The 66,848-nt window shown below is 33.6% G+C and overlaps 1 protein-coding gene and 1 pseudogene across 2 annotated transcripts; one reads left to right on the forward strand and one right to left on the reverse strand.

The window, feature by feature from the left end:
* Positions 1–7,976: 7,976 nt before the first annotated feature.
* On the reverse strand, positions 7,977–36,772 carry LOC143233788 (RNA 3'-terminal phosphate cyclase-like). Its single transcript, XM_076470460.1, has 11 exons — positions 36,617–36,772; positions 33,967–34,067; positions 32,716–32,859; positions 32,098–32,221; positions 29,894–29,952; positions 26,392–26,536; positions 20,773–20,897; positions 15,936–16,024; positions 15,368–15,462; positions 10,940–11,044; positions 7,977–8,301 (listed from the first exon to the last, which is right to left on the reverse strand). Exons 1-11 carry the CDS (start codon positions 36,668–36,670, stop codon positions 8,215–8,217), a joined length of 1,128 nt encoding a protein of 375 aa, XP_076326575.1. The 5' UTR covers positions 36,671–36,772; the 3' UTR covers positions 7,977–8,214.
* Positions 36,773–39,765: 2,993 nt separating this feature from the next.
* LOC143233791 (PP2C-like domain-containing protein CG9801) lies at positions 39,766–58,218 on the forward strand (annotated as a pseudogene). The gene is made up of 7 exons (XR_013018309.1): positions 39,766–40,062; positions 45,877–46,145; positions 47,059–47,232; positions 51,520–51,701; positions 52,078–52,280; positions 56,262–56,941; positions 58,127–58,218. The product of XR_013018309.1 is annotated as a PP2C-like domain-containing protein CG9801 (transcript).
* The last annotated feature ends 8,630 nt before the right edge of the window (positions 58,219–66,848 follow it).

Raw genomic sequence — 66,848 nt, forward strand, 5'->3', positions numbered from 1 at the left:
TGTACAATATCATTTAATGCGGAATCTTTAATGTTACAATGTTATTGTTTTCTTTAATAATTGTTGTTTATGATAAAATATTGAATTATACAATTAATAGGTAATGTAGCTAAAACTGCATATGGAATTTGTTATATAAACCAAAACCAGTGATATAGGTGTAGGTTTTCTATAAGAATTCACTTGTTGTGATGTTACATTTAAGGATGCTCAACCTCTGCTGTCAGTTGAGGCTAGTAATGCAGAAATGGTTATGGTGTTTATTTTGAGGTTAAGTCATCTAGTCTGTTTTCTTGGAAGTTTTGCGTGCACATAAACTGTCATAGAAAATAACAGGTCAAGGGTTTATGATCTATACCAAAGGTGTCTCAGGTCTTTAATAAAACAGTTCTTTGAAGAGTCTCGTATCCTAATCAACATTTTGTAGTTACCACACATTGAAATACCTCTGTAATCACATATCGTATTGGACATGATGAGGTCAGATGATACCCGACCGTTTATTGTGTGCAATTAAGCTACATCCAAGTGTATTCATGTATTGTTTACACTGTACGTCATCCCTCCCATCAGAGAGTGTATTCATGTATTGTTTACACTGTACGTCATCCCTCCCATCAGAACATGTAGTCATGTATTGTTTACACTGTACGTCATCCCTCCCATCAGAACATGTAGTCATGTATTGTTTACACTGTATGTCATCCCTCCCATCAGAACGTGTAGTCATGTATTGTTTACACTGTATGTCATCCCTCCCATCAGAACGTGTAGTCATGTATTGTTTACATTGTACGTTATCTCTCCCATCAGAACGTGTAGTCATGTATTGTTTACATTGTACGTTATCTCTCCCATCAGAACGTGTAGTCATGTATTGCTTACATTGTACGTTATCCCTCCCATCAGAACGTGTAGTCATGTATTGCTTACATTGTACGTTATCCCTCCCATCAGAACGTGTAGTCATGTATTGCTTACATTGTACGTTATCCCTCCCATCAGAACGTGTAGTCATGTATTGTTTACACTGTACTTGAATGTCATACCTCCCATCAGAACGTGCCCACCAGTATATAGCTTACACAATTCCCCAAGGGGTCGTTGTTGTTGTGTAGTAGTAGTAGTAGTGTGGTATATAGAAATTACTCTATGCTTCAATTACCTCTGGAAAGATCTGTTCAACTGGTCCTGTTATACACCTACCCATCACAAAACTGCTCAGAGGTGACTGCATTGGCAGATTTCAGAAATGTTTCCTGTAAGGAGAAACACACAGGTTGAATTGAGATGGAATGCTGCACTATATACTTGTTACTCTACTGTTCTCGTGGTTCAATGGAGACGGTATGCTGCACCATATACTTGTTGCTCTACTATTCTCGTGGTTCAATGGAGATGGTATGCTGCACCATATACTTGTTGCTCTACTGTTCTCGTGGTTCAATGGAGACGGTATGCTTTTCCACATGTACTTGTTGCTCTACTATTCTCGTGGTTCAATGGAGATGGTATGCTGCACCATATACTTGTTGCTCTACTGTTCTCGTGGTTCAATGGAGACGGTATGCTTTTCCACATGTACTTGTTGCTCTACTGTTCTCGTGGTTCAATGGAGAAGGTATGCTGCACCATATACTTGTTGCTCTACTGTTCTCGTAGTTTAATGGAGACGGTATGATGCACCATACACTTGTTGCTCTACTGTTCTCGTGGTTCAATGGAGAAGGAATGCTGCACCATATACTTGTTACTCTACTGTTCTCGTGGTTCAATGGAGATGGTATGCTGCACCATATACTTGTTGCTCTACTGTTCTCGTGGTTCAATGGAGAAGGAATGCTGCACCATATACTTGTTACTCTACTGTTCTCGTGGTTCAATGGAGATGGTATGCTGCACCATATACTTGTTGCTCTACTGTTCTCGTGGTTCAATGGAGATGGTATGCTGCACCATATACTTGTTGCTCTACTGTTCTCGTGGTTCAATGGAGATGGTATGCTGCACCATATACTTGTTGCTCTACTGTTCTCGTGGTTCAATGGAGATGGTATGCTGCACCATATACTTGTTGCTCTACTGTTCTCGTGGTTCAATGGAGATGGTATGATGCACCATATACTTGTTGCTCTACTGTTCTCGTGGTTCAATGGAGATGGTATGATGCACCATATACTTGTTGCTCTACTGTTCTCGTGGTTCAATGGAGACGGTATGATGCACCACCTGTTGCTCTACTGTTCTCGTGGTTCAATGGAGACAGTATGATGCACCATATACTTGTTGCTCTACTGTTCTCGTGGTTCAATGGAGACAGTATGATGCACCATAAACTTGTTGCTCTACTGTTCTCGTGGTTCAATGGAGACAGTATGATGCACCATATACTTGTTGCTCTACTGTTCTCGTGGTTCAATGGAGACAGTATGATGCACCATATACTTGTTGCTCTACTGTTCTCGTGGTTCAATGGAGACAGTATGATGCACCATATACTTGTTGCTCTACTGTTCTCGTGGTTCAATGGAGACGGTATGATGCACCATATACTTGTTGCTCTACTGTTCTCGTGGTTCAATGGAAACGGTATGATGCACCATATACTTGTTGCTCTACTTTTCTTGTGGTTCAATGGAGACGGTATGATGCACCATATACTTGTTACTCTACAGTTCTCGTGGTTTAATGGAGATGGTATGCTGCACCATATACTTATTACTCTACTGTTCTCATGGTTTAATGGAGATGGTATGCTGCACCATATACTTGTTGCTCTACTGTTCTCATGGTTTAATGGAGATGGTATGCTGCACCATATACTTGTTGCTCTACTGTTCTCGTGGTTCAATGGAGACAGTATGATGCACCATATACTTGTTGCTCTACTGTTCTCGTGGTTCAATGGAGACGGTATGATGCACCATATACTTGTTGCTCTACTTTTCTTGTGGTTCAATGGAAACGGTATGATGCACCATATACTTGTTGCTCTACTTTTCTTGTGGTTCAATGGAGACGGTATGCTGCACCATATACTTATTACTCTACTGTTCTCATGGTTTAATGGAGATGGTATGCTGCACCATATACTTGTTGCTCTACTGTTCTCATGGTTTAATGGAGATGGTATGCTGCACCATATACTTATTGCTCTACTGTTCTCGTGGTTCAGTGATTTCTATATTAATAAAAATTTCACACCTCAAAAACTTCCTGCAGAAAACACCTTGAATCTACCTACATCTTGCCACTTGTTAGCTTCATTCAAATGTAAAACATTCCTGTAATCTATTGTGAACTTGTAAGATTGTGGGAAAAAAAACTTTTCTTGGAAGCACTGAAATAATTAATAGTTTATTGTTAACAAGAAGGAAGCATATGTTTATTGTAAGAACTGTGAATTTTGGTAACATAAATATTAAAATCAGAGTAGCATCACTTCAAGCAATTCTAAACTTTGGATTTCTATAGGGTAATCTTCATAACATGTCACTATGTGTATGTAAGTGTTCACGTAGCTCTCATGCTTGTTTCTTGTAGATTTCTATAGGGTAATCTTCATAACATGTCACTATGTGTATGTAAGTGTTCACGTAGCTCTCATGCTTGTTTCTTGTAGATTTCTAGAGGGTAATCTACATAACATGTCACTATGTGTATGTAAGTGTTCATGTAGCTCTCATGCTTGTTTCTTGTAGATTTCTAGAGGGTAATCTACATAACATGTCACTATGTGTATGTAAGTGTTCACGTAGCTCTCATGCTTGTTTCTTGTAGATTTCTAGAGGGTAATCTTCATAACATGTCACTATGTGTATGTAAGTGTTCACGTAGCTCTCATGCTTGTTTCTTGTAGATTTCTAGAGGGTAATCTTCATAACATGTCACTGTGTATGTAAGTGTTCACGTAGCTCTCATGCTTGTTTCTTGTAGATTTCTAGAGGGTAATCTTCATAACATGTCACTGTGTATGTAAGTGTTCACGTAGCTCTCATGCTTGTTTCTTGTAGATTTCTAGAGTGTAATCTTCATAACATGTCACTGTGTATGTAAGTGTTCACGTAGCTCTCATGCTTGTTTCTTGTAGATTTCTAGAGGGTAATCTTCATAACATGTCACTATGTGTATGAAAGTGTTCACGTAGCTCTCATGCTTGTTTCTTGTAGATTTCTAGACGGTAATCTTCATAACATGTCACTATGTGTATGTAAGTGTTCATGTAGCTCTCATGCTTGTTTCTTGTAGACTTCTAGAGGGTAATCTACATAACATGTCACTATGTGTATGTAAGTGTTCACGTAGCTCTCATGCTTGTTTCTTGTAGATTTCTAGAGGGTAATCTTCATAACATGTCACTATGTGTATGTAAGTGTTCACGTAGCTCTCATGCTTGTTTCTTGTAGATTTCTAGAGGGTAATCTTCATAACATGTCACTATGTGTATGTAAGTGTTCATGTAGCTCTCATGCTTGTTTCTTGTAGATTTCTAGAGGGTAATCTTCATAACATGTCACTATGTGTATGTAAGTGTTCACGTAGCTCTCATGCTTGTTTCTTGTATATTTCTAGAGGGTAATCTTCATAACATGTCACTATGTGTATGTAAGTGTTCACGTAGTTCTCATGCTTGTTTCTTGTAGATTTCTAGAGGGTAATCTTCATAACATGTCACTATGTGTATGTAAGTGTTCACGTAGCTCTCATGCTTGTTTCTTGTAGATTTCTAGAGGGTAATCTTCATAACATGTCACTATGTGTATGCAAGTGTTCACGTAGCTCTCATGCTTGTTTCTTGTAGATTTCTAGAGGGTAATCTACATAACATGTCACTATGTGTATGTAAGTGTTCATGTAGCTCTCATGCTTGTTTCTTGTAGATTTCTAGAGGGTAATCTACATAACATGTCACTATGTGTATGTAAGTGTTCACGTAGCTCTCATGCTTGTTTCTTGTAGATTTCTAGAGGGTAATCTTCATAACATGTCACTATGTGTATGTAAGTGTTCACGTAGCTCTCATGCTTGTTTCTTGTAGATTTCTAGAGGGTAATCTTCATAACATGTCACTGTGTATGTAAGTGTTCACGTAGCTCTCATGCTTGTTTCTTGTAGATTTCTAGAGGGTAATCTTCATAACATGTCACTATGTGTATGTAAGTGTTCACGTAGCTCTCATGCTTGTTTCTTGTAGATTTCTAGAGGGTAATCTTCATAACATGTCACTATGTGTATGTAAGTGTTCACTTAGCTCTCATGCTTGTTTCTTGTAGATTTCTAGATCTGTAATCTTCATAACATGTCACTATGTGTATGTAAGTGTTCATGTAGCTCTCATGCTTGTTTCTTGTAGACTTCTAGAGGGTAATCTACATAACATGTCACTATGTGTATGTAAGTGTTCACGTAGCTCTCATGCTTGTTTCTTGTAGATTTCTAGAGGGTAATCTTCATAACATGTCACTCATGTGTATGTAAGTGTTCACGTAGTTCTCATGCTTGTTTCTTGTAGATTTCTAGAGGGTAATCTTCATAACATGTCACTATGTGTATGTAAGTGTTCATGTAGCTCTCATGCTTGTTTCTTGTAGATTTCTAGAGGGTAATCTTCATAACATGTCACTATGTGTATGTAAGTGTTCACGTAGCTCTCATGCTTGTTTCTTGTAGATTTCTAGAGGGTAATCTTCATAACATGTCACTATGTGTATGTAAGTGTTCACGTAGCTCTCATGCTTGTTTCTTGTAGATTTCTATAGGGTAATCTACATAACATGTCACTATGTGTATGTAAGTGTTCACGTAGCTCTCATGCTTGTTTCTTGTAGATTTCTAGAGGGTAATCTACATAACATGTCACTATGTGTATGTAAGTGTTCACGTAGCTCTCATGCTTGTTTCTTGTAGATTTCTATATTCTACTCTAACACTTCTAATAAGTTATGTTAAAAAGTCCTAACTGATTAACCGTTACAGTTGTCTTATTTTTATCATGAATTTGTTTTATCACTCTTTCCTTTGTTAAAAACTGTTACCATGACTAGTTCTCTAAATTAATATATCCAAAATACCACAACCTTTAATATCAATACCACATTCCAGTTGTGTTTGTGTGATGGATTATTCACTGTAAACACACCACAGCCTGTAACACCAAGGACACCACTCCACACGTTACAACCCCATAAAGCATAGTTTGATGTCCTATCCTTTGAGTTAGTGTAGTAAAGATATTTGAACTTTGTGATACTACTCATTAATACAGAAAGAAAGTGTGACAAAAATTCATAATCTAATTTCTTTTTATATATTAGCATAAAGTTTATTATTACATATAATAGAGGCACTAAAATGTATGTTGAAGCATGATATGTCTCAAGATATTACCAGGCTGAATATGCCATTAACACCCAGTTAAAGAAATAATGAATCCTAATCTCTATGAATAGAAATGTACAGTTTACAAGCTACACTAACTGTTAATTTGACTTTTAGTTTCACTCCCAAGTACATAAGTGACTGTGATCAGAAGTTAATATTCTTACTATAACAAATAAGTGTTTAAGTACACAAGTGACTGATCAGAAGTTAATATTGTTACCATAACAAATCAATGTTTAGGTACACAAGTGTCTGTGATCAGAAGTTAATATTGTTACCATAACAAATCAATGTTTAGGTACACAAGTGTCTGTGATCAGAAGTTAATATTGTTACAATAACAAATCAATGTTTAGGTACACAAGTGACTGTGATCAGAAGTTAATATTGTTACAATAACAAATCAATGTTCAGGTACACAAGTGATTGATCAGAAGTTAATATTGTTACAATAACAAATCAATGTTTAGGTACACAAGTGACTGATCAGAAGTTAATATTGTTGCAATAACAAATCAATGTTTAGGTACACAAGTGACTGTGATCAGAAGTTAATATTGTTGCAATAACAAATCAATGTTTAGGTACACAAGTGACTGTGATCAGAAGTTAATATTGTTGCAATAACAAATCAATGTTTAGGTACACAAGTGACTGTGATCAGAAGTTAATATTGTTGCAATAACAAATCAATGTTTAGGTACACAAGTGACTGTGATCAGAAGTTAATATTGTTGCAATAACAGATCAATGTTTAGGTACACAAGTGACTGTGATCAGAGGTTAATATTGTTGCAATAACAAATCAATGTTTAGGTACACAAGTGTCTGTGATCAGAAGTTAATATTGTTGCAATAACAAATCAATGTTTAGGTACACAAGTGACTGTGATCAGAAGTTAATATTGTTGCAATAACAGATCAATGTTTAGGTACACAAGTGACTGTGATCAGAGGTTAATATTGTTGCAATAACAAATCAATGTTTAGGTACACAAGTGACTGTGATCAGAAGTTAATATTGTTGCAATAACAAATCAATGTTTAGGTACACAAGTGTCTGTGATCAGAAGTTAATATTGTTACCATAACAAATCAATGTTTAGGTACACAGGTTACTGTGATCAGAAGTAAATATTCTTACCATAACAAATCAATCTTTAGGTACACAGGTTACTGTGATCAGAAGTTAATATTGTTACCATAACAAATCAATGTTTAGGTACACAGGTTACTGTGATCAGAAGTTAATATTGTTACCATAACAAATCAATGTTTAAGTACACAAGTGTGATCAGAAGTTAATATTGTTACCATAACAAATCAGTGTTTAGGTACACAGGTTACTGTGATCAGAAGTTAATATTGTTACCATAACAAATCAATGTTTAGGTACACAAGTGTCTGTGATCAGAAGTTAATATTGTTACCATAACAAATCAATGTTTAGGTACACAGGTTACTGTGATCAGAAGTTAATATTGTTACAATAACAAATCAATGTTTAAGATTTCTATTAAAAAAACAAACTATATTTCACCTTCAAACAGTTCCAGACAAAATACGCTTACATTATAACAAAAAATACTGAAAAGTTTTCTTATTAAATTAAGCCTTCAAACAATGTTTTATTTCCATAAATATCTCTTACATTTACAAAACAAAGTTCATGAGAATAACCTGTAGAATCATGTACTTCTTCCTCCTTGGAAGTTTTTATTTTTCACAAAACATTGAAAAGGGAGGATAGGGGAACCAACCTGGCATGAAAACAGTTTATTGTAATTTTTTGGTTTTTATTAGAAGATAAAAGAAATAACATTCAATATCTTGTCACTCACTGCTTTGTTGTAGACCAACACCTTGACATTCAATGATACAGGACTTGTGGTCTTCATCTTTGACTACATTGAACTTGGCCTTGTAAGAATGAAGAGAGAATATTTTACACAATACATAAAATTACATGTGACTTGCACTTTTAAGATAGTACTTATAATGAAGAAACTTAACTTTATGTTAATTTTAATTTATTGTTACGGAATCAAATCATAACCTACAACAAAAAATAAAAACAAATTAGGCCTAAGCAGTAGGTTAGGTATATTCTATTTTAAAACCACTTTTATTAACATCATTGATGCTGAATATATTTAAGTTCATTGCCATTAAATCTTTGATGTTTTCAAACATTATTTTGCATTAAAAACTGAGTACATGAGTTGAAGAATAGCCTTAGTTTACTAACTGACCAAAACAAGACAGATGTTGGGATTATGGCCAAAAATAATGTTAACAGCAAAAGTGTCCAACTGATGATACAATGCTTTCTAATCCTTATAAGCAAAAACAATATATTTAATTACCAATAATTATTAGCTCCAATCTATGTAAGTAGCTTTGATAAGATATTCATAAATTAATACTATGAACTTGTATTCACAAATACTGTTACAACATTAGTCCATGAAATACCAATACTGAACTTTCAATAAAACATATACTCAGGCAGCTATGGTGGGAAGAGTCTTACACTTTAATGTCATTAACATGTAAGTATCGACATCTATTACAGTATGTATTAACTGCCTAACTACACATATAACAGGCCATAACTGTATGATAAGTGATATCTCTTACAGTTCGTTGTATGTATTAACTCTATAAGGATAGACAGCCATGTTTTACAGAACCTTGTAGTAACCACTATGTATCATGGTGGCATCGATACTATAATTATAGAAGCACTTATCGTATCTTCGTGAAATTTGGAAAACTCACTTTCAGTAAAGTGTAAAATATTTTGGAGACCAAAAATCACAATTTTTAATTAAATATTTTTCCTGAAACTTTATTTAAATATATGGTGTCAGTGATGACTGGTCAAAGTGGAAAGTAAATTTAAGATTAAGAATATTTTGTTTGCATAATTTCAAAAATCTCTTAAATAAATATTAACTTTTTGTTTCAGAAAAACTTTGTATTTTATCCCTCATGACCACCCAAAAAAATATAAATTACCCTCTTTTTCCTTTCTATAATGTCTTCAGATGTAACATGAAACAATACTTGTTTATTTTAAACAGATCATACATCACAACAGTATACATCTGTTTATATTTAACTGCTTTATTGCCCTTTGTAACATTTCTAAACTGATATTTCTACCATAAAATTTGAAATTACTTGTTAAACTTGCACCTATGTTGCCCGACCAAGTTGTTACACAAGACAGGGTTTACTTAAAACATGCATGTGAGGCATACCTTGTGAAACTATTTTAACATTATTATTTACCTTACTTAACATAAAAAGTTTCTGGTCTTTACATTTTAGTTTATAATAATAATTAAATAATGTCCATGTAAAACAACAAATAAAGTACTCACCTGGCCAATTTTATTTTTGCTGTCAGGTGTCAGTAACACTCAACTTTTTTTTATACTAATGTTACTACTGCAATAAATATTTTATTAAATTAAACAATAGTACAAAGAACATTGACTAATAACATGGAAAGAAGAGACAACTTCCACAACATTCACTGTTTCTGGCTTCTAATTATGCAACAAGAGTGTCACACATGTCCTGAAACAACTCATTAATTTTTAAGATGGGAATAAAGGTCACACTCCAAGTGAAACTGTTGGGTCTGTTCAGAAAGCAATGACATACTATAGGTCATTTGATAAATTAAAACTTTGGCTGTCTGTTGCTTATAGTTAATACATATTTAAACATAGGAGAGAATTATTAACACATCCTGAGAGGGACGATGTAACAGTAAGGGTCTGATTTTCTGTGATAGCTCTGTAACCAAACTAAATTGAAAGACGTATTATAAATTATGGTTTTCCTGAGCAAATACTATTTTACATATATAGATACATACATATAGATATATCCAGTGAGTAACCTACACTTAATTTTGTAATTTGTAAAGGTTAAAATATTGTTTGTTTTGAATTTTGTGCAAAACTACTCGAAGGCTATTTGTGCTAGCCGTCCCTAATTTAGTAGTGTAAGACTAAAGGGAAGGCAACTAGTCATCACCACCCAATGACAACTCTTGGGCTACCCTTTTACCAAAAAATAGTGGGATTGATCGTACATTATAATGCCCCATGGCTGAAAATGCAAGCATGTTTGGGGTGACAGGGATTTGAACCCAATACCCTTGGATTATGAGTTTAGAGCCTCGACAACCTGGAACAACATAGCCAGGTGGTCATGTTAGAGATTCTTTTAAATAGCGTGTAGAACTAAGAATTTATATGCAATTAAAATATTTATTATTATTATCTAAGGTTTTCTGTTCTAATTGGCACAACATAAAGTAGTTTAATAAATTTTGGATACAAAACACTAAACCTTTGTGTCACATGCAGTAAACGATGCCCTGACCATAACTGTACAAGTACTGATGTTTCTTACAATCAACTAACTGTACATATTAACTATCAACTAATCTACAAACACCAATATCTACAGTACATCACTATCTCCTACTTTTGTCATTAACTAGTGATTTGATAACTCTCACTGAACAACAACTTACTTCTGTTAACAACTGGACCACGTGGATTGCAGTTTCAGTATGTAAAGTTACTGGACCAGTTTTGATCCTGGATTTACCCTTTGCCAAAGCCATGAAGATTATAAGCTGAAACATAACACAAAATCCATAAAGAATGTGATCTGAAACACTAAATAACACTTAAAGCCATGAAGATTATAAGCTGAAACATAACACAAAATCCATAAAGAATGTGATCTGAAGCACTAAATAACACTTAAAGCCATGAAGATTATAAGCTGAAACATAACACAAAATCCATAAAGAATGATCTGAAACACTTAAATCCATGAAGATTATAACTTGGTAACAACAGGGGTATAACTTGGTAACACTGTGGTGTTTCATATACAAGATCTTTTCTCATCTCTTACAAGGGTTCCAGAACATTCAACCAATTAGAAAAACATACTACAGATATCAAGAGGCTGGAACATCTTACTTGCTTGCTGAGATATCACTAAATTTGTCAAACCTACATTCCCATATCCTTCATATTTAAGTTTGTATGAGACCACAAAACTACATAATAAGTTATTCATTATTCTTAATGAACTTTCTAAATCTGACATAAAATTGATGCTTGAACTCTAATAAAGACTTTTTTTAACAATATCCTTTATGTTGCTATGGGTTCCCCACTAGGTCCTAGCTAGCTTACCAATGTTTTTCTCTATCACCACTGACAGAACTGTATTGTGAACGATCCTATAAGCTTTAAGCCTGTTCCCTACAGATGGTATGTTGATAATACTGGCCTTGTTTCCTACCATTGTGGTCATATCCTTTACTGTTACTCTAACAGCCAACTCTTGAAATTGGATGTTCTTGTCAACCATGAAGTTACTGATTTTTCAACTTCTATCTTTTGTAAAACACATTTACTGGTCCACTGCACTCAGTTTAAAACACATTTACTGGTCCACTGCACTCAGTTTAAAACACATTTACTGGTCCACTGCACTCAGTTTAAAACACATTTACTGGTCCACTGCACTCAGTTTAAAACACATTTACTGGTCCACTGCACTCAGTTTAAAACACATTTACTGGTCCACTGCACTCAGTTTAAAACACATTTACTGGTCCACTGCACTCAGTTTAAAACACATTTACTGGTCCACTGCACTCAGTTTAAAACACATTTACTGGTCCACTGCACTCAGTTTAAAACACATTTACTGGTCCACTGCACTCAGTTTAAAACACATTTACTGGTCCACTGCACTCAGTTTAAAACACATTTACTGGTCCACTGCACTCAGTTTAAAACACATTTACTGGTCCACTGCACTCAGTTTAAAACACATTTACTGGTCCACTTCACTCAGTTTAAAACACATTTACTGGTCCACTTCACTCAGTTTAAAACACATTTACTGGTCCACTTCACTCAGTTTAAAACACATTTACTGGTCCACTGCACTCAGTTTAAAACACATTTACTGGTCCACTGCACTCAGTTTAAAACACATTTACTGGTCCACTTCACTCAGTTTAAAACACATTTACTGGTCACTTCACTCAGTTTAAAACACATTTACTGGTCACTTCACTCAGTTTAAAACACATTTACTGGTCACTTCACTCAGTTTAAAACACATTTACTGGTCCACTTCACTCAGTTTAAAACACATTTACTGGTCCACTTCACTCAGTTTAAAACACATTTACTGGTCACTTCACTCAGTTTAACAGTTTTATATCCTTCCATTTCAAACAGTCTTATTCTCTACCTACTAAATAAAGCTTACAAACTGACCTCTTCATATCTAGCCCTTCACAAGGGAAATACTTTCACAGATAACACTATCTTTCAAAACAGCTACCCTAAGCATTTCTTATAGAAAATAACTTCCACATTCTTAACTAACGTATTTATCATATCACCCAAGATACCCAAACTTCCTTTATACACCAGATGACCATATATTAGAAGACAGAGTTCCCTTTTCTCACAACAGTTGAAAAAGTTGTGTAACTGCTACTAACCCCAAACTGACTTGAGTTATTATTAAACCCAAGTTTAGACTAAAATGTCTTTTGCCGATTGCTCATTGTTCAAACATTATAAGGACTCCTATATTGGTGAAACCAAACGACATCTTAAAATACAAGCATGTGAAGACGCTGAAAGAAAGGTTACAATAAAATACAAGCATACCTATAAAAACTGAAAGAAAGGTTACAATAAAATACAAGCATGTGAAGACACGCATACCTATGAAAACTGAAAGAAAGGTTACAATAAAATACAAGCATGTGAAGACACGCATACCTATGAAAACTGAAAGAAAGGTAACAAACTTTCCAACTCCACCATCCATCAGTACAATACAGAAACAGGACCATTTGATCTCTCTTGAACTTTAAAGTTATTTCAACAGCAAAGCATGATACTGAACTTCTTATAAAATAAACATTATTTATACATAAATATTACACAACTTTCACTTCATTTAGCCCTATTTTAACTTTTAATTTTTGAGCCAAATTTTTTATTTTGTCGTGTTATAATTGGTATATTCAAACTGTTAACTTATGTATATCATATTTCTGTTGTAATTACAAATATTGTTTGTTTGTTCTGTGTATCTAGATTACAGATGATGTTATAATTGGTATATTCAAACTGTTAACTTATGTATATCATATTTCTGTTGTAATTACAAATATTGTTTGTTTGTTCTTTATATCTAGATTACAGCTGATGGAATTTTGATGATTTCAAAACATTTAATAAATGTTTACTATTATCACGTTTTTGTCGTGCTGTGTTATTAAGTTACATTTTCTGAAACATTAGATTCCTGAACAAAATCAGTTTTAAACTGTTCCAAACCTCAGACTGTCAAGGATGATTCCACAACAAATATTGAAAATAAACAGACAGCATATAACATTTTAAGAAAACAAAACGTAACACTCAGTTAAGAGGTGATAACAAAACTTAACACTCAGTTAAGAGGTTATGCAAATGAAACATGAAAGCTGAGTGAAAAGTTTTTTTTCATTCATAACTCAGTAGACACGCTTCACTCGGAATAACCCAGGAGACACGCTTCACTCGGAATAACCCAGGAGACACGCTTCACTCGGAATAACCCAGGAGACACGCTTCACTCAGAATAACCCAGGAGACACGCTTCACTCGGAATAACCCAGGACCCAGGAATAACCCAGGAGACGCTTCACCGGAATAACCCAGGAGACACGCTTCACCGGAATAACCCAGGAGACACGCTTCACTCGGAATAACCCAGGAGACACGCTTCACTCGGAATAACCCAGGAGACACGCTTCACTCGGAATAACCCAGGAGACACGCTTCACTCACTCGGAATAACCCAGGAGACACGCTTCACTCGGAATAACCCAGGAGACACGCTTCACTCAGGAATAACCCAGGAGACACGCTTCACCGGAATAACTCAGGAGACACGCTTCACACTCAGGAATAACTCAGGAGACACGCTTCACCGGAATAACTCAGGAGACACGCTTCACCGGAATAACTCAGAGAGACACGAATAACTTCACTCGGAATAACTCAGGAGACACGCTTCACCGGAATAACTCAGAGACACGCTTCACTCGGAATAACTCAGTAGACACGCTTCACTCAGAATAACTCAGTAGACACGCTTCACTCAGAATAACTCAGTAGACACGCTTCACTCAGAATAACTCAGTAGACACGCTTCACTCAGAATAACTCAGTAGACACGCTTCACTCAGAATAACTCAGTAGACACGCTTCACTCAGAATAACTCAGTAGACACGCTTCACTCAGAATAACTCAGTAGACACGCTTCACTCAGAATAACTCAGTAGACACGCTTCACTCAGAATAACTCAGTAGACACGCTTCACTCAGAATAACTCAGTAGACATGCTTCACTCAGAATAACTCAGTAGACACGCTTCACTCAGAATAACTCAGTAGACACGCTTCACTCAGAATAACTCAGTAGACACGCTTCACTCAGAATAACTCAGTAGACACGCTTCACTCAGAATAACTCAGTAGAGCTTTTGTTCATTCACAAATAAATCTTCAATAAAAAATGTACCTTGTTATAAAAGCTGATTCTTCTTTACAAGATATTGTAATGTTTACTAAACATTTTATGAAGATACACTTAACATATTGTGTTGCAGTGTTTATGTGCAGAGTAAACTGTATAACACTTAACACATTGTGTTGCAGTGTTTATGTGGAGAGTAAACTGTATAACATTTAACACATTGTGTTGCAGTGTTTATGTGGAGAGTAAACTGTATACCTTAACCTTCTACTCATGAATAGCTGTAGATTTGTTAGATGATTCTTTAAAAAGTAACCAATTAACACACATACAAAATGTGAACTTTGTGGTTATCACACACTTAACTGTTAAGTGTCGTACCTGGTCCTGGAGGTGGTGATCTACACAGCCTCCACTGGTGATATCATCAAGTAGTTCCTTAGCTGCTGCCTCTCCTACTTTCTCTGCACTTTCTCCTAAACAGATTTATAAACAAACAATGACTTATAGTTATATACTATCACTATAATTCACGAGAAAATATATTCAAACAACAGCATGCACATGAATTTAGTAAAGTCTCCCAAAGAGAGTTGAATACATTACATAAAAAGGATTATGGACCCTCACCACATCATTGTAATCCAAGTAACCATAACCAGTCAAGCTATATCTGAAAACCTCCCATACTGACACTAGTCTTGAAGTAAGAGCTCTATTGAAAGACTTTTTAGTACAGCTGCTGTGTCCAAAGCATATTACTCTTACCACTCATGGACCATTTAGTGTTTAAATATGAAGATTTTTAGTTTCACAGTCTGATCAAGCAAAAATCCATAGACAGCTTAGCTTATATGTCTTTATTTGGAACAGCAGAAATACTTGCATCATTCTCCATCTTCCTGATATGTGCGGCAGTTGAAAAAAAAAGACCGACTGGAAGCCTTACTTTTAGGAACCCATACTCTGTTGCTCTCATTTCCAGACTGGGATCCTTCTTGACTATGTTCATGCTTAGGCCACATTGATAGTTTCAACCTTTATGTGCATTAGAAAACATTTTTCATACTAGGATGGGGTACGATTTGTTGTAGGTCTCTTACACAACGGCACTAGTATCCCAAGTTGATCCATATTTCTTTGTTTTCCAATGCCATTAACTACAATAGATACGATAATCTGAACACATTTTTATATATGACTGTGAGAACATTTTGCCTCAGGATCAGTTGTTACACACTTCCCAAAAGTGGTAAATAGTTGTTAATGTTGCACTTTCTTTGAAATACTAAACAACAACAACAAAGTATAGTTTTCATATTTTCTGTTCTATCATGACTCAGTATCAGCTGTGATTTTCACAATTTGCTGACTAATGTATCCAAAGTCATTTTAACATTATGTGCAGAATCCATTGAAGGTAGTCTATATCTAACAACTGTTATTATTTAATTAAGTTTAGATGTTCACTTTCTCACAAGGGTGGAATTGTAATAGTTTTCTGATTCTGAAACTAAATTTACTAAAAATGTTTAACCAAACATTATATCAACACAACACTAACTCAAGGTTTATTTTTCATGTTAATATGACTATTCAATTTTCTTCAAATTACTTGTTGAAAAATACTGACAACATATCTCAAAATAGCAAATCAACCCACGAGGATCACAAAACAAACAGTTTTTAAAAGGAAACTTGTGAATGGACATTCAAGGAAAGCAGCGACATCTACCACTGTCTTCTGAAATAATATCTATACACATCTTGACACACAATAAAAAATCAGATATGTTCCTTGTAAATTGTCTTCACAAACATGACTTGGGTCTTGACCAATAAACAAAATGTAAACAGCTCACTAATGAAATCACTTTTCAACAACTGTCTTGCATCCTGACAAATAAATAGAACATAAGCTACTTACAAATCAAAATCATTTTCTGTAATGTATGAAAAGGAATTTCACACAACAACTTTTAGTAATTTTCAGTACAAATTACCATGTGTCCAATATGTTGCAAGTCTCACACAACAACTTTTAGTAATCTTCAGTACAAATTACCATGTGTCCAATATGTTGCAAGTCTCACACAACAACTTTTAGTAATCTTCAGTACAAATTACCATGTGTCCAATATGTTGCAAGTCTCACACAACAACTTTTAGAAATCTTCAGTACAAATTACCATGTGTCCAATATGTTGCAAGTCTCACACAACAACTTTTAGTAATCTTCAGTACAAATTACCATGTGTCCAATATGTTGTAAGTCTCACACAACAACTTTTAGTAATCTTCAGTACAAATTACCATGTGTCCAATATGTTGTAAGTCTCACACAACAACTTTTAGTAGTTTTCAGTACAAATTACCATGTGTCCAATATGTTGTAAGTCTCACACAACAACTTTTAGTAATTTTCAGTACAAATTACCATGTGTCCAATATGTTGTAAGTCTCACACAACAACTTTTAGTAATTTTCAGTACAAATTACCATGTGTCCAATATGTTGTAAGTCTCACACAACAACTTTTATTAATTTTCAGTACAAATTACCATGTGTCCAATATGTTGTAAGTCTCACACAACAACTTTTATTAATTTTCAGTACAAATTACCATGTGTCCAATATGTTGTAAGTCTCACACAACAACTTTTATTAATTTTCAGTACAAATTACCATGTGTCCAATATGTTGTAAGTCTCACACAACAACTTTTATTAATTTTCAGTACAAATTACCATGTGTCCAATATGTTGTAAGTCTCACACAACAACTTTTATTAATTTTCAGTACAAATTACCATGTGTCCAATATGTTGTAAGTCTCACACAACTTTTAGTAATTTTCAGTACAAATTACCATGTGTCCAATATGTTGTAAGTCTCACACAACAACTTTTAGTAATTTTCAGTACAAATTACCATGTGTCCAATATGTTGTAAGTCTCACACAACAACTTTTAGTAATTTTCAGTACAAATTACCATGTGTCCAATATGTTGTAAGTCTCACACAACAACTTTTAGTAATTTTCAGTACAAATTACCATGTGTCCAATATGTTGTAAGTCTCACACAACTTTTAGTAATTTTCAGTACAAATTACCATGTGTCCAATATGTTGTAAGTCTCACACAACTTTTAGTAATTTTCAGTACAAATTACCATGTGTCCAATATGTTGTAAGTCTCACACAACTTTTAGTAATTTTCAGTACAAATTACCATGTGTCCAATATGTTGTAAGTCTCACACAACTTTTAGTAATTTTCAGTACAAATTACCATGTGTCCAATATGTTGTAAGTCTCACACAACAACTTTTAGTAATTTTCAGTACAAATTACCATGTGTCCAATATGTTGCAAGTCTCACACAACAACTTTTAGTAATTTTCAGTACAAATTACCATGTGTCCAATATGTTGTAAGTCTCACACAACTTTTAGTAATTTTCAGTACAAATTACCATGTGTCCAATATGTTGCAAGTCTCACACAACAACTTTTAGTAATCTTCAGTACAAATTACCATGTGTCCAATATGTTGCAAGTCTCACACAACAACTTTTAGTAATCTTCAGTACAAATTACCATGTGTCCAATATGTTGCAAGTCTCACACAACAACTTTTAGTAATCTTCAGTACAAATTACCATGTGTCCAATATGTTGCAAGTCTCACACAACAACTTTTATTAATTTTCAGTACAAATTACCATGTGTCCAATATGTTGTAAGTCTCACACAACAACTTTTAGTAATCTTCAGTACAAATTACCATGTGTCCAATATGTTGCAAGTCTCACACAACAACTTTTATTAATTTTCAGTACAAATTACCATGTGTCCAATATGTTGTAAGTCTCACACAACAACTTTTAGTAATTTTCAGTACAAATTACCATGTGTCCAATATGTTGCAAGTCTCACACAACAACTTTTAGTAATTTTCAGTACAAATTACCATGTGTCCAATATGTTGTAAGTCTCACACAACAACTTTTAGTAATTTTCAGTACAAATTACCATGTGTCCAATATGTTGTAAGTCTCACACAACAACTTTTAGTAATTTTCAGTACAAATTACCATGTGTCCAATATGTTGTAAGTCTCACACAACTTTTAGTAATTTTCAGTACAAATTACCATGTGTCCAATATGTTGCAAGTCTCACACAACAACTTTTAGTAATCTTCAGTACAAATTACCATGTGTCCAATATGTTGCAAGTCTCACACAACAACTTTTAGTAATTTTCAGTACAAATTACCATGTGTCCAATATGTTGTAAGTCTCACACAACAACTTTTAGTAATTTTCAGTACAAATTACCATGTGTCCAATATGTTGTAAGTCTCACACAACAACTTTTAGTAATTTTCAGTACAAATTACCATGTGTCCAATATGTTGTAAGTCTCACACAACTTTTAGTAATTTTCAGTACAAATTACCATGTGTCCAATATGTTGCAAGTCTCACACAACAACTTTTAGTAATCTTCAGTACAAATTACCATGTGTCCAATATGTTGCAAGTCTCACACAACAACTTTTAGTAATCTTCAGTACAAATTACCATGTGTCCAATATGTTGCAAGTCTCACACAACAACTTTTAGTAATCTTCAGTACAAATTACCATGTGTCCAATATGTTGCAAGTCTCACACAACAACTTTTATTAATTTTCAGTACAAATTACCATGTGTCCAATATGTTGTAAGTCCTGAAATTTAAAATGTTATTGACAGACACGGCCTAGTGTAAATAATTTTACATCATTAAAATAAGTCCCTTACCTTTCCTTCCCGAGCCGACCCTCCTAACAGACAGCCCGTTGAGGTCTCGCCATTATTCTGAAATTCAGATGTCCATATATTTACAAAGAATTATTACAAGTGTATGTAAACAACTTCTATTAATACTTCTATTAAAATCTAACCATTACAAAACTAAAACTTACCATGCCCATTACATTATTAATATTTATGTAAACTTCACCACATATTCACTTCTATTTCCAAATATGGGGTTACTGTTTAACCAATGCACAACCTTTGGGTTACTGTTTAACTGATGTTCAACTACTGTCTTACTGTTTAACTGTACAACCATTGGGTTACTGTTTAACTGATGTTCAACTACTGTCTTACTGTTTAACTGTACAACCGTTGGGTTACTGTTTAACTGATGTTCAACTACTGTCTTACTGTTTAACCAATGCACAACCGTTGGGTTACTGTTTAACTGATGTTCAACTACCGTCTTACTGTTTAACTGTACAACTGGTGGGTTACTGTTTAACTGATGCAAACTTGAACAATGGACCACACATCCTGACAAGTAACCAACACAGCCAGATTGAAATAGCATATACATAACAATGAAAAAGACTTGTAATGAAATAAAAAATATGTTGGAATTACAAGGTTTTTATATAAGAGTAAGTGATACTTTATCCCTAATTAGGGTCCTGATGGTATAGTATAATCAGACTTTATTTAAAACTGATTATGTTACCTTTATTAGAGTCCTATCAATATAATGAAACTGTTAATTTTCAATATAAAACTAATAAATTAACCCTAATTAGGGTCCTGTCAGTACAGAGCAACTTATACAAATAATACTGTAATAAAAACAATAAACTCATTAGTCACAATACAAGTATATGTAAACAACAATATGTGAAATCTACAAATATTTTTAAAATTAAGTTTATTTCATAAACTATTGAATTGAGCTAATAATTAATCACTCTTTAACAGTGCTCACACTTACATGATCCCACTTCCATTTCCAACTGCTACCTCTGATGGTTCTTTTACCCTGTCAATCTTGAAAGGAACACCAGGATAAACTTGTCGGATAATGCGTGATGCACTATCAGCCATAGCATGAGCTACCTTACTTATAGAAAACAAACAAAGCATGAGCTACCTTACTTACAGAAAACAAACAAAGCAAGAGCTACCTTACTCACAGAAACAAACAAAGCATGAGCTACCTTACTCACAGAAACAAACATAGCATGAGCTACCTTACTCACAGAAACAAACATAGCATGAGCAACCTTACTTACAGAAAACAAACATAGCATGAGCAACCTTACTTACAGAAAACAAACATAGCATGAGCAACCTTACTTACAGAAAACAAACATAGCATGAGCAACCTTACTTACAGAAAACAAACATAGCATGAGCAACCTTACTTACAGAAAACAAACATAGCATGAGGTACCTTACTTACAGAAACAAACATAGCATGAGCAACCTTACTTACAGAAAACAAACATACTCAAACACAGGTACTTGGTAATAAGATTAATCAAGTATTCTAGTCATTCTACATAGAACTTGAATAAAACAGTCTGTCAGTTCAAGCCTACAGACTCAGAAGATGTGGAAACCTGATCGTAAGTGACCTGCATTTCTTAGATAATAATATATGAATGATGTCAAACACAACAACCATAAATAACCTTAAAAACAAAACAAAAATGACTCTAAGATTGATTATAAATCACTGCCTCATTTGACAGATAACTGTTTTTATGTCTGAAGGACATGTTACAATTACAAAGTGCTCAACTAGCAGTCTATGTGACAAAAGCCACAGAAATACTGGAAACTATAAGGCTTAAACATTGTTATAAAAATCAAGTTGGAAACTATAAGGCTTAAACATTGTTATAAAAATCAAGTTGGAAACTATAAGGCTTAAACATTGTTATAAAAATCAAGTTAACTGCAGATGTTTTTAACACATTCCTGTTAATCTGTCCATTTCAGTTGAAATGTTATTTTTATGCATCTGGATTTAGGCTGCTGTGTACAAATTACATGAAATGTATGAAGGAAAAAGAGAATTTACAGTTAAGTTAATTTTTATAAGTTTCACTATCACAAACTATTATTATTATTTTTGTTATTTGGAGTGTGTTGATCAATCATGCAGCACCTACTATTTAAAATACTATAACTACCACTGTTACTTGGAGCGAGCTGACCAATCTTGCAGCTCCTACTATTTAAAATACTATCACTACCTCTGTTACTTGGAATGTGTTGACCAATCTTGCAGGACCTACTATTTAAAACACTATAACTACCTCGGTTACTTGGAGTGTGCTGACCAATCTTGCAGCACCTACTATTTAAAATACTATCACTACCTCTGTTACTTGGAATGTGTTGACCAATGTTGCAGCACCTACTATTTAAAATACTATCACTACCACTGTTACTTGGAGTGTGTTGATCAATCTTGTAGCACCTACTATTTAAAATACTATCACTACCACTGTTACTTGGAGTGTGCTGATCAATCTTGCAGCACCTACTATTTAAAATACTATCACTACCTCTGTTACTTGGAGTGTGTTGATCAATCTTGCAGTACCTACAATATAAAATACTATCACTACCTCTGTTACTTCGAGTGTGCTGAACAATCTTGCAGTACCTACAATATAAAATACTATCACTACCTCTGTTACTTCGAGTGTGCTGAACAATCTTGCAGCACCTACTATTTAAAATACTATCACTACCTCTGTTACTTGGAATGTGTTGATCAATCTTGCAGCACCTACTATTTAAAATATTATCACTACCTCTGTAACTTGGAGTGTGTTGATCAATCTTGCAGCACCTACTATTTAAAATACTATCACTACCACTGTTACTTGGAGTGTGCTGATCAATCTTGCAGCACCTACTATTTAAAATACTATCACTACCTCTGTTACTTGGAGTGTGTTGATCAATCTTGCAGCACCTACTGTATAAAATACTATCACTATCTCTGATACTTGGAGTGTGTTGATCAATCTTCCAGCACCTACTATTTAAAATACTATCACTACCACTGTTACTTGGAGTGTGCTGATCAATCTTGCAGCACCTACTATTTAAAATACTATCACTACCTCTGTTACTTGGAGTGTGTTGATCAATCTTGCAGCACCTAGTATTTAAAATACTATCACTACCTCTGTTACATGGAGTGTGTTAATCAATCTTGCAGCACCTACTATTTAAAATACTATCACTACCTCTGTTACTTGGAGTGTGCTGTACAATCTTGCAGCACCTACTATTTAAAATACTATCACTACCTGTGTTACTTGGAATGTGTTGATCAATCTTGCAGCACCTACTACTTAAAATATTATCACTGCCTCTAACTTGGAGTGTGCTGATCAATCTTGCAGCACCTATTTAAAATACTATCACTACCACTGTTACTTGGAATGTGTTGATCAATCTTGCAGCACCTACTATTTAAAATACTATCACTACCACTGTTACTTGGAATGTGTTGATCAATCTTGCAGCACCTACTATTTAAAATACTATCACTACCACTGTTACTTGGAGAGTGTTGATCAATCTTGCAGCACCTACTATTTAAAATACTATCACTACCTCTGTTACTTGGAATGTGTTGACCAATCTCGCAGCACCTACTATATAAAATACTATCACTACCTCTGTTACTTGGAGTTTGTTGATCAATCTCGCAGCATCTACTATTTAAAATACTATCACTACCTCTGTTACTTAGAGAGTGTTGATCAATCTTGCAGCACCTACTATTTAAAATACTATCACTACCTCTGTTACTTGGAATGTGTTGACCAATCTTGCAGCACCTACTATATAAAATACTATCACTACCTCTGTTACTTGGAGTTTGTTGATCAATCTCGCAGCACCTACTATTTAAAATACTATCACTACCTCTGTTACTTGGAGTGTGTTGATCAATCTTGCAGCACCTACTATATAAAATACTATCACTACCTCTGTTACTTGGAATGTGCTGATCAATCTTGCAGCACCTACTATTTAAAAAACTATCACTACCTCTGTTACTTGGAGTGTGTTGACCAGTCTTGCAGGACCTACTATTTAAAATACTATCACACATTATGTTACTTGGAGTGTGTTGACCAGTCTTGCAGGACCTACTATTTAAAATACTATCACTATCTCTGTTACATGGAGTGTGTTGATCAATCTTGTAGCACCTACTATTTAAAATACTATCACTACCACTGTTACTTGGAGTGTGTTGATCAATCTTGCAGCACCTACTGTATAAAATACTATCACTATCTCTGATACTTGGAGTGTGTTGAACAATCTTCCAGCACCTACTATTTAAAATACTATCACTACCACTGTTACTTGGAGTGTGTTGATCAATCTTGCAGCACCTACTATTTAAAATACTATCACTACCTCTGTTACTTGGAGTGTGTTGATCAATCTTGCAGCACCTAGTATTTAAAATACTATCACTACCTCTGTTACTTGGAGTGTGTTGATCAATCTTGCAGCACCTACTATTTAAAATACTATCACTACCTCTGTTACTTGGAGTGTGTTGATCAATCTTGCAGCACCTACTGTATAAAATACTATCACTATCTCTGATACTTGGAGTGTGTTGATCAATCTTCCAGCACCTACTATTTAAAATACTATCACTACCACTGTTACTTGGAGTGTGCTGATCAATCTTGCAGCACCTACTATTTAAAATACTATCACTACCTCTGTTACTTGGAGTGTGTTGATCAATCTTGCAGCACCTAGTATTTAAAATACTATCACTACCTCTGTTACATGGAGTGTGTTAATCAATCTTGCAGCACCTACTATTTAAAATACTATCACTACCTCTGTTACTTGGAGTGTGCTGTACAATCTTGCAGCACCTACTATTTAAAATACTATCACTACCTGTGTTACTTGGAATGTGTTGATCAATCTTGCAGCACCTACTACTTAAAATATTATCACTGCCTCTAAAGTGTGCTGATCAATCTTGCAGCACCTATTTAAAATACTATCACTACCACTGTTACTTGGAATGTGTTGATCAATCTTGCAGCACCTACTATTTAAAATACTATCACTACCACTGTTACTTGGAATGTGTTGATCAATCTTGCAGCACCTACTATTTAAAATACTATCACTACCACTGTTACTTGGAGAGTGTTGATCAATCTTGCAGCACCTACTATTTAAAATACTATCACTACCTCTGTTACTTGGAATGTGTTGACCAATCTCGCAGCACCTACTATATAAAATACTATCACTACCTCTGTTACTTGGAGTTTGTTGATCAATCTCGCAGCATCTACTATTTAAAATACTATCACTACCTCTGTTACTTAGAGAGTGTTGATCAATCTTGCAGCACCTACTATTTAAAATACTATCACTACCTCTGTTACTTGGAATGTGTTGACCAATCTCGCAGCACCTACTATATAAAATACTATCACTACCTCTGTTACTTGGAGTTTGTTGATCAATCTCGCAGCACCTACTATTTAAAATACTATCACTACCTCTGTTACTTGGAGTGTGTTGATCAATCTTGCAGCACCTACTATATAAAATACTATCACTACCTCTGTTACTTGGAATGTGCTGATCAATCTTGCAGCACCTACTATTTAAAAAACTATCACTACCTCTGTTACTTGGAGTGTGTTGACCAGTCTTGCAGGACCTACTATTTAAAATACTATCACTACGTATGTTACTTGGAGTGTGTTGACCAGTCTTGCAGGACCTACTATTTAAAATACTATCACTACCTCTGTTACATGGAGTGTGTTGATCAATCTTGTAGCACCTACTATTTAAAATACTATCACTACCACTGTTACTTGGAGTGTGTTGATCAATCTTGCAGCACCTACTGTATAAAATACTATCACTATCTCTGATACTTGGAGTGTGTTGAACAATCTTCCAGCACCTACTATTTAAAATACTATCACTACCACTGTTACTTGGAGTGTGTTGATCAATCTTGCAGCACCTACTATTTAAAATACTATCATTACCTCTGTTACTTGGAGTGTGTTGATCAATCTTGTAGCACCTACTATTTAAAATACTATCACTACCACTGTTACTTGGAGTGTGTTGATCAATCTTGCATCACCTACTATTTAAAATACTATCACTACCACTGTTACTTGGAGTGTGTTGATCAATCTTGCAGCACCTACTATTTAAAATACTATCACTACCTCTGTTACTTGGAGTGTGTTGATCAATCTTGCAGCACCTACTATATAAAATACTATCACTACCACTGTTACTTGGAGTGTGCTGAACAATCTTGCAGCACCTACTATTTAAAATACTATCACTACCTATGTTACTTGGAATGTGTTGACCAATGTTGCAGCACCTACTATTTAAAATACTATCACTACCACTGTTACTTGGAGTGTGCTGACCAATCTTGCAGCACCTACTATTTAAAATACTATCACTACCACTGTTACTTGGAGTGTGCTGACCAATCTTGCAGCACCTACTATTTAAAATACTATGCTGATCCGCTGCATTCACATACCTTTATTGGGATAACACCAGCAACGAAAGACCTGCCCGAGAAACGGGTGACCTGGCCAGCTGTAGTGATATCCACAGGTTGTAAAAAGGACATCACAGGAGATGTCTTTACAAGAACTTGACCTCCACCCTTTGGGTAATAACCTCTAAAAAACAGAGACAAATGTACTTTCATAAAATGTGTAAAATTATCTCTACTACACAGTACAAGTTTAAAATGGTCACATAACATGTACGATCATATTGGAGGAACAGGCAAAAATTTTGTTTTTTATACTGTATCCATAAACCTCAATTTTGGAAACATCTAATGAAAGTACAAATGACATAAAGAGAACCTTGAGCCAATATCAGAGAATGATCCAGTTTGACCTTGAGCCTATTTCAGAATGAATGAGTTTGACCTTGAGTCCTTTTTACAACACGAGATGTTTAAATTCCACATAGCATTACAGTGTGAAGCATTTCAGGCTTAACTGCTTATTATAGAAAAAATTTGGGTTAAGAATTTAGGTTTGAAACAATTCAGTTTTTGGGAATATTTCCAAAATTCTCAATTAATCTAAGTTAACCCTACTGATGTAGGTCAAAGACCAAGTCACTGCATTTGTAGGATCACACTTTACTGAACAACTAAATTAAGAATGTATGTGATACATCTGATATCAAACTGTAAATTATAATTCAAAGTTTGGTATTATACATTAGTTAATTTCTTTAAAAAATACAAAAAATCTGAAATAATTATATTTGTGTCACATGGTATGTTGAATGCAGCATTGGTTCAAACTGGATGTTTGTGACGTCCAAATACAAAGTCTATAGTTTATTAAAGAGTTAGATACTCAAATTACAGATATTGACAAACTAGAATATAAGATAAAAATCTCCTATCTGTTCAGGTTTTGGAGATATTAATATCTTTACTGAATCAACCAAGATGGCGCCACCCCCTCTTCCATTTTTGAAAATACCACTTAAGTACACCCACTTCACCCAATAATATGTCTAAGCAAATGAAAGAAAGTTCCCCTGATTATTTTATCAGCCTCTGCAAAGTATTTGCATGAGAAATTTATCTTTTCATGGCAAATTCCAATCTATAAGGTAAGACTTTAGTGAACTTAAAAAATCATATACCTATAGACCCAAATACAACTTGTTCTTGATGACAAGAAACCCACTTGAAATAAAAATGTATCTCAGAATGGCTGGTATGGGTATTAACACTTTTATTGATAAGGAAAAACATTTTGACCTTCCTAGATGTCATTGACTTAATCAATGTCCTTTAGAAAATAAACTAATATATTCTATTTACCTGATATCATAACTTATCAAATACTCAACCATTATCAGCACACCTGGGGTCACAACACGAACCCCAACAACTTCTCGGTTGTAAATGTCTTTACATAATCCTTACAAATTTGTATCCATTGATGTAATTATCAAGCAGAAAACTTGGATTAATAATGATATTTATATCCATTGATGTAATTATCAAGCAGAAAACTTGGATTAATAATGACATTTATATCCATTGATGTAACTATCAAGCAGAAAACCTGGATTAATAATGACACTATTGTTTTCAAAACAACCATAGTATGTAACCATAATTTCATATTTATCTGCAGACCTCATATTACCACCACAATATATGCAGTTCACACTACAGAATACAAAAATTTAAACATTTCTTTTATTACACAGACTGTTGTGGAAGATAATTCATCAACACAGTACAGCATAGTCTTATCCATTTACATATAACATCACTATGGTATGCAGGTATGTGCATTTCATTTCTCAACAAGTGTTGATGACTGAGATGGATGATTATAATGCCCTGTTCTACAGAATCCTTAACCTCTCATCTTGGTGCTGTAAAAAAAAAATCACCTAACCTTAATGTTTTCACTAACCTTAACATGCCCCTCGATTCTGTAAATTATCACAAGCCTAACCTTCCACTTCTGATGTTCTAACGTTATCGTTAACTATACATTCACATACTATGTATCATAGTGTCTAATTAATTTTTAAATATCAAGCTGAAACAATACTTTTTAATGTCATGGATTTATTCCTTTGTAAGTCAGAGATGCTATTACACTATAAAACAAAATTTCACTTTTTCTTGTTCCTGGGCAGAAAGTGTTATTTCCCAATTGCTTAGGCCTAAAGTAAATGGAAAAGACCTACTTTTCTCTTCAAACTTTGTTTTTATGACCTGGGAGCGTATAACCAAAATATGATTGAGACTATATTCGGGGCTGATGCTGAAAATGATATACATTACAGTTACAAACCTTGAAAAACTACTCACTTCTAAACATTTTTGTATAACTTTAGTATAAATACATGTAAATCTTAATTCATATGTTCTTTTATTCAGACCTTATGTAAATGAAAATATGCAAATTTGCCCGATTTTACATAGCAAATAGATTAATTTCTAAATTTCATTATCCAGATCACAAAAGCAAAGTTTGAAGGGAATAATGGCCATTTTCTGTACTTTTACAACATAAGCAATTAGGAAATAACACATACTATCCAGGAACAAAATTTGTGTTACATAGTGTAATTATTACATTCTTATGAACGTTATAAATATTGTACATTAACTGTAAAGTAATAGTCATTACATTCTTATGAACATTATTAATATTGTACATTAACTGTAAAGTAATAATCATTACATTCTTATGAACATTGTTAATATTGTACATTAACTGTAGAGTAATAATCATTACATTCTTATGAACATTATTAATATTGTACATTAACTGTAAAGTAATAATCATTACATTCTTATGAACATTATTAATATTGTACATTAAAGTAATAATCATTACATTCTTATGAACATTGTTAATATTGTACATTAACTGTAGAGTAATAATCATTACATTCTTATGAACATTATTAATATTGTACATTAACTGTAAAGTAATAATCATTACATTCTTATGAACATTGTTAATATCGTACATCAACTGTAAAGTAATAATCATTACATTCTTATGAACATTGTTAATATTGTACATCAACTGTTAAGTAATAATCATTACATTCTAATGAACATTGTTAATATTGTACATCAACTGTAAAGTAATAATCATTACATTCTTATGAACATTATTAATATTGTACACTAACTGTAAAGTAATAATCATTACATTCTTATGAAGATTATTAATATTGTACATTAACTGTAAAGTAATAATCATTACATTCTTATGAACATTATTAATATTGTACATTAACTTTAAAGTAATAATCATTACATTCTTATGAAGATTATTAATATTGTACATTAACTGTAAAGTAATAATCATTACATTCTTATGAACATTATTAATATTGTACATTAACTGTAGAGTAATAATCATTACATTCTTATGACCATTATTAATATTGTACATTAACTGTAAAGTAATAGTCATTACATTCTTATGAACATTATTAATATTGTACATCAACTTTTCACTTACCTTCTCACAATATTACAGTCAAATTTCACTCCAAACTTCTCCAAAATAGGTTTAAAAACCTAAAACAAACAATATATTGAAAATGTACTAAAATAATAAAATAAAAAATGACAGTTTTCAAAATCAGTAATAAATATGGATATTTTAAAACTCATGCATCATATAATTCTAGATGTGGCATTATATTTGTGCACAGAAATAATACTGATATTAACCTGAAATTCTTTTTGAGCTAATGTTAAACGTTTTGGTTTTATATTAATGTTATACCACTATTAAACAGTATTTAATACAAAAATAAGTGTTAATAGGGATACAACCATAACAAGATCAAGTATGTTACATTTATAGCACCGACAAGAATACTACAAGTAATATTAATTCATTAGGGACCTAGAACACATTAGTCATCCAGGCCACATATCTTGTTTAACTTGTGGCACAATGGTGGGTAAAACAAAATAACTTATTTGCAGTTTTGTTTTGGCTAAACAACACACAACTGTGTGTCTTGATCTTTTATCATTACTGGTATATTATCATGTGGTATCACTGTAAACGGTACAGGGTAACATCAGTGACACGCCGTAGTATCCTGTAAACAGCACAATGTAACATTCTGTTCATGCTAAAGTTACCAATTCATGTAACCCTCAACGAGTTGGGCAAATCCAAATTACTCACAGAGAACAGTTTAGCAACCACAAACACTTCATTAATAACCAAAGACCTTCATATTGATCAACATGATCCTTCCAGCATGACATGGCTCAATCTAGAGATTGATAGTGTGTGACCTGATCCTTCCAGCATGACATGGCACCTACAAGAGATTGATAGTGTGTGACCTGATCCTTCATGACATGGCTCAATCTACAAGAGATTGATAGTGTGTGACCTGATCCTTCCAGCATGACATGGCACAATCTACAAGAGATTGATAGTGTGACCTGATCCTTCCTGACATGGCTCAATCTACAAGAGATTGATAGTGTGTGACCTGATCCTTCCAGCATGACATGGAGATCTACAAGAGATTGATAGTGTGTGACCTGATCCTTCCAGCGTGACATGGCTCAATCTACAAGAGATTGATAGTGTGTGACCTGATCCTTCCAGCATGACCTGGCTCAATCTATAAGAGATTGATAGTGTGTATGTTTTCTTATAGCAAAGCCACATAGGGCTATCTGCTGAGCCCACCGAGGGGAATCAAACCCCTGCTTTTAGTGTTGTAAGTCTGGAGACATACCACTGTACTAGTGGTGGGCAGAGATTGATAGACAGAAGAAATTTACTAGGTTGAAACTCTCAGTGCAGTTAACCCTTACAGCACAACTACCCTCAGTGCAGTTAACCCTTACAGCACAACTACCCTCAGTGCAGTTAACCCTTACAGCACAACTACCCTCAGTGCAGTTTACAACTACCCCAGTGCTGTTAACCCTTACAGCACAACTACCCTCAGTGCAGTTAACCCTTACAGCACTACTCAGTGCTGTTAACTACAGCACAACCTCAGTGCAGTTAACCCTTACAGCACAACTACTCTCAGTGCTGTTAACCCTTACAATATAATGAGAGCCTTGAATTAGTATCTCTTGTGTCAGTTAAGCACAAGTCTTATTTTTTCACGTTTAAATGGTTACCTTTGAATATTCTCTCAATGCTGTTAACCCTTACGACACAATAAAATTTTTAATTTTCATGTTTCAATGGCTATCTTTTAATATCCTACTTACTTTTAAAATTTTTTAAATTACTATCGTATGAGGTAGCACATTCCTAATACCTAACCTCTAACTTTTATCTATTATTTTGAATTTTTAACTGAGAAAAGAGGAAAGACAGACAAAAGTAGCCACCACCAATGCTTTAGCTACTCTCATGTGACAGAACATAGGGACTTGATTATTACGCTTATCACACACTCACTCTTAAACTGCACACTATTTTAGTTTTTTCAACAATAAACCATAAGCACCCTAACAAATAATCCAAGCTATTACGAGTGTTTCTTAACTGATAAAAACTTTCAATTCAAACTCAGATCTAAAGTGAAATTTTTAAAAAACTTCCACAGATATCCATTTAATTTTTGTAGAAAAAAGTTCATTTTTTAATCTACACACTTTACACTTTCTTATTTTGTCTCCTCTTGACCAGCATACTGCTCGTTTGACATTTCCACAAGATTTACCTACCATAAGTGTGTAGTCTATCTGAGGAGCCATCTCAGCATTTGTTCCACCACGTAGGGAAAGTCGACTTGATCCCTTTCCGAACAAAAGACATGGAAAGGCCACTTGAAATAGCAGCATCACACTCCTAAACATATTGGAAAGAAATAGGTGAAAGTGTTAAGTTTTTTTACCAAGCTCAAAAATCAAGACCTTCACACACACTCACCAGTAGGTAATGGTCAAACGGGGGAGCACTAGCAACGTCAGTACCTCCTGTGATTGTAATAGTTGAGGCCTCAACACTAAACACCAAACAAGGTAAAGCTATCTGCAATACCAGGCAGATACTCCTGAAAGAAGTCACAACAGGTATCTCATTTCACTTTTACACAGCATGAAGATGCTTCGGAGAGCTTAACGACTTCAAAACAGCATATTTAGAGCTCTAGGAAGTAATTTGAAGTCTCTTAGTCTTAGAAAGTGACAACTATCATGGTACATAACATGCATGTTTAATATTAACCTTTGTTTAATTTTACAAATTATAAGAGTAATGTCTAACTCAAGTTTAACATTAATCTGTGACAACCTTAATTTAATATAACTTATCAACCATAATGTCAAAACAAATATTTGTACCCTGCTGTGCCTGTATTAGCTACAAACTCTCCCGACTTCACCGGTCCGGGGTAAAATGATATATCTGTTGACCCGATTTCACCTCCCTTGAGCTGTCCTCCACAAAGATCACGAACAAGTTGTAATCCTGTCAAATGTTGAGGTCTATTGGAATAATTTATTATTTCACATTACTTCCAATCAAAAAACAATAATGTTTATAATCTGAATATTACAATGGAAATGTGAATTTTATACATTAAAGTAAACACAGTAAGACTTCTCACCCAGTTACATAGTACTACCAGAACTGAAGGTACTTTGTTAAATAATTTATCAACAAAACATTAACAAACCACTTTGACAGAAAGTGTTCCATTCTTGGATTGTTCCATAAATGCACACATAACTACCACCATTGATCATAACAGTCAGAAATATCTTAATCACTTTTATCTGTATTCTACATAACTACTAGACAGACCATGTTATAATCAATGTTCTTCACAAACACCCATTCCAAGTTCTGTAGCTCAATGTTTAAGGGTTAAGTAATGCATTAAATACTTTAGTTGGCTCTACAGAAATAAAAAACAGTATTGTAACAAATATGTTATGAAGGTAAACTGTATGAATATATTAAATACTTTAGTTGGCTCTACAGAAATAAAAAACAGTATTGTAACAAATATGTTATGAAGGTAAACTGTATGAATACATTAAATACTTTAGTTGGCTCTACAGAAATAAAAAACAGTATTGTAACAAATATGTTATGAAGGTAAACTGTATGAATATATTAAATACTTTAGTTGGCTCTACAGAAATAAAAAACAGTATTGTAACAAATATGTTATGAAGGTAAACTGTATGAATATATTAAATACTTTAGTTGGCTCTACAGAAATAAAAAAAACAGCATTGTAACAAATATGTTATGAAGGTAAACTGTATGAATATATTAAATACTTTAGTTGGCTCTACAGAAATAAAAAACAGTATTGTAACAAATATGTTATGAAGGTAAACTGTATGAATATATTCTGTGATGACAACAAAACCCACTTGAAGAGAAAATTATATATTTAAAAACAGCTGATATGGGTAGAGAAGGCACTAAGAGGAGCGAACAACATTTCGAACTTCTTCGGTCATCGTCAGGTTTTAGATTTAATACAAGTTAAATGAAGACAAAAGAAATAATCCACTTTCAGCACAGAATTTCTCTAATTCCCAGACATAACGTTGAATATTAAGAGTAGAAATAATTACCTCAGGCCAGGGTTACTGCGGCCTGCTCTTATGTTGGTAACACGTATTGGCTTCCGAAGTAATGCACTAAATGCCATTGCCATTCTCAAAATTTGTCCACCCTAAGAAATAAAAATACATAAATTGAGAAACATTTATACTGCTATGAAAACATTTTCAATAAAACTAGCTTTCAACCTCAGAAGTTCAATCTATTTGTTATGTGTGTAAACTTTCTCCTGACCCACGTAAATTTCTGAAACATTAGTTAAACAGATCTTTATTTACAGAGCAAAGCTGGACATTTCTCCTATATTCCTGCAGCACACTATCTTCCACTTATATCAACTTAAAGTTGTATAAATTAAACAACAATTTTCAACTATAAGAAATGACGGAGGAACCAAGATTCCCAAGTAATACTCTAGCAACAGAACACTGTCCTCATGGCATCAACGACTTACCTTTCACTGTCCTACATTCATTTCTTCATTTACATTATTTGTCATTGACTGAGTTCCCATCAACATTAATATCTAATTAATGAAATATGTGCTCAAAACTAGGATAACCTAAATGCAATGCCTTCCAGTAAAGGTCATTTGCCAAATATCTGTACAACTGACCAACTGATCCAGGTCTTTCTGCATTAACATCCTCGATACAACACGAGACACCCTGTACAACTGAACAATAGATCCAGGTAATCCTGTGTTAACTCAACATATACTCGATACAACACGAGGGCTGTACAACAGATCCAGGTCATCCTGTGTTAACTCAACATCCTCGATACAACACGAGACACCCTGTACAACTGAACAATAGATCCAGGTAATCCTGTGTTAACTCAACATCCTCAATACAACACAAGGCACCCTGTACAACTGACCAAGAGATCCAGGTCATCCTGTGTTAACTCAACATATACTCAATACAACACGAGGGACCCTGTACAACAGATCCAGGTCATCCTGTGTTAACTCAACATCCTCAATACAACACAAGGCACCCTGTACAACTGACCAAGAGATCCAGGTCATCCTGTGTTAACTCAACATATACTCGATACAACACGAGGGACCCTGTACAACAGATCCAGGTCATCCTGTGTTAACTCAACATCCTCAATACAACATGAGTGTTTAATCATCAATATACGGTCATCAGTCCAACACTGACCCTTGTGGCACCATCAGAAACAAAGGTCCACTTCACCAGAATTCCATCCTTAACTTTTTTTCAACCTACATAACCACCCTACAGATGAATTAGGCTTTCTCCAACTTATATGATATAATTTTTTATAGCAATTGTTTTGTGTGACACTTTATCAAATACTGTTGAAAATCTATATATTGCAAACCTTACCCTCTCTTTCATCCAGATAACTTACCCTTAATAAAAGAAATGGAAAAACTGTGGTTCATCCATACTTGTTTTCTATCATGTTTCACAAAATAATTTTGTAAAGCTTCCTTTATTAAACTCTACAAGTTTATTCACCATAGAAATAAGATTACCTAGTCTATAATTTTCTGTAAATTCATGACCTCCTTGAAAACAGAGATAACATCAGTAACTGTCAGATCTTTTATAATACTGTTTGTTATCCTTACTTTTAAAACCCTCATCTTGCTTTAACAACTTGTTTACTTTTAACACACTTTAGAAAAATGTTTTCCATTACTGTCCTATTAATATCATTTTAAAATCAAAACCAACTTGTTAAATTAGTAGGATTAATTATTTCATCCTGACATTCTGTGACGTGGAAACATCTAGAGTGAACCTGCAAAAATGTTAAATAATAAAAAGCAAGACAAGCAGTTTATTTTAGTCTCTCTATATTATTCATTACATAAAGATTTAAAATTATCTTAAGCATAATGTAAAAAGCTGGTTAATGTTATCCTAGGACTTTCATCTAAACAAGTCCCTTAAGAAATATATACAATTAAATTACTTATATAAGCATTTCTATAAGAAATGATACATACTCTTGGTCATAACTTATGAAATAGCAAGTTCTTTTAATGTTTCTATACCATACAATATAATTAATCAAATAAAACTTAACATTGGATGATTTAATATCTAAATAAAAATGTTCACTATTCTTTGTAACTATATTACTAATGACATACCACACCCACATGTAATGACATTTATTCCCAGTACTCTAGTAAAACCCACTTATAATGTAATAATCTATTGAAACTTCACATAAGTTACTCACTTTCATAATGAAACTTCTATCATACCACCTTTAGGAAATTACGAGTGTAATTCTTGTACCATTAAAATTATGAGACAATATATGTACTACAAGTTACAGTATCAACTATTAATAGCAAACACTACAACTTGCAACTATTTGTACTTAGTTATAGAACTAGAATTCACAACTACTGGACTACTACTACCAGTACTTAAAATCGTAGAATCCAAATTCGTTTTTAGTTAATTACAAAGCTATATACAATGGGTTATTCTCACAAACGGTATTAAACCCAGTTTCTAGCGTTATAACAAATACAAGTCCTCAGACTTGTCGCTATGTCACTGAAATAGAAGACAATATTATGATATAACTGCAAATATGCACTTAATAACTTATAAACTTTTAGAACTAAAAACTGCTGAAGATACTCTTCGATCATGAACCTACTCCTTCCATTACACCGCCATCAATAGTAATAATTTCTGATGCTGGTGTTCCCATTGCGGTAAAATTTGATACTTTGTTTACCACAACCGTCCGAATAAAACCAACTACCCTTCTGCTATTACCCAGCCTCAAGCAGCAATATTTACGGTATAATGTTATAAGATGGGAAAGAGAGCGACATCTACTAGAAGAAGAAATAACTATCAAGATTTAAATATTTGAAGTCATAACTATTATCAAGACATTATTGAGTTAAAATAAGTACATCTCAATGAAATATCATCCTGTATTTACATTTTACATTATTGATAATTCATGTTATCAATTTACTTCTTCCAAATCAATACTTACAAAGCTAATAATTTCGTTTTTGATTACTTATGATTAACAGAACACCGATAGTTTGTTGTGTAGCTGTGACTATAACAAACGAAATATTTTCTTAAAGTAAGGAAAAACTGAACTTAACAAGCAAAATATAAGCAAGTAATCTTTAGTCTGGCTTGCTCAAAAATGTCTTTAAACATTTTAATTTTGATTTGGTATCAATAATATGTTGAAGTCGTGTGTTAGATTATTAAACTCACTTCTATTTTAAATTTCCAGCAAACCTTTTGGAATAATCGAGACGATTTTTAGAATATTTTAAATAAATAAACATCTTTTAATTGATTTATTACTCTAAATCCTCATGACAAATATATCTACATTAATAAAGTAGATTACAAATTGTCATAAGTGATTTTTTTTAATTTATCTTCAGTAAAATATTGAGTATGGTTTGCACCTGGCACTGATGTTGTCACATGTTACTAAAGTTGTAGTATTTGAGTTCAAGTAATTCTGAAATTTACTACTTTTTTTGTGAGCAATATCTCCAAGACACAGCCACAGATCTGTCTCTCCATTCACGACCAATTTATTGTCATTTGCCTTTTTATTTTACCTGAAAGCTCATTGGTGAATCTATCTATGAAGTTGTCTTTGCAACCTACAGAAGTCACCAAAAGATAGACTTTAAAGTTCAAATAATTTGCATAAGCTGCCAGACTCAAACATTTTGAGCCTAGAGCTCCAGTCGATTGATCACTCTCAGTTTTAAAGTAAGTAAAACCATCTTTGAAAGTTGACCCTGACTGTACTCCAATCTTTTAGTTGTGTCTCATTTAAGTGTTTGATAGATACAAGCCTAAGAACAGGCACTGGACTGCCTACTCCTGAGATCAACTATTACAGATAGTTACATATTTGAAACGATTTAAGAAATTATATAGGTCTTCTTTGGCTCACCTTTGAATAATGAGTAAAATATGGTTTGCCTTACTGAAAGGGACAGTGGTTGCGATCAGAGCCTTTCCAATAAAGGTTCTCAGGTTATATATAACTGCAAAACGTTTATTTGGGCCCGGCATGGCCAAGCGTGTTAAGGCGTGCGACTCGTAATCTGAGGGTCGCGGGTTCGCATTCCCGTCGCACCAAATATGCTCGCCCTTTCAGCCATGGGGCCTTATAATGTGACGGTCAATCCCACTATTTGTTGGTAAAAGAGTAGCCCAAGAGTTGGCTGTGGGTGGTGATGACTAGCTGCCTTCCCTCTAGTCTTACACTGCTAAATTAAGGACAGCTAGCACAGATAGCCCTCGAGTAGCTTTGTGCGAAATTCAAAAAACAAACAAACTGCAAAACGTCCAATATTGTCAATACAATGCAGCATGCATACTCGGGAACTCCAACCCTCTGATGAGTAGTCGGTTCCTGATCCAAAACAGTAGAGTAACAAGCTGCTCCTTGTAGTTCATTCATCAGCTGTGCTTAACGCAGAGCTCTTCACTTGTTAGTGCTCTTTATTTCACCTGCCAAAGAAACAGCTCTGACTGGTGGGATATGTCCACAAATGGTACTTTCAGTCCTTCTTAGTCAGTCTTGAATATCCTTAACCAAAGTTTATAATGTGTTGCTCTGCTTGTAACAGTGTGAGTGTCTGAAACGCACTGACTCATATGGCTTCACGTTCATCAACTATCATTCAACATTAATAACCTGAAGTCGTCCATACTTTCCTTCAACTGAAATCAATTCCGAGGTAAAATATTAGATCTGTCATACTCTGTGCACCAGACATCAGACGAATGTTTTGTGTTTGCAGCTATAAAAACATCATATTCGTATACCTTTGTAGTATTAATGAAAGTCCAACACTGGTTTCCTTTTGTTAAGCACAAAGTTGCACAACAAACTATTTGAATTCTGCCAATCCTTGATATAAAACCCCATTTTTTAGCATAATACATCCTTAAAATTAGTGTTGAGCCAATGAGGAAGACGATGGGTACTTCATCATTTATTTCACTAATACGATTATTCAAGAGTTTATATAAGTCTAATACACATTAATAATTGACAATAACAAAACAACGAATGATGAAAGGGACGAGAGGAAGTGCCATCTGCCTACCATGGATGTGCCTACCATGGGCCTAGGAAGAAAAATTACAAAAGAGACTTAGTGAATGGACAGTTTAAGGCAATGTTTTATCTTTATTAGAATTGCTCAATGTACTTAAAATTTACAAATGTAAGCTATACTTCTAACGTTTTAATTTAGATATTAGATAGATAGTATGTGACACCAAAATAGAGCTAAAATATCTTCAATACTTTGAATGTGACGTTAACAATCTAGTAAATTAGAGGATATCTAGAGACGAAAGTATATTTTTAATAAAAGAATAAATGAGCATTGAATTTATGTGTTTTGTTTTCTATTGGTGGAATACTTGTCATTTAGTGAACTGTTTGAATAAGGTTTAGTTACTTGATAATATTACAACAATCCACAAATGTAAATTTAGGGCTACATGTTACAACAGCGTACAAGTGTGAACTTAGGATTACATGTTACAACGGTGTACAAGTGTAAACTTAGGGCTAATTGTTTTCCTGATATTAATTACTTCTTCATAAAACAAAGATAAACCTTGCGTTCTTCTGTCAATAGATCGATGCATGATTTAAAAATAGTACTTGGGCAGAAGATAGTTTGCTTTTATTTTTTTACTGAAAAACTCATTTTAAAAGTTTTACTTGCCCTAACGGCCAAAAATTCAATAATTTTGTTTCGAAAACTAAACCGCTACGTGGCGTTAATATAGCTGTTATTATTTTTAATTTGGATGTTCTGCATTGTCAGTTACGAAACGTTACCTACTTGTGTAGAAACTAGTATAAATGCAGTAAGTAAGATCAATTTGTCGCAAAACAGAAATTCTGATTTGTGTTTTTAATTAGTAACACCTAACTTAATCAATGCCAACTTTGCGGGAAAAAGTGGCAGAATTCTTAAAACAAGTATCTTCTGCAGGAAGTGAAAGTGAAAATAGAACAGATGAAAACGCAAGTTGTACCTTGCCTACTTCGGGTTGTTTTATTCAAAAGTATTTGAATGGGTAAGTATGATTTTCCAAATGCCAGAGTAACAACATGATTAATTATAAATATTTGAATAATAACTTAAAATTTGATATCAGGATTCCATATAACATATGTATAAATAACACCGTATAGTGACATAAACAAACAGACTGGAGTACTCGTCCTTTCCTAGACGGAAGTTATGTAAGTTCATGACTAATAGCAGGTTATCTTAGGACATGAAAAGATTTCTTTATATATTATAGTCAAAAATGAAAAGTTCCCATAAAAACCGCAAAACACAAATGTGAAGCTGCAGCTTTGCATGCATCTCTGCAAAGACCCAACAAACCTTAATGTCAAACTTGGTGAAGATTCAACAGGGGAGCTAAGTCGTTGTTTAAAACGTTAAAACACAAAATTAAAACCTGAAAATTTGTATGTATCTCTCCATGAACCTAATGAACATCCATACCAATTTTGGTGAAGATCTATCCACACTCTCCAAAGTTGATACAGGGACAGAGAACAAACAGTATTATATTTATATGAATACTGTTACCAAGTTAACTAGAACTTTATTATAATTATGTATCCTAAACACAACAGTAATACAATAAATAAGACTGATATAAGTCAAGAAATCTTGAGTTTTTCTAAACTAGTGCCATACTAAAAATATAAAGAGTGCTACTGCTTGCATATTTATTTTCTGGCTCACTTATAACAAACGTCAATGTAAAAAAAATATATGCAAGCAAACCTGTGGTTAGACTGAATAATTATAATGTCAACACCTGTATTTTGAATGGGTACAGCATAGCTAGTTCATTGTGTATCTTTGAACTTAACTACCAACAAAACAACTGAAGTGGTACAATTCTGTATTACAAGAAGTAGAAATAATTACATATTCAGGATCATCAGTGATACTGTCTGGTTCACTTGAGGACTAAAAACACTGTTTTATCAAATGTCTTCTTTTAACACAAGTAATCTAAAGTAATGAATAGAAAAACATCAGTTCAGGTTTCATTAAAAACACAACCACAAATACACTTAAATCAAGGAACAAGTTATTTTAAGTATATTAAAAATCAGTTATTTGTCTTATAGAATATATTTTAGTGGTTTTTTTTTAGAAACTGGTTCTAGGAAGGATATTTTATGTTGATCACGTATTCTAATATTTGTATGTAAATTAAATGCACTTCTAACTTTTGTATACCTGAAATCTTAGCCCATTGTTTAGCATGAAGATTTGGTAGTTTCATAGTGAAATACATTACAAATGTTTAATGTTGTGTTTTTAATTTTGTAACACTGCTTTACCTCCTCTAGATGGATCTTCACCAAATTTGGCATGGAGGTTTGATGGTTCCATGGGAAGACATGTATGAATTTTTATGGTGTATTTTACCACTACCTCACCTCCTGTTGTTGAATCTTTACCAAATTTGGTGAAGTTCTCTCTGATGGGAAATGTAGGCAAAACAGGAAAATTGTAACCCCTATTCCAAATCTACATGTGTACACAGGATAAAAATTTCATGATATTGGGGGTTGCACATTGCATAATAAAGTTTTTCGAGTATCATGTGAGCAAGAGTGCCATTATAGTATAACCTTTTATACAGTGAAGACGTGAATATGTGGGTAAGAAAGTTGATTCTTCAAGCTAATAAAACTAAAGCTTAAACTAAAATAGAAGTTTTCATTTGATGAAATTAAAAAATTAAGTTTAGGAATTCTGTCATTGGCTTAGCATTCATGAACTTTTTAACACTGAGCACTATATGCATGTACCCTTTACAAGTTCCAGTTACTGTTATTTACTGAAACAACAACACTGTCCAAGTATGCATCTGAAAGATGATGTATGTTAAACATATGGGATTACTTTTTTTATCCAAGATTTTACTTCAGGCAGTAAAATATATACTGTGAAGGTGATAGTAGAAAGTTGAATATCAAAAAGGTCTTCATCTTTATTTACAGATAAGTACTTGTCCTAACTTATTGTAGTTAATGGGTTTCGAACACTGAGTTTACCTTTAATTGAAAAACTTAAAGATTTAACTTATTGTGCTTTTATGGTTTTTGATGAGCTACAGTAACTGTGGAAATAGAATTTCAGGTTTATGTCTAGTGGCTTCTAGCCTATTTTTACATGAATGTTGTTTGAAGGATTGTTACCCATGAAATATGTCAGTTTGAAATACTTGAGAGAAGTTCATAACTAAATGTTATTGTGTGAAACAGTTTTTATCCCATGGGGAATGGATCCCATACCCAGCTTGGCTAATATCCATAGCTTGAATAACTAAATGTTATTGTGTGAAACAGTTTTTATCCCATGGAGAATGGATCCCATACCCAGCTTGGCTAATATCCATAGCTTGAATAACTAAATGTTATTGTGTGAAACAGTTTTTATCCCATGGGGAATGGATCCCATACTCAGCTTGGCTAATATCCATAGCTTGAATAACTAAATGTTATTTTATGAAACAGTTTTTATCCCATGGGGAATGGATCCCATACCCGGCTTGGCTAATATCTATAGCTTGAATAACTAAATGTTATTGTATGAAACAGTTTTTATCCCATGGAGAATGGATCCCATACCCAGCTTGGCTAATATCCATAGCTTGAATAACTAAATGTTATTGTATGAAACAGTTTTTATTCCATGGGGAATGGATCCCATACCCAGTTGGCTAATATCCATAGCTTGAATAACTAAATGTTATTGTATGAAACAGTTTTATCCCATGGAGAATGGATCCCATACCCAGCTTGGCTAATATCTATAGCTTGAATAACTAAATGTTATTTTATGAAACAGTTTTTATCCCATGGGGAATGGATCCCATACCCAGCTTGACTAATATCTATAGCTTGAATAACTAAATGTTATTTTATGAAACAGTTTTTATCCCATGGGGAATGGATCCCATACCCAGCTTGACTAATATCTATAGCTTGAATAACTAAATGTTATTTTATGAAACAGTTTTTATCCCATGGGGAATGGATCCCATACCCAGCTTGGCTAATATCTATAGCTTGAATAACTAAATGTTATTGTATGAAACAGTTTTTATCCCATGGGGAATGGATCCCATACCCAGCTTGACTAATATCTATAGCTTGAAGTTAAATTAACCTTTCTCAATCCAGCTAACTATAGTCAAAAGAAAAAACATGTTATCCATCTGAGCTTTCTGCAATGACCACTAAACATTATATGGTGACTGATGTCCACTGTCAGTTGTAGGGATTTAGCAGTGATAGTGACATGGAAATTATTTTCATACATGCATAGAATAGATGTTTTAAATTTTTATATAAAACCTGGGACACCTATGTATCTGGTTTACTAATTGAAACAGTATACAGTTGTTTATTCTGTGTCACAGTGATATACCTGTTATTCTGTTATCTACTAATTCTTAAAGTTATGAAACATTTAACACACTCATGTTGTATTGTAACAGCAGTTATAAAGTGTTTAAGGACGTAACCTTCCTTGTAGTTTTTGTATCTATACAAGATGTGTATGTGTTCTTACATCACGAAGTCTTGTGGTGTTATAGGTTTAGATTGTTCTCTAGAATTAGCATATACATCATAGACTTATTGACAACTAACAGATTAAAAATAAAACATGAATATTTACAGTCCTGTTACAGAAATTATTTGGCAGACAGGCTTTGAAAATGGCTAAATAAACTCAGTTATATGAAATAAGATTACAAAGTTTTTTTGCATTTGATGTGCAGGTAATAATACAGTATATCTTTATCAGAAACAACCAGTAGTGTAGTATCATATTGTAGTACAGCTTTAACATTTACAAGTTTTGTGTGAGTGAAGTACATACATACATATGTACAGGTAATAATACAGTATATCTTTATCAGAAACAACCAGTAGTTTTGTATCATATTGTAGTACATCTTTAACATTTACAAGTTTTGTGTGAGTGAAGTACATATGTACAGGTAGTAATACAGTATATCTTTATCACAAACAACCAGTAGTTTTGTATCATATTGTAGTACATCTTTAACATTTACAAGTTTTGTGTGAGTGAAGTACATACATACATATGTACAGGTAGTAATACAGTATATTTTTATCAGAAACAACCAGTAGTTTTGTATCATATTGTAGTACATCTTTAACATTTACAAGTTTTGTGTGAGTGAAGTACATACATACATATGTACAGGTAATAATACAGTACATCTTTATCAGAAACAACCAGTAGTTTAGTATCATATTGTAGTACATCTTTAACATTTACAAGTTTTGTGTGAGTGAAGTACATACATACATATGTACAGGTAATAATACAGTATATCTTTATCAGAAACAACCAGTAGTTTTGTATCATATTGTAGTACAGCTTTAACATTTACAAGTTTTGTGTGAGTGAAGTACATACATACATACATATGTACAGGTAATAATACAGTATATCTTTATCAGAAACAACCAGTAGTTTAGTATCATATTGTAGGACATCTTTAACATTTACAAGTTTTGTGTGAGTGAAGTACATACATACATACATATGTACAGGTAGTAATACAGTATATTTTTATTAGAAACAACCAGTAGTTTAGTATCATTTAGTAATACAGCCTTAACATGTACACGTTTTGTGTGAGTGAAGTACATACATACATATGTACAGGTAATAATACAGTATATCTTTATCAGAAACAACCAGTAGTTTAGTATCATATTGTAGGACATCTTTAACATTTACAAGTTTTGTGTGAGTGAAGTACATACATACATACATATGTACAGGTAATAATACAGTATATCTTTATCAGAAATGACCAGTAGTTTAGTATCATATTGTAGTACATCTTTAACATTTACAAGTTTTGTGTGAGTGAAGTACATACATAAATACATACATACATACATACAGGTAATAATACAGTACATCTTTATCAGAAACAACCAGTAGTTTAGTATCATATTGTAGTACAGCTTTAACATTTACAAGTTTTGTGTGAGTGAAGTACATACATACATATGTACAGGTAATATTACAGTATATCTTTATCAGAAACAACCAGTAGTTTTGTATCATATTGTAGTACATCTTTAACATTTACAAGTTTTGTGTGAGTGAAGTACATACATACATACATATGTACAGGTAGTAATACAGTATATTTTTATTAGAAACAACCAGTAGTTTAGTATCATTTAGTAATACAGCCTTAACATGTACATGTTTTGTGTGAGTGAAGTACATACATACATATGTACAGGTAATAATACAGTATATCTTTATCAGAAACAACCAGTAGTTTAGTATCATATTGTAGGACATCTTTAACATTTACAAGTTTTGTGTGAGTGAAGTACATACATACATACATATGTACAGGTAATAATACAGTATATCTTTATCAGAAACGACCAGTAGTTTAGTATCATATTGTAGTACATCTTTAACATTTACAAGTTTTGTGTGAGTGAAGTACATACATACATCTGTACAGGTGGTAATACAGTATATCTTTATCAGAAACAACCAGTAGTTTAGTACCATATTGTAGTACATCTTTAACATTTACAAGTTTTGTGTGAATGAAGTACATACATACATATGTACAGGTAATAATACAGTATATCTTTATTAGAAACAACCAGTAGCTTAGTATCATATTGTAGTACAGCTTTAACATTTTTTACAAGTTTTGGTAAACATTTGTGAATTTAGTTTCAGTGATTAAACTTTATTATCTTAATTAGTTTCTAATACCACTTAAGCTAAAGTAAATTGAAAATTATTTTTCTGTTAATACTCTATTCAGGGAGTTTTCAAGGCCGCAACCAGAGATTTTCTTTGGTAAGTCATGTTATGATCTACCAGTAGAAGAAATCAGTAGACTTTCAGATGTAGATGTGGCTGCATTCACTGGTCCATTTGGTGGTCTAACAAAGGTGAACAGAGCCCAGAGATCCTTCAATTTGTCAGAACCTGATGTGGATTTCATTGACAGAGAAACTTTTGATGGCGTTAAAGAGTTGGCTTCATCCACAGATAAGTTGCACATAGCAACAAATGGTCTGCTTAAAGAAGGTGACAAACTTTAACTGGAATATTTAATATTGACTGAACAATTTGTAGAATTAATTAATCCTTTATGAAACAGTTAAAAATGAACTCATAATGTGAAAAATTGTGTTTTAATAAACAAAAACAAAAAATAACGTTGTTTTTGAAGCTTTGTGTTTAACGAACATTATAATTACATAGATCATTTCAATAACATTATTTGGTTGAGCTGAAAAAAACAAATGAATTAATTACAAGTAATAATAGTTAATAATATTGACAATATACAGGATAGTTGGAGTGATTGAAAACAATTTACTTACTATTTGCATTACGTGATTACTTCTTCGAGTTAATTATCCAACTGTATTATTTACTAGATGGTAATACTGAGTATTCGTTCATTGTAACAATCCACTGATATTTTAAGGACTTCATTACTACCTAATTTTGTCTCTTATTTCATTTATAAGACATTCTAAAATGTATGGCTGAAACAAAGAATATATAAGATTATATAAACTACTTACTATTAACTATATCTCTTGCTGGCAAGGATTTTGACCCAAGTCTCGTCAGGCCTCCTGGGATGTGTAACCTAGGTCGTATTTATATCATTAATTAGGTGAACAATTTTTATGGTGTGAAATAAATAAACTCTTCCAAACCTTTGGAACTTGTAAAGTTTGTTAGTTTTTATTTAACTTCACTTGGTGATCAAATATGTTTTATTCAGAGAAAGCTTTGTCATTTCAAATCAGTTTTATATGGTAATAAGCAATTGTAAAACAAATTTTATTATCTTCTCTCTAAAATAAAGGATTACTTAATTTTATCTATTTATATAAAGGTACTTCAATTTCTTCACTTACATATATTAATTTTGGATTGCTGATTTTAATTAAGGAAACTTACTATTTTCTCACCAAACATATAGGAGATAGAAAACACTTGGAGGGTAATAACATAGAAGATTCAACTCAGAACCATGACGAAGGAGAAGACGAAAAGATAATAGCAGGTCTAAAGAACTGGAACAGACCATCTGATGATGCATATGGTGTTGCTACGACACTATATGAGTGTCATCCAGTGACAAGGGAAAATGCAGGTAGTGAAAACCTTATCTGACAGTTATGGCCATTGTTGCAAAATTGTATGTTCTTTCAGTTCCAAAAGGCCAGAAAGAGACAATGCAGATTACTCTAAACTGTCTACTAATAGCAGAGCATCATTGTAGTAAAACTAGAATATGTATTTAGTTTTATGTATTTAGTAAGGATGTTTTATTTTGGTGGAAAAAACATTTTACTGAACCTTTGTTGTAGGTTTTACACAAAAACATTTTACTGAACCTTTGTTGTAGGTTTTACACAATAACATTTTGCTGAACCTTTGTTGTAGGTTTTACACAATAACATTTTGCTGAACCTTTGTTGTAGGTTTTACACAATAACATTTTACTGAACCTTTGTTGTAGGTTTTACACAATAATGTTTTACTGAACCTTTGTTCTAGGTTTTACACAATAACATTTTACTGAACCTTTGTTGTAGGTTTTACACAAAAACATTTTACTGAACCTTTGTTGTAGGTTTTACACAATAACATTTTACTGTACCTTTGTTCTAGGTTTTACACACAAACATTTTACTGTACCTTTGTTGTAGGTTTTACACTAACGTTTTACTGTACCTTTGTTGTAGGTTTTACACAAAAACGTTTTACTGCACCTTTGTTGTAGGTTTTACACAAAAACGTTTTACTGCACCTTTGTTGTAGGTTTTACACAAAAATGTTTTACTGGACCTTTGTTGTAGGTTTTACACAAAAACGTTTTACTGGACCTTTGTTGTAGGTTTTACACAATAACGTTTTACTGCACCTTTGTTGTAGGTTTTACACAATAACGTTTTACTGTACCTTTGTTCTCGGTCTTGCACAGAAGTTGGTTCTTTGTTTACTCATAACTCAGTCTACCTGACATCAACATGTTGAGCTCATTCTACAATATATATATTATGTTTCTTAATATGGTGGTGAGATGTAAGGATACAGTTCTCTTTAGTTTTATGTTAAAGTGTTACTTTGTTGTTTATTAATAACAATATATATATTATGTTTCTTAATATGGTGGTGAGATGTAAGGATACAGTTCTCTTTAGTTTTATGTTAAAGTGTTACTTTGTTGTTTATTAATATCAATATATATATTATGTTTCTTAATATGGTGGTGAGATGTAAGGATACAGTTCTCTTTAGTTTTATGTTAAAGTGTTACTTTGTTGTTTATTAATATCAATATATATATTATGTTTCTTAATATGGTGGTGAGATGTAAGGATACAGTTCTCTTTAGTTTTATGTTAAAGTGTTACTTTGTTGTTTATTAATATCAATATACATATTATGTTTCTTAATATGGTGGTGAGATGTAAGGATACAGTTCTCTTTAGTTTTATGTTAAAGTGTTACTTTGTTGTTTATTAATATCAATATATATATTATGTTTCTTAATATGGTGGTGAGATGTAAGGATACAGTTCTCTTTAGTTTTATGTTAAAGTGTTACTTTGTTGTTTATTAATATCAATATATATATTATGTTTCTTAATATGGTGGTGAGATGTAAGGATACAGTTCTCTTTAGTTTTATGTTAAAGTGGTACTTTGTTGTTTATTAATATCAATATATATATTATGTTTCTTAATATGGTGGTGAGATGTAAGGATACAGTTCTCTTTAGTTTTATGTTAAAGTGGTACTTTGTTGTTTATTAATATCAATATATATATTATGTTTCTTAATATGGTGGTGAGATGTAAGGATACAGTTCTCTTTAGTTTTATGTTAAAGTGTTACTTTGTTGTTTATTAATATCAATATATATATTATGTTTCTTAATATGGTGGTGAGATGTAAGGATACAGTTCTCTTTAGTTTTATGTTAAAGTGGTACTTTGTTGTTTATTAATATCAATATATATATTATGTTTCTTAATATGGTGGTGAGATGTAAAGATACAGTTCTCTTTAGTTTTATGTTAAAGTGGTACTTTGTTGTTTATTAATATCAATATATATATTATGTTTCTTAATATGGTGGTGAGATGTAAGGATACAGTTCTCTTTAGTTTTATGTTAAAGTGTTACTTTGTTGTTTATTAATATCAATATATATATTATGTTTCTTAATATGGTGGTGAGATGTAAGGATACAGTTCTCTTTAGTTTTATGTTAAAGTGGTACTTTGTTGTTTATTAATATCAATATATATATTATGTTTCTTAATATGGTGGTGAGATGTAAGGATACAGTTCTCTTTAGTTTTATGTTAAAGTGTTACTTTGTTGTTTATTAATATCAATATACATATTATGTTTCTTAATATGGTGGTGAGATGTAAGGATACAGTTCTCTTTAGTTTTATGTTAAAGTGTTACTTTGTTGTTTATTAATATCAATATATATATTATGTTTCTTAATATGGTGGTGAGATGTAAGGATACAGTTCTCTTTAGTTTTATGTTAAAGTGGTACTTTGTTGTTATTTTATCAATATATATATTATGTTTCTTAATATGGTGGTGAGATGTAAGGATACAGTTCTCTTTAGTTTTATGTTAAAGTGGTACTTTGTTGTTTATTAATATCAATATATATATTATGTTTCTTAATATGGTGGTGAGATGTAAGGATACAGTTCTCTTTAGTTTTATGTTAAAGTGTTACTTTGTTGTTTATTGCAAGTAATAAACAATCGGGTAGTGGCCCTTGGATGTTTATTACAAGTAATAAACAATCAAGCAGTGCTGCTTGAGTTTGTTGTCTGTTCTTATCCAGAAATAAAATGGCAGAATGAAAATCATTCTTTGTTGTGTAATGTTGTGTTTACACAAATAACATTTTGAATAATTTGGCTTACAGAGTCACTTCTGATAAGTTTTTCTAGTGTATAATTAAGTTGTAATGAACTATATTATCAAATTGTTTTTCTTTTTGTTAATATTCGAGAGGAAGTTTATGAGTGTGCTATGAACGTATTCTCCTCTCAGATATTCAATTAACAGAATCAACGCCCTATGGGCAGTTGTTTGGTCAGAATCTAGGAGACCTGAACAAAACTGCTTCTGACTTGTAGGTGCTTCTTGGTGAGCAGTTTGATGTGTTTCTATATCTTGAGTTATTCTCGCTGTATCTTACTTCATAACTTGGTCACCAAGTTGATCTCATGTTTAATCCACTACTCGGTTTCTAGGAAATCTTCATTCTTCTTGCTTATTATCTCAGGGTTTTTATTATTTTAATGGCTTACTTTATCTACAATGGTTTGCCAGCCCCATGAGATATGCAGGCCAGTTAATAAGCCTTTTGTATTCCATGATAATTTAGCACCATTGTAGGATGTTTTTGTTGCACTATCACTTTTATTGGTAGAAGATGTAGTCTTTAATTCAGTGATTTCACCACTAGGCAGCAGCTCTGGACCTTGCCCAGCTTCAACGTCCATCTGGCATTTTCCAGTTCTTGTAACATTCATCCACTGACCTTTCCACTCACTGTTGAAACATTTAATACCTTGAATCACCAGTATATTTGTGAGTGGGGTGAAGGGTATACTTCTGTACCTGAACATTCCAGTTGGGAAAGTAAAATACCTTTCCTCAAAACTAAGTATCTGCCATGGTTTGGCTTGGTTCTATCACCAGTTGGCCCCTACACTGAGTGGCATAGTCCAGTTTTTAATCTATACCAGTCCCTCTGCCATCTTCTTACATAGGATTTTAGGTGTTTGTCTTGTGAAAAGGTATGTGTTGCTGTCCAAGTTAACGTGTATGTTGCCTGCAAAGTATTTCAGATACAGAACTGACAACACTTTTTCTGGTGTACATTTAAGGTGATTGCTACACCCTCCATCTGACAAGGGTGCATTAACTCTGACTACATCCTATACTAGTGAAGTTTACATTATTATTTACTGTAAAGGTCTGGCCCATGCACTAAAATCTTTTAAGTGGTGATGCAAGGTATTAACTATTTGTCCTGTGTTGTGTTCTCTATCTGAAAGTCAGGAAATCATTGTGTTTAGTCCTGCATACTACATATTTAACCACAAATAAACTGACAACTATGCTGGTTTAACACAAATTATTAAAATTCTATCTAGCTTTCAGTTTCTCAGTTGTGACTCATAAACAAACACATATAAAGAATCTCTTTAGGAGAATGGAAGTATAGAATCTTGTTCACATGTGGTAGTGAAGTAAAATGAAGTGTAAATAATGACAGTGTATCTTACTGTCTGTTATATTGAAATGTATAGAACTGTGGAAGATCTTCCATTGTGTATTAAGTTTGATAGAAACACTTAATATTTTTATTTTTCTATGTCATAGGTGAACCAATAGCTGATGCTTTTGGAGTGTGCTTGAGAGAAAACAGTGGTATTCTGGTGTTAGCTGATGGTGTGAACTGGGGAGAGAAGTCTTGTCTGGCAGCAAGGTGTGCAGTTCATGGGTGTATGAGTTATCTTAACAATGCACTTTATCAGGAAGAAAGAGTGGTGACAACAACCTTGGTAAGGAACTTAACCTGTCATTGTTAATGTTTTCATTTCTCTAATCAAAAATCAGATTGGTTTATCTGAGTGTATTTGTCTTAAATGGTAGCATTGAAAATAAATAAGAATTATTAATAGTGTTTGATACTAGTTAGGTTTGTGGTCAATAAAAAAAAACCTAATAGTTTTGTGTGGAAAGTCTCGTGTTGTGGCGTTATTTTAATATTGTGTTTTCCCTGGATATGGAATATACTCACACTGCGGACTTGATTGACAATTTGTTAAATTGTGCACAAGGATGTTCAGAAAGCTAAATTTCATTTTACTGAATGTTGCATTCAGCGAAGAATTAATTTTTATTAGTAGCATAAAAAAAGATGTGTCTCCAAAACAGGACGTTTTCATTTCTCTGCTGCGGTCATTTCATGCGGCACACAACCTGATTCTCCAGGAAGATGGGATGCTAACAACACTTTGTGCTGCTGTCGTTTGTCAGATGAAAGATTCCAACAAGTTCCTTGTTTGTATGCGGTAATGTAGGAGACAGTCTGGCATATGTATACAGCAGGAAATGTGGAGTACGGGAAATCACTCAAGGTGAGACGATTTGTTGTAGAAACCTTTAAGAAAACCAGTAGTTCATCTTTGTTTAAGTTGCTTATTGTTCATCTGTCAAAACTAACATTAGGAACTGTTGCTCTTTAGTAAACACTATGTAATGTGTATCGAATACAACAAGTGAATACACAGTGTGGAAGCTGTGAATCATATGACTGTAAGTTGGTCACATGGTTGCACTATGTTACTGCTTCCAGAAAGAATAAACAGAGCTTACTGGGTGATTGAAGATATATCTTTTCTCATTTCGTTCCTCTCTGAACAATGTTTAACCATATATTATTATTTTCCTTTTGTGAGATTTATTATTACATGTTGAATGAACAATGTTTAACCATATATTATCATTTTCCTTTTGTGAGATTTATTATTACATGTTGAATGAACAATGTTTAACCATATATTATCATTTTCCTTTTGTGAGATTTATTATTACATGTTGAATAAATCAAAATTTAACATTTATTTGCATTTTAATATAAAATACAAAAATATGAAGTCTTCTGACTGAATGCTATTTAAAGGTAGATCTTTCTTCATCGGGGTCAAACTAGAATGACTAAATTAAGTGAGTATATTTCAAGTAACATTGTCAACATGTTTCGGTTAACTTTCAAAGAAGTGAGGCCGGTGTGTATAATATTTTCTGTACTATAGGAGAGAAATAAACTAAGAAAGGTATTAAAAGTTTTGTTTCGAAAGACTTAACCTGTTCACTTGCTGGGCTGTATATATTTCCCAGTCAGCCTGCTCTCTTACACAGTAATTAGGAAGAACGTTTCCCGTTGTTACTGCTGTTTACACCTTCCTCTGCTGGGTCCAGGTTATATCTTCCTGACTGTCATCACTAGATGGAGAGATAGCATCTTCTTGTCTTGCTTACACCTTTCTCTGCTAGATCCAGGTTAATCATTTTAATTGTCATCACTAGATGGAGAAATAGCATCTTCTTGTCTTGCTTACACCTTTCTCTGCTAGATCCAGGTTAATCATTTTAATTGTCATCACTAGATGGAGAGATAGCATCTTCTTGTCTTGCTTACACCTTTCTCTGCTAGATCCAGGTTAATCATTTTAATTGTCATCACTAGATGGAGAGATAGCATCTTCTTGTCTTGCTTACACCTTTCTCTGCTAGATCCAGGTTAATCATTTTAATTGTCATCACTAGATGGAGAGATAGCATCTTCTTGTCTTGCTTACACCTTTCTCTGCTAGATCCAGGTTAATCATTTTAATTGTCATCACTAGATGGAGAAATAGCATCTTCTTGTCTTGCTTACACCTTTCTCTGCTAGATCCAGGTTAATCATTTTAATTGTCATCACTAGATGGAGAGATAGCATCTTCTTGTCTTGCTTACACCTTTCTCTGCTAGATCCAGGTTAATCATTTTAATTGTCATCACTAGATGGAGAAATAGCATCTTCTTGTCTTGCTTACACCTTTCTCTGCTAGATGCAGGTTAATCATTTTAATTGTCATCACTAGATGGAGAAATAGCATCTTCTTGTCTTGCTTACACCTTTCTCTGCTAGATGCAGGTTAATCATTTTAATTGTCATCACTAGATGGAGAAATAGCATCTTCTTGTCTTGCTTACACCTTTCTCTGCTAGATGCAGGTTAATCATTTTAATTGTCATCACTAGATGGAGAAATAGCATCTTCTTGTCTTGCTTACACCTTTCTCTGCTAGATGCAGGTTAATCATTTTAATTGTCATCACTAGATGGAGAGATAGCATCTTCTTGTCTTTTCACTTCATCATCATACATTTTAACATTTCTTGACTCACTTTACTACCTTCTAAGTTAAATCTGAGTCAAGCCTATTTATATAGTAGTTAGGGTTGCTATTTGTTGCTATAGTGATGAGGGCACGATCAGCATGCACTTGTACATTGTACTCAAACATGTTGGTTACCTTAGACTGAGTGAAACATAACGAGGGAAATCACATATCAACATTTTATTCTCGTGCAGCAATTTTGAATGACAGTGGGGGATATATGTCCCAGCTGCAGTGAAATGGTTAAAAGGATGAGATATTGTTTATTAAATATGTTGAATTTGTACTTAAAAAGTACGTTATTGTAAACAGTTTAAGGTTATTAAATTTGTCTTGTGGTTCAGTGGTACATATTAAAGAAATCAGGTTTTCATGCACATGGTGTGCACATCACAGACACCTGAAGCAAAGTACACTATGTAAGTATTAAACAAGCTGAAAACAAATGTGAGTACATATTGTAGGTGTATTATAATAGAAATAAAACATGGTGGTACTGTGTGTGTGTGTGTGTGTTAGCAGTATTGTGTTTTTAATAGTAAAAAGAAATATTTAAATTATTTTTACAACAATTGTATGTAAATTTAAAAGGTTTATAACAATATGAATCTGTTGTCAGTAGCTGTATACAGAATGTAAGTAGTCCCTGTGTGTGAAGTGTCAGTAGCTGTATACAGAATGCAAGTAGTCCCTGTGTGTGAAGTGTCAGTAGCTGTATACAGAATGCAAGTAGTCCCTATGTGTGAAGTGTCAGTAGCTGTATACAGAATGCAAGTAGTCCCTGTGTGTGATGTTGTCAGTAGCTGTGTACAGAATGCAAGTAGTCCCTGTGAGTGATGTTGTCAGTAGCTGTGTACAGAATGCAAGTAGTCCCTGTGAGTGATGTTGTCAGTAGCTGTGTACAGAATGCAAGTAGTCCCTGTGAGTGATGTTGTCAGTAGCTGTATACAGAATGCAAGTAGTCCCTGTGTGTGAAGTGTCAGTAGCTGTGTACAGAATGCAAGTAGTCCCTGTGAGTGATGTTGTCAGTAGCTGTGTACAGAATGCAAGTAGTCCCTGTGAGTGATGTTGTCAGTAGCTGTGTACAGAATGCAAGTAGTCCCTGTGAGTGATGTTGTCAGTAGCTGTGTACAGAATGCAAGTAGTCCCTGTGAGTGATGTTGTCAGTAGCTGTGTACAGAATGCAAGTAGTCCCTGTGAGTGATGTTGTCAGTAGCTGCACAGAATGCAAGTAGTCCCTGTGAGTGATGTTGTCAGTAGCTGTGTACAGAATGCAAGTAGTCCCTGTGAGTGATGTTGTCAGTAGCTGTGTACAGAATGCAAGTAGTCCCTGTGAGTGATGTTGTCAGTAGCTGTGTACAGAATGCAAGTAGTCCCTGTGAGTGATGTTGTCAGTAGCTGTGTACAGAATGCAAGTAGTCCCTGTGTGTGAAGTGTCAGTAGCTGTGTACAGAATGCAAGTAGTCCCTGTGTGTGAAGTGTCAGTAGCTGTGTACAGAATGCAAGTAGTCCCTGTGAGTGATGTTGTCAGTAGTTGTGTACAGAATGCAAGTAGTCCCTGTGAGTGATGTTGTCAGTAGCTGTGTACAGAATGCAAGTAGTCCCTGTGTGTAAAGTGTCAGTAGCTGTGTACAGAATGCAAGTAGTCCCTGTGAGTGATGTTGTCAGTAGCTGTGTACAGAATGCAAGTAGTCCCTGTGAGTGATGTTGTCAGTAGCTGTGTACAGAATGCAAGTAGTTCCTGTGTGTGAAGTGTCAGTAGCTGTGTACAGAATGCAAGTAGTCCCTGTGAGTGATGTTGTCAGTAGCTGTGTACAGAATGCAAGTAGTCCCTGTGAGTGATGTTGTCAGTAGCTGTGTACAGAATGCAAGTAGTCCCTGTGAGTGATGTTGTCAGTAGCTGTGTACAGAATGCAAATAGTCCCTGTGAGTGATGCTGTCAGTAGCTGTGTACAGAATGCAAATAGTCCCTGTGAGTGATGCTGTCAGTAGCTGTGTACAGAATGCAAGTAGTCCCTGTGAGTGATGCTGTCAGTAGCTGTGTACAGAATGCAAGTAGTCCCTGTGAGTGATGTTGTCAGTAGCTGTATACACAGTGTAAGTAGTCCCTGTGTGTGAAATATGTATTATGAGTAAGATATTAAACCACATTTGAATATTGGATATTTAGGATCTCATGACATTTATTCCATGCGTGACATGAGGGATGCTCTGGGAGCTCTTGGTCCCGTGGATGGACAAAACCCCGAACTCAGTAACTTGACTGTTGCTATGACCACGGTCGAGCCGGGTGATATAGTGTTTTTAACAAGTGATGGAATATCGGACAACTTTGACCCTGTTGTGGGGAAATTTGCTCTTCCTAAAACAACAGAAAGAATCCCTTCTGTGGACGGTACTTCAGAAGACGTCCAAAGGCAGCGCCTGCTCCACAGAACAAACAGTAATGGAAACGAAACCCATCTCAGCAGCAGAGTTTGCTTTGCCAGTGGTTGAAGCTCACCAGCGGCATGAGCTGACGCTGCTTCGTATGGAGGACCTCCTAACTAATGGAGTGAACAAAGGTGATCGACCTTGTGAAACTGCACGCCAGCTTTGTGAACAGATGCTCGATTTTGCCACCAAGTTGACGGTGGCTAAAAGGAGGATTCTGGAGGACCCTGAACTTTACAAGGATAGTGCCGATGCTCTGAATCAACTGGAACAACGAAGACGCCAGGAAGGTTGGAGATAAGTTAGCCATGGTTCCTGGAAAGCTTGACCATGCTACAGTAGTTGCTTGTAAGGTCGGAATTCAGCCATCAAAGTATTCTCAAGTCACTGCATCTACAGAGTTGGAACATCTCGAAAGTATGAATCTAGAGTATAGACGCTTCAGTAATTTATGTTTTGATTCCATTGTCTACAGTTGTGTATGTTGGTTACTTCATTCAAAATTAGGACCAGAACAGGAAACATTAGTAATAAATTATCAAACATGTAGACCCAGCATGTTTGGTAACTTTATATTAATATTTTACTTTATATTTGTAATATTAGGGAGATTTAATTATTTATGGATTTTTCTATGTTTTGTATCTATGCAATGTTGCTTTATATAATATTGTAGAATCCTTCAAGGTAAATATAGTTAAACATTTAATTCTTCCAGTAAGAAACGTAAGCACTTATCACTCTGTGCTTATACAGATATTAAGTAAACAATTGTTGAAATGAATCTCTGACATCTAAACACTGTTTACCATAGTTTAAATTAGCAGAATAACAATGACAAGTGTGGTAGATGTCAAAGGGATTTGTTGCTGTGTTAATTCTCTTAGTAAATTGAATGAAAGGTGAGACTGCAGGTAAAGTAGTTAACTAGTGTGAAATACAAAATTTTATAACTGTATCTCAATGTCTTCAAACTTTTAAGTTACTTGGTGAAAGAGTTGTGTTTGTTCTTCAGTTATTTTCATTGTGTAAACCATCTAACAAATAATGCTAGTTGTTAAACTTCTGTTTAAAAATTATGGATTTATTTATTATAATGAATAATCAAATCTTGTTATAAGATGTTGGTATTAGACCTAGTATGTTTTTAAGTATTATATTCTTTTTTTCTAGTACTTTAATAATTTTTAAGAATTAGAAGAGTGCACAGTAACAGTATTCCAGTATTTGTTTTATCAGTTGTTGACAGAACAGGTATAATAAAAATACTATTATTATATATTCTTGTAATTATTAAAAATCGTTAAGGGACTAGAACAACAATGTGATTATTTAAAAATATACCAGGTCTTATACTATCATTTTGTAATAAGTAAAACTACTACAATCATGCCTCACCAACTAGTAAAATGCGTTAAAGCCATAACAATTATGTAATATTCTTAAGTTAAAGTAAGTTTGGAACAATTCATATTATGTAAATTGTTGGAGCTTTCAATGTAAGGAAGTAAACAATTATATCTTTAAAGTTAGTTGTTTAAATAAGTGATGTTTGTCAACAGTAAGTTTGTATTGTTATGTATACATCTGATAATGTCCAAGGTGTTCTTGACTACCAGGCTGATTCTTTCCACCAGTTAATCATCTTTGTTTGTGCTAACTTACCTTCCCAGTCTGTTTCACTCTGCATCTAAAGACAGAGGAGTTAGGCCTAATTTGTCTATGATAGAGTGAGGTGTTGGATTAACTTAATTTCATGTCCATTTCAAATTAAATATTTTTTTGCAAAGATTCACGAAGATTCCAATCTTGTTTTAATTACTTCCCACAATTCCTTCCTGTGTTATAAATTATTTTTTTAACATAATGTTTCTCTTATAAGAGACAATATAAAATTTCATTGTTTCCATTTTTGAGTTAACTAAATGTCCATGTGAGGAATATATATGTCACTTGACAGTCTCCCATGCTTGTAGTTAGATCCTCAATTATCAACAGAATTTCCATGGTTTATTACATACACATGCATATATATATCAGTCTTTCAACAAGAGTTTTTATTATGCTAGAGGTCTTGTGATGGAAATAGAAGAGAACTCTAACTCACAAGTTTATACTTCTGTTGTTTCATGCACCCAGACAGAACCTGGCTTTCATTTTTTGTTGTTTTCTTTACTAAAATAACCCAGATTCATTCTTGCACTTATGTTTGTTTAACAAACATTAAATATATGAAGGAGAACAGTACCACTTACTGTTATTAAATGTACAACAGGGAACAGTACCACTTACCTTTATTTAATGTACGACAGGGAACAGTACCACTTACCTTTATTTAATGTACGACAGGGAACAGTACCACTTACCTTTATTTAATGTACGACAGAGAACAGTACCACTCAGCATTATTTAATGTACGACAGGGAACAGTACCACTTACCTTTATTTAATGTACATAGGAACAGTACCACTTACCTTTATTTAATGTACGACAGAGAACAGTACCACTTTTTTTAACAATTTTTCTTAACGTTAACCAATCTTTACATTATTATTTCTAATATCCAGCTTCATTAACAGAGAACAGTACCACTCGGCATTATTTAATGTACGACAGAGAACAGTACCACTCGGCATTATTTAATGTACGACAGAGAACAGTACCACTCAGCATTATTTAATGTACGACAGAGAACAGTACCACTTTTTTTAACAATTTTTCTTAACGTTAACCAATCTTTACATTATTATTTCTAATATCCAGCTTCATTAACAGAGAACAGTACCACTCAGCATTATTTAATGTACGACAGAGAACAGTACCACTTTTTTTAACAATTTTTCTTAACATTAACCAATCTTTACATTATTATTTCTAATGTCCAGCTTCACTAACCTGTAGTTTATTTCTAATATCAAGCTTCACTTACCCATATTTTATGTGAATTCTGTAGATGTTTTGAATATTGTACAATTCTTGTAATTGTTTTTGTTTTCTTGAGTATGGTTGAGCTTGTGCTACAAAATTTATGTTAATATTTTGTTTTCAAACAAAAGAATCCCATTTTTAATGAGTAAAGGTTTGCCATAAATTGTCTTAGCATTTGTTTTATAAGCTAATCTCCAGTTTTTCATGGACTTTGAGTACAGGATTACTAGAAATGGTCATAGCTTAATCTCACTGTTTGTTTTTATAAGCTAATCTCCAGTTTTTCATGGACTTTATGAGTACAGGATTACTAGAAATGGTCATAGCTCAATCTCACTGTTTGTTTTTATAAGCTAATTAACATATTTTAATTATATATATATATATATGTTAGGTTTCTTTTAAGACTCATTTTCAGTGTAAGTCAGTCAAGTGTAAGTTATTATTTTTCCAGACTTTCACATTCCTGGTGTATCTGTTTGACTTAATTAGATGTTTTTCATGTTTTGTTTACACTTGTTTTCTGCACACCAAAAATAACACTGAGTCTTATTAAGTTGAAATTAAATATAGCAGACATATTTGAGACTGCACAGTGTATCCATAAGCTTGTATTGAAAGGAAAACATGTATACATGGCATTTAAGTGAAACACAGCAGTGTTGAAATTGGTTCCAATTAATAAATTTTGTTGCATTAAATTCAGTTCAAACTTTTTAACAGCCACGTTTTGTATTTTGTTAATTCAAAGGTGGTTAATCTCTAATGAAGTCAGTTTTTTTATTTCAAAAGTTTTTCTATTCTTACTAATCTAGTAATGTATGATGTGAACCTATTTTGAAACAACTGGTGGAGAGCTCTAAACATCTGAAATGTTCTCTCTTCTAACATTTCAAACATTTTCTAAAACAAACATGAAACCATCTTTTTAAGGTTAAAAGTAAATAATGTTAACATCCTATGGTTGTCTTGTTTTGTTTCTGTACTAAAAGTTGTCTCAGTAAAATAGGAATCTTTCAATAAGACAACAAGATATTCTGTATTGAAAATTGTTTTCTATAACTTATCATGATTTCCTCCATTTTCGTGAAGGAACTACATTCAAGAACCTTTTGAAAACTACACAGAATTAGGATTTAATCAAATATTCGTTCTTGTGTTTTCCATGATGATAATACTGTAAGAAGGCTACTTTCTGCTTATCTTTATGCTGTAAGAAACAAAAATTTCTATAATTAACTCAGTTACTTTACTGAAACTTAATTTATTATTAAGTTTGTACAAAAATTTAACACTAGTCCAAAACAGTTGTCATGGAAAGCATGAAGTCCAGCTTATGTAGTTTTAGGATAAAACTAATATAAATCACTTACTACTTGGAAAGTATGAACATAGAAGCAGTTCAGTACATGTATGTAGTTTTAGAATGAATGTGGGTAGATTCAGTAGACATATTTAAAGGTAAAAACTTGTTATATACAGATGAAGACTTTTTTGTGGTTTGTTCATTTTGCTTTTCATATTTTTATACTTATGTTACTTGGTATGATGTTATTTATATATCAAACATTTTGTTTGTTTTTGATTTAATTATTTATAGTTCATGTTTTCATTTCTAATATGAACTTTGCTCAGTTTTTATTTTATGATTATTTGTTGATTTTTGTACTCATGGGAACAGAAAAACTAAATAAAACAAGTCAGCTTCTAAAAGAGTTGTTAATTTTGTTCATAAAACACAGTGTATGGTTCACAACCATAGTAAAAAGTAGGCTAATGTGTTGTATGTTGGGTGACTGCTTTATTAGGATGTTATGCTTTAAGGTATGAGGTCTGTGCTTCATGTTACGTCAGAATAATTGTTTTATTGATGCTGTTGGTTTAAAAAAAATCAGTTTTAACAAGAAGATTGAAAAAATAAACTACTGAAAGGCTACTACTGCACTTCTACAGCCAAAAGAGAACACTTCTTCAAAATATCACTTTTTGTTTAAGGAAATTGAAGTGAGAAAACTACAACAAAACATGGTCAACTGTTTAGAAAAAGTGTATGGCATAAAGCTTCCTAACCAGGTGGAGACATTTTAAATTTTTGTCACATATCCTTAGAGACATAGAAAAGGTTACATCAAATTAAAAACTGTGAGTTCACCAGATAGCAGATGTTCTTGTATTGGCTAAAGATGACTGTTTATTTTAACTCTCTTACCCTCTGTATTCTTTTACCATGGAAATTAAGACTTCACAAATTCCCTTTTGTTTCACAGCAGCCTTAAGAAAATTAAAACAATAAGGATATTTAATTACCAAACCTGACTTTGTTTCACAGCAGCCTTAAGAAAATTAAAACATAATAATGATATTTAATTACTAAACCTGACTTTGTTTTACAGCAGCCTTAAGAAAATTAAAACAATAAGGGTATTTAATTACTAAACCTGACTTTGTTTTACAGCAGCCTTAAGAAAATTAAAACAATAAGGGTATTTAATTACTAAACCTGACTTTGTTTTACAGCAGCCTTAAGAAAATTAAAACAATAAGGGTATTTAATTACTAAACCTGACTGTTTCACAGCAGCCTTAAGAAAATTAAAACATAATAATGATATTTAATTACTAAACCTGACTTTGTTTTACAGCAGCCTTAAGAAAATTAAAACAATAAGGGTATTTAATTACTAAACCTGACTTTGTTTTACAGCAGCCTTAAGAAAATTAAAACAATAAGGGTATTTAATTACTAAACCTGACTTTGTTTTACAGCAGCCTTAAGAAAATTAAAACAATAATGATATTTAATTACTAAACCTGACATTGTTTCATAGGAGCTTTAAGAATATTAAAACAATAAGGATACTTAATTACTAAGCCTGACTTTGTTTCACATCATTATCAGATTTTGCCAACAACAACAACAAAAAAACTGTAGGATAGAGAACCTAAAATACTTTTATCTCACTATTTGAAATATGTGTTGAAATGTATAAAACAATATTACACAAATATATGGTATGGACATGAGGAACCATTTCTACTCAACATCTTTATGGAGCATTTTGAAAGTGAAATACTCAGTGGATCTGAATATCAGATAGGTTTCCTGTTTCTGGCACGTAGATGACACAGTGATATAGAAGTGATTGTCAAGCCAAAAGATTTATAACAAGAACTTAAGGTTAAAGTTTAATTGCTAACCAATAATATCCACACATCCCATTTTCACACATACTCAAAATTAGGGAAGAAAAAAAAAAGCACTTTCTACTTGTCCAAACCCAAAAACCCTCATAAGTAGAACAGTAACTAGACCTTTCTAGCTATAGAAGATGAACAAACCCACATAACAACTAACGAGAAACTAGACCTTTCTAGCTATAGAAGATGAACAAACCCACATAACTAACGAGAAACTGGACCTCTTCTTTCTAGCTATAGAAGATGAACAAACCCACATAACTAACGAGAAACTGGACCTCTTCTTTCTAGCTATAGAAGATGAACAAACCCACATAACTAAGGAGAAACTGGTCCTTTCTCTTTTACCTATAGAAGATGAACACACCCACATAACTAACGAGAAACTAGACCTCTTCTTTCTAGCTATAGAAGATGAACAAACCCACATAACTAACGAGAAACTGGTCCTTTTCTTTTTACCTATAGAAGATGAACAAACCCACATAACTAACGAGAAACTGGTCCTTTTCTTTCTAGCTATAGAAGATGAACACACCCACATAACTAACGAGAAACTAGACCTCTTCTTTCTAGCTATAGAAGATGAACAAACCCACATAACTAACGAGAAACTGGTCCTTTTCTTTTTACCTATAGAAGATGAACACACCCACATAACTAACGAGAAACTAGACCTCTTCTTTCTAGCTATAGAAGATGAACAAACCCACATAACTAACGAGAAACTGGTCCTTTTCTTTTTACCTATAGAAGATGAACAAACCCACATAACTAACGAGAAACTGATCCTTTTCTTTCTAGCTATAGAAGATGAACAAACCCACATAACTAACGAGAAACTGATCCTTTTCTTTCTAGCTATAGAAGATGAACAAACCCACATAATTAACGAGAAACTGGTCCTTTTCTTTCTCGCTATAGAAGATGAACAAACCCACATAACTAACGAGAAACTGGTCCTTTTCTTTCTAGCTATAGAAGATGAACAAACCCACATAACTAACGAGAAACTGATCCTTTTCTTTCTAGCTATAGAAGATGAACACACCCACATAACTAACGAGAAACTGGTCCTTTTCTTTCTAGCTATAGAAGATGAACAAACCCACATAACTAACGAGAAACTGGACCTCTTCTTTCTAGCTATAGAAGATGAACAAACCCACATAACAAAGGAGAAACTAGCCCTCTTCTATCTAGCTATAGAAGATGAACACACCCACATAACTAACGAGAAACTAGACCTCTTCTTTCTCGCTATAGAAGATGAACAAACCCACATAACTAACGAGAAACTGGTCCTTTTCTTTCTAGCTATAGAAGATGAACAAACCCACATAACTAACGAGAAACTGGTCCTTTTCTTTCTAGCTATAGAAGATGAACAAACCCACATAACTAACGAGAAACTAGACCTCTTCTTTCTAGCTATAGAAGATGAACAAACCCACATAACTAACAGAAACTGGACCTCTTCTTTCTAGCTATAGAAGATGAACAAACCCACATAACTAAGGAGAAACTAGCCCTCTTCTATCTAGCTATAGAAGATGAACAAACCCACATAACAAAGGAGAAACTAGCCCTCTTCTATCTAGCTATAGAAGATGAACACACCCACATAACTAACGAGAAACTGGTCCTTTTCTTTCTAGCTATAGAAGATGAACAAACTCACATAACTAACGAGAAACTGGACCTCTTCTTTCTAGCTATAGAAGATGAACACACCCACATAACTAACGAGAAACTGGTCCTTTTCTTTCTAGCTATAGAAGATGAACAAACCCACATAGCTAACGAGAAACTGGTCCTTTTCTTTCTAGCTATAGAAGATGAACACACCCACATAACTAACGAGAAACTAGACCTCTTCTTTCTAGCTATAGAAGATGAACAAACTCACATAACTAACGAGAAACTAGACCTCTTCTTTCTCGCTATAGAAGATGAACAAACCCACATAACTAACGAGAAACTGGACCTCTTCTTTCTAGCTATAGAAGATGAACACACCCACATAACTAACGAGAAACTGGTCCTTTTCTTTCTAGCTATAGAAGATGAACAAACCCACATAACTAAGGAGAAACTGGACCTCTTCTTTCTAGCTATAGAAGATGAACAAACCCACATAACTAACGAGAAACTAGACCTCTTCTTTCTAGCTATAGAAGATGAACAAACCCACATAACTAACGAGAAACTGGACCTCTTCTTTCTAGCTATAGAAGATGAACAAACCCACATAACTAAGGAGAAACTAGCCCTCTTCTATCTAGCTATAGAAGATGAACACACCCACATAACTAACGAGAAACTGGTCCTTTTCTTTCTAGCTATAGAAGATGAACACACCCACATAACTAACGAGAAACTAGACCTCTTCTTTCTAGCTTTAGAAGATGAACAAACCCACATAACTGACGAGAAACTGGTCCTTCTCTTTCTAGCTATAGAAGATGAACACACCCACATAAGTAACGAGAAACTGGTCCTTTTCTTTCTAGCTATAGAAGATGAACACACCCAAATAATTAACGAGAAACTAGACCTCTTCTTTCTAGCTATAGAAGATGAACACACCCACATAACTAACGAGAAACTGGTCCTTTTCTTTCTAGCTATAGAAGATGAACACACCCACATAACTAACGAGAAACTGGACCTTTTCTTTCTAGCTATAGAAGATGAACACACCCACATAACTAACGAGAAACTGGTCCTTTTCTTTCTAGCTATAGAAGATGAACAAACCCACATAACTAACGAGAAACTGGACCTTTTCTTTCTAGCTATAGAAGATGAACACACCCACATAACTAACGAGAAACTGGTCCTTTTTTTTCTAGCTATAGAAGATGAACAAACCCACATAACTAACGAGAACTGGTCCTTTTCTTTCTAGCTATAGAAGATGAACAAACCCACATAACTAACGAAACTGGTCCTTTTCTTTCTAGCTATAGAAGATGAACAAACCCACATAACTAACGAGAACTGGTCCTTTTCTTTCTAGCGAAAGAAGATGAACAAACCCACATAACTAACGAGAAACTGGTCCTTTTCTTTCTAGCTATAGAAGATGAACAAACCCACATAACTAACGAGAAACTGGTCCTTTTCTTTCTAGCTATAGAAGATGAACAAACCCACATAACTAAGGAGAAACTGGTCCTTTTCTTTCTAGCTATAGAAGGTGAACAAACCCACATAACAAAGGAGAAACTAGACCTCTTCTATCTAGCTATAGAAGATGAACAAACCCACATAACTAACGAGAAACTGGTCCTTTTCTTTCTAGCTATAGAAGATGAACAAACCCACATAACTAACGAGAAACTGGTCCTTTTTTTCTAGCTATAGAAGATGAACAAACCCACATAACTAAGGAGAAACTGGTCCTTTTCTTTCTAGCTATAGAAGATGAACAAACCCACATAACTAAGGAGAAACTGGTCCTTTTCTTTCTAGCTATAGAAGATGAACACACCCACATAACTAACGAGAAACTAGACCTCTTCTATCTAGCTATAGAAGATGAACAAACCCACATAGCTAACGAGAAACTGGTCCTTTTCTTTCTAGCTATAGAAGATGAACAAACCCACATAACTAACGAGAAACTGGTCCTTTTCTTTCTAGCTATAGAAGATGAACAAACCCACATAACTAGCGACAAACTAGACCTCTTCTTTCTAGCTATAGAAGATGAACACGCCCACATAACTAAGGAGAAACTGGTCCTTTTCTTTCTAGCTATAGAAGATGAACAAACCCACATAACAAGGAGAAACTAGACCTCTTCTATCTAGCTATAGAAGATGAACAAACCCACATAACTAACGAGAAACTGGTCCTTTTCTTTCTAGCTATAGAAGATGAACAAACCCACATAACTAACGAGAAACTGGTCCTTTTCTTTCTAGCTATAGAAGATGAACAAACCCACATAACTAGCGACAAACTAGACCTCTTCTTTCTAGCTATAGAAGATGAACAAACCCACATAACTAAGGAGAAACTAGCCCTCTTCTTTCTAGCTATAGAAGATGAACAAACCCACATAACTAACGAGAAACTGGTCCTTTTCTTTCTAGCTATAGAAGATGAACAAACCCACATAACTAGCGACAAACTAGACCTCTTCTTTCTAGCTATAGAAGATGAACACGCCCACATAACTAATGAGAAA

Source organism: Tachypleus tridentatus, chromosome 1, assembly GCF_004210375.1.
Source record: "Tachypleus tridentatus isolate NWPU-2018 chromosome 1, ASM421037v1, whole genome shotgun sequence".
Lineage (NCBI taxonomy): Eukaryota > Metazoa > Arthropoda > Merostomata > Xiphosura > Limulidae > Tachypleus > Tachypleus tridentatus.

Excerpts from the sequence above, each read along its gene's own strand:
- LOC143233788 (XM_076470460.1), bottom strand. The coding sequence starts at position 36,670 with ATGGGAACACCAGCATCAGAAATTATTACTATTGATGGCGGTGTAATG. Across the intron at positions 32,860-33,966 it reads CGCAGTAACCCTGGCCTGAG|ACCTCAACATTTGACAGGAT; the intron begins GTAATTATTTCT and ends TTATTCCAATAG. Across the intron at positions 16,025-20,772 it reads GGAAATGGAAGTGGGATCAT|GTTGAAACTATCAATGTGGC; the intron begins GTAAGTGTGAGC and ends ATGCACATAAAG.